This window comes from Molothrus ater, chromosome 3 (assembly GCF_012460135.2).
Source record: "Molothrus ater isolate BHLD 08-10-18 breed brown headed cowbird chromosome 3, BPBGC_Mater_1.1, whole genome shotgun sequence".
NCBI classification, from domain to species: domain Eukaryota; kingdom Metazoa; phylum Chordata; class Aves; order Passeriformes; family Icteridae; genus Molothrus; species Molothrus ater.
The window spans coordinates 87,686,927-87,759,015 of NC_050480.2; the positions used below are offsets into that span (position 1 = coordinate 87,686,927).

General features: G+C 37.6%; 1 protein-coding gene across 1 annotated transcript; it reads left to right on the forward strand.

Annotated features, from left to right (window-relative positions):
* The first annotated feature begins 2,909 nt into the window (after positions 1–2,909).
* TINAG (tubulointerstitial nephritis antigen) lies at positions 2,910–41,016 on the forward strand. The gene is made up of 11 exons (XM_036381005.1): positions 2,910–3,279; positions 7,988–8,051; positions 9,146–9,235; positions 11,374–11,488; positions 17,025–17,148; positions 18,842–18,992; positions 24,392–24,572; positions 25,005–25,050; positions 29,426–29,531; positions 39,774–39,819; positions 40,900–41,016. The coding sequence occupies exons 1-11, from the start codon at positions 2,910–2,912 to the stop codon at positions 41,014–41,016; spliced, it is 1,410 nt and encodes a 469-aa protein (XP_036236898.1).
* Positions 41,017–72,089: the final 31,073 nt, after the last annotated feature.

Genomic DNA, 72,089 nt, shown 5'->3' on the forward strand with positions numbered 1-72,089 from the left:
AACAAAAGGGATGGATGGTATCTTTGCAGAGTTTAAACTGGAGATAAGCAATTACATGGATTCTCTGATGCATTGAGTTGTGCCTCCTGGCAAATGACTGACCTGAGCTCTGGCATTGTGATTTCTTCCTTAACTGGCCCTTCATTTTCCTGGCAGAAGGTCATAGTACTGCAATTCCCCCTGCAGAAGGATTGGCTCCAGTCTGTTTGTGGCAGCCAGGAGAAGGGAAGGTATCATGGTTGTCTGATGGGGTGGGCTCAGCTATCCATCCTGGGAGTCATCTTCAGCACCAAGAGTCTTGCCAGCCACTGCTATCCTACACTTCTCTGAAGCTGATGAGATTTTTATGATGCCCAGTAGGCTCAGTCAGACAAATTAGGACAGCTTTTGAAAGAAAGGCTGTGAAATAACCCTGGTGCAGCTTTAAAGAGATTCTTGGACATTTTAATGTCTTTTTATTTTTTTGATTTGTTACTCCATCAATCATTCAGTGCTATTAATATTTTAATTTCTGCCAAATGTGTGGTGTTTTCTGAAGATCAAGAATAAACATCAAGAACTGCTGAAAGAGGAACAAGACAAACATTTTTGCACTTAACTGTGCCAACTAGAACTAATACTAGGACCCTAACTCAAAATCTTGGGACAGCTGTTATGCTTGGAACAGGTTAATCTTCAACAGAGAAAAAGGATCACGTCCAGCTGTTTCTAAATTATTACAGATAAGTCAGTGCAAGCTTTCACACAGTGAAGACAGAGCTCCTTGCTTACAAAGGAAAATGCTAAAAAATCTATTTGCTGAAGCACAATGGAATAGTTTTGTGAGTTTTTTAAGATTTGATCAGAAACCATCAACTGAGAAAAATGGGTTATATGAACTTTGCTGGAAAACAAAGGGGCTTAGAACACAAGTTGATTTTTGTGTTCTTTTAAAGGAAATCTAATACCTGTGTAAATGAGCTGAAATGGTTTCCAAGCAAATTCCTTGCCTCTGGTTTATCATCAGCAGGTCTTTAAAGTTAAAAAGAGATATGCTTGTTCATTTAATCTGACTGACATTTACCACATATTCTTTCTTTTGCTTCCAGAGCAAGGCGATAACTAGATAAAAATGTTTCTGAAGATTTGTAATACAAAGGAGATTTGAATTTTTCTAATGTCAGTGCAAATCAGAGGTCATTTTCTTGGAGCTGACAGAACTGCACAGACGTAAGGAAAAGAAATGAATTATAATTTCCAGAGAGCACTTCACTGTTTCCATGAATATATCCTTTCTCATCTCCCTTATATTTGTTGCATCATTGCAGTCAGTGGCAGAATTAAGGTTGTGCAAATTTTTCTACTATGAACAAAACAAAACCAATCAAACAAACAAACAAAAAAAAAGCAGAGCAAATTTGAAGGGTTAAGATTTATGTACCATCAATGTGATGGACAGTGATTGCCTGTTGCTGACCTTGGCCTTTCTGATATCTTTCATACAGAAGATTTCCTGCAAGAGAGAAAAATAAAATTGTGTGGTCAGAGGTAATTTTCCCTCATCTGCAGCTCCTTAGTTGTGACAAGGACAGTGTAGGAGGCAGGTCCAATAAAAGCACTGCTGGCAAGAAATTGTATTGAAGACTTCAGTCTTCAATAAACGTACACACATTCTGCCTCTTAATGTCTCTGTCATTCATGGTAATGCATCCACACTGGCTGTGCTTTCAAAAGTAGCTGCCCTTCGATGCTGTCCCTTCCCAAGCTGCCCAGCTGAAGTCACAAAGGGGAAACCCCCCTTAATTCCCTAGAACACAGCCCACCATCAACTTCTCCACGTTCCTCTCACCTACTAAGAAACGGAGACAGAAGGATGACTGATTTTTACCTCTGCTTGTTCAGCTTTGGGAACTTAAAATGTCTTGTTCAGATCTGAAATTGTGTGTGGGGTTTTTTATTTCAGTTAAGCCTTATGTGCTCTCTCTGGTAGAAACTTCAAAGTTCCTTGGTACTTTTTTCTGAATCTTTTCTTGGAAACAGTACCACATATATTTCTTTAAGCCCTCTGTTCAAAAACCTGGAGATTACAGATCATGTAGCAAAGGCTGTTAGACTTATCCTTGATATCTGCTTTTTGGTTTTTTGCCTTTTTTTTGGTGAATATATAAATACAGACATTTACTTCTTAAATAGGAATGAGCACTTATTAGTGGGTATTTATTATATTAGTTAGAATGACTGCCAAGTTCATTTTGACTACAGAAATGCAAACCTTAAAAGAATACCTTTGAGTAATGTTTTATACTGAATATCACCAGATTTTTTTTCTGAGTTTGCCCATAGTAAAACAAGTGAAAAAAGTGAAGCATATAAGGCTAAGATAGACCACTGGAAATAAAACTGAAATGGGGGATGCAGGATAAGTTTACTGCAGTGATGTCACCCTGCTTTTCAGATAGGAAAATTTAGGTGAGATGTTAAAGGTTTTCTAATCATGTGGAGCACATGCTGGTTATGGGAACACAGAAAGAGAGCTTCCTTTGACACCATGTACTCCTTCCTCACATTGTTTTGATTTTAGAAGTCTGAAGTACAGAAGTAAAATACTGGATCATGTATATTTTGTATATGTTGAAACTTTGCTATAAACTTTCTCACTTGCAAGAGATCACACCAACGTTTCATAATGACAAATACATAGTTGTGGCTCTGTTTCCAGTACCTCTGTATCTTGGACAAATAAATCTGTTTACAACATATCTGACTAATAATTAACACATGCAGAGTCTTCCTGGAAAACTGTAGTCTGCAGCTTTCTGTTCAGATTTCTTTCTGATTGCTGACTGGAGGTACTACCTCTAGAGTAAATGCACATTTGCTGAGAAAGTGAAGGACAAAAAGCCTCAAAAGAGGCTCCTAGAGGCACAAGAATGTGGCACAAAATTCAGATATTGCTCTTATACTGCATTGCCAGTGAAGTTTCAATGACAAAGCGTCTTGATTCTAGAAGAAGTTTCCCCCAAGGAGTTTACTCTGTAAAAGACAGTGGTTCTGCTAAGTGGAACAGGATTACAAGGAGTCTGTATCAGGGAAGTTCCTGCAGGATACGAGGCTGTTGCACAGGAAGAGATGATGACTGCAGCTTCACCATTGTCTCCAGAGGAGCTATATGTTACTGTGACCAGTACTGCACCTCGGGCTCTCCTGGGCCTGTCGACTGCTGTACTGACTACTGGGATGTCTGCAACCGCCCCGTGGAGCCCACCAGGTCAGAGGAGCCTTGGCCACCTCCAGCATGGGGTAAGTGGGCAGAAAATGCTCAGCTGGCTTTAGTGCATCACAGTGAAAATATACATAGAAGTAAAATCCTGAAAAACTGACTCAAGTCATAGTGGACAAAAACACTGACCATGAAACTGGAGTGAGAATTATACTTGCTGTTATTTCTTTGTCTCTAGGACATTAGCGTTGATTTGATTGGTTCTCTTGGACAGAACCCCTGTTTTATTTGAAATTTCTCAAATAACCTAATTGGGTCAAAATTAGTGTAAACTGAAAAATTTCAATAGGGTTCCACAGATTAACATGAGATGAACAGCAAGCTCTAAATATTAGTACAAACAAATAATCAACAAAACTGAGGGTTATCCTGAATGATACTGCCCTGAGATGTTCTGCAATGCTTTTGATTCAGCACAGCTTTCCTGTAGGGCACTGTTTTTCTGGCAACAGCTCAGGTGCAGGACTAAATGAAGGGATGTGCTTAGAACAAGGAGTAGGTGAAGGGATGTATTTAGAACAAGGATTTGTGGCATGTTTTAGTTCCTTACAAGTTAGTTTGCAGTGCAAGTTCCTCCAGGACTACTGTAAACTAAATCTAATTATTTTTATCACTAAAGATTCAAAAAAAAATTCTTTTTCAAACATCTGGTCCTCCCTTGGCTTGTGGATAGGCCAGATCTCTGCTGGTGGAGAAAGTTTGGTATTCTCTACATCTTTGGCCAGCTTCTTACTGACAGTACACCAAATCTGGCCAAAGATGTAGAGAATGTACCAAAGTTTTAAAAGCCTAAAATCAATAAAATACTACTGTGATTTTTAAAAATTAACTCTTTTTAATAACCTTGCTGCTTGCAGTTCAGCACTTAGAACACAAGCTCTTCAGGAGGCTGTGCTCTTAGGTGTGCAGCCAAAATCTGATAAGTGGGAGTGACAGAAATGCTGCAAAAAAAATTTAATTTTCCAAAGTGTTTCTAACCATTTAAAAGAATTTTCTAAGGCTCTGTGTAAATAAAGACATTTCTTTACATTTTTATTTGGTGCAGTGATGTATATTATTTTTGACATGAGATTTTTGTTGTAGGCTCTACTTAAACATGCAGTTGTATTTCTGCCTACAGCTGAGAGCTGGTGGGTCTACTTTGGCAAACTGTCTTATGGAATTGAATCATTACAAAACCTGCAGCAGTTTGCCACATGGTCACTGCCACAAGTCTACCTCTAAAAAGTAGAAGTGTAATAGAAAGTTTAGATAAGGGAATAGGTGAGGGGTGATCTTTTTACTGCTTTCTTAATCCAATTTTTTGCATTTGTGTCAGCTGTTTGCAACTCCTAACATACCTGCCAGGGGTAGCAATTATATTTAAAGTACCTTTACTTGTCCTATATTTGTTCTTATACTATTTTTTAATATGTCATCTTTAAAAAGATGGAAAGTGTGAATTTTTTAAAAATCTCTTTATTGGATATTCATTATGTAAGTAATTTAGAGGGTAAAAGATGAATAATAAAGCCAAAATTAAGCAGGGGAAAAAAGGTAACAAACAAAACCATCTCTAACATCTCTAAAGAATCTTTATAAAACTGGAATATCTGAGGAATTGGAATAAAAAAAAAGGAGAAACAATTAGGACTAAATGCCTGAAGATTAAGAAAATTAGGAAGCATCATTAGAAATGACATAAGTATGCTAGCTGACTTTTAGCAAATGAGACTACACTTCTGTCTTAGGCTAAGAATTATTTAAGCACTTGAAGACCACATGTGCCAAAGTATTTTTTACCTGGAAGGTCTTGATCTTTTGGTTGCCAGAGGTTTTGCTCTCAGAGCCTCCTGAGTCATAGTTCTTTAAATAAACCAATAAAGTGAAGTGTTTTACATGGGCTGGAATGTACAGCAATAAAACTGCTCAGTGGTTTATTTCTGGATCTCCACATATACACTGAGAGGCTAAAGCAGAAACACTGTGACTTCTTGCATGTGTGTGCACCATGCTGGGGGTCAGTATTGATTTAATTGTGTGGAACTGCTTTTATAAACCCAGCCTGCCTTTATAAACCCAGCCTTCAGTTTGTTTCTATGGCTTTCATGTGTAGTTTCAGAAGAAACTGCACATTCCTCCCTTAAATACCAAATAGAAGTTCAGGGTCTTTTTATTATAGTCATATTTTAAATTCTGTTGTTAGAAGAACTTTTTGAGTTTTATCTCAGGACTTTATTTATTATTTATTTTATCTCTTTGTTTCAGTTATTCTAGTGGTACAAAAGGCCCCATGAAAGCCCACACACTGGGTCTCACCCTGTTGGTGGTGTAAAAGTGACATCCAGTGAGTTTGCTGATTGCTTTTACATGACAGATGTGATCTGACCTACAAGGGAGTAAACCTAGAGATATTTCACGGGCAGAAATACTCACACCAATGCTGGGGACAAATTAAATAAGGACAATTAAGGGTATATGAATGTTGGACTGTGAAGGAAGTCTCCATTTCTCAAATCTTCTTCTTTCCAATAATGATTTTCACATCATAAAATCTCATTCACAAAGTCATCAAGCTGCATCTTCAAATTAATTAATTTCCTACTTAATGTATTAATATTCCAACCTAATACATTCAGAACCAGACAACCTCACTGTATTCTCATGTGTCCTTTAGCTTAGAAAACTCTGTTGTCTCACTGATGCCTCAGGCAGTACTCTTGGCCCACAAAATATTAACTTGGCTAGGCTAAAGAAACTGCATAGGGTTAATTTTCAATTCCCTAAGCATAAATCATTGTAAAGCTGCTTCTGTACTAGTCCAGGTTTGCCTTTTGTCTTGGGCACAGGCAGTGAGCCCTGCCAGCAGAGCTCCAATGAGGGGCTGTTCCATCTCTCAAATGCTGCATCAATACTTCTCTTGATACTTTTGAAATAACTTGCTTGATCCTCCTTCCAGCTACTGTCTGATGCTGACTTAGTTACATACTGTGACAAACTATGGCACTTTGGTAATTTGCTTTGAGTATTCTGTGAAATATACCTCAGCTCTTAGCTGACGTTGGATTACAGCAGACACTTTGGGCCTCAGACTGCCTTGGCAGGATCTATTTTACCTGTGCTAGCTCCCATAGCCTGCTGAATTAACAGCAGGGAAATAAAGGCATTTATAGTTAATACTCACTTAATAATCACCTCTAGTTCCCTTCTGCACTTTGTTATGTAATCATGTAGGGCTCAGAGTGTGTTTCTGTCCTGGCAAGGAAGGAGGTGCAGGCCGCCGAGGGTGGAGTGTGTGTGTGCCTGGGCAGCCAAACTCCAGCCCTGGCCATGAGAGGGGCATAGCCTCCCTCACACTCCTGCTGGGGAAAAGCAGGGTACGATGCCAGTTTGCAAGTCAACACCATGTTAGAGCTTCTTGAGACTGGAGGAAAAGATCGGTCTGCCTTCGGCTGGATGGGCTGCCGATCTCACCCTCCTGACTTGGACTCTGCGCCGTCCAAAAAGCGGCGAAGTCAGAGGAAGCTGGAAGTCCCAAAAGCTGACATAGTCCACACATGAATTACCAGCTGCTGCGTGGGGTCTCACACCTCATGGGAGATGTGGGCACCAGTTGTAAGAATCCCTGTCTGGCGCGCTGTTTGGGTCCAATCTGGCTAGCTATGGACCCCAGCCCACACCATCTTACATGGACAAAGGCAAAAGATGAGAAGCGCTCTTCTCCACATGGGGACAAAAGTCCTAAATTTATTTCCTTGATAGGAGATACCAGATCATCCAGGTGACCCCCCAGGTGAAGAAAAAGAGAGCGATGCCTCATGGCGGGAGACTTTTAAACCTCGGGGAATGGGAGGTGGGGGAAGAGGACCACAGCCAATGGGATACAAGTGAGGAGTGGGCAAGTAAACCTGGGACAAAGTAGTTTAGTGCAAGTCCAGGCCCTCTCAGCAGGGGAAGAAGCATGGTGTCTGTAGGCTCAGCTGTCAGAACAGGCTGGAAACACAGAGCCGTGTGATAAATGCACGGTGCTTGCTCCTGACTCAGTCCAACACCATGTGCAGGCCTTCCGGATTGTTCTTCCACTGAAGCTTTGACAATCAAATGCACCGATGAAGCAATTTATGTGGGAGATACTGAAACACACACAAAATCTTTTCTCAGTGAAGTGTTACCAAATTAAAACAAATGAGAGGGATGTATTTTTTTGGAGAACTCATCCCTCACTTTACGTTTCATGGTGGGTTTTGGAGAGTGCATGAAACATACATTTGCCTTGAAGTGCAATTGATCTGTCTGTTTTTAAAGAGGAATTAATCTGGCAAGGAAAAAGAGTCTATTACAATACTTTTGGAGTATTCACTAGTTTTATAAATTCTATACCTGTAAAAACCTATTTCTATTTTAATTGTCAATTAGAAAATAATCTTTAATAGAAATATTTTCTTTTTAATATTGGGAAATAACTTTATTTGAAGAACTTTTTATTTATATATAAGATAGTAATTCTTCATTGGGTGTTTTGAATCTGATGCTGAATTTATTTACTATGAAGAATAATATATTTTCTAAAAAATAAAATACATTAAACTGGCTTCATTACTTGGAAGAAACTGGAACCATATTGCTGACTTTCAACTAAATAATTCAAGCATACTGCATAAAACCAATTAATACAATAGTAGCAAGAGTTTTCAGTAATTCACTTGAAGAATTATTTTATTTTCACACATCTATATGTTATGTTGGCAGGTTGTTATAAAGATGGCCGATATTACGGAGAAGGAACAATAATTAAAGACAACTGCAATTCCTGGTAATGTTTCAGAGAACTGCGAATTGAATTTTATCTAGCATATGTCATGAAACAGGAATTAAAGAAGAGAGCAACTTTAAATTCATACTAAACATGTAATCAAATCAAAATGGCTGCAAAAGTAGTGCTAAGTACTAAGGTTTTGTGGAGGTAGATTACAGTCAATTTAGAAGAACAGCAAGAGGGAAACTGGAATTTCTAATCAAGATCTGAGTATTAGACTATTCAAATCTCTTCCTCACAGGCCTAATTCTGTTTCTGCTCAGTCAAACCTAAATTGAAATGGTTTCAGTCTAGACCTGGGCATTGACCTGAATGCAGATCAAATAAATATAACAAATATCATTAAATTTTATTGAATCCTTCCTCCTTGGTGTTTTTTATTTTTCTTTAATGAGTTATGAGAACTTATATTAGCCTGTAAGGAAAGGATATATATACACATATATATATATATATATATATATATATATATATATATATACACACATATATATATATATATATATATTTTTATGTGGAAAGGGGTGAATTTTTTGAGCACCCCTTTCTCTGCCTTGGGACAGAAGCAGACAGTGCAGGCAGGTGAGTTTTGCTGTCAGCCCTGGCACCTGCCTTCCTGGGCTTTGCCTCTCCAAAAGCCAGCCCTACCCTGGAGTAGGAATCCCAGGGCTCCAGCCCCACCCAAACAGGGCTGGAGTTCCCACTGTGCTGACTTTAGTCCAAGGTCCTTGGAGCACAATGTCTGGGGCCATAAAACCCTTCCTGGGTTTCCAGAGTAAAACTTCCTCAAAACATCACATTTTTTCAGGAATTCAATATCTATGTTACATTCCCTGGTTTGGTCTCCCAAAGATGGAAGCAAAATGTTTCAGATATGACCTTTCTCACAAACTGTAAACCTTCCCACCTTGTTCCAACTCATTAGACGGTGAAGTAGGAAGAAATGATCCTATGTTTTCATAAACTGTCTGTGACAATTATATTGCTCACACGTTTTTCCCCCTTCCATCTGCCTTCTGCTGTTAAAGTGCATATTTTTCCTTTGACAATTCTTTTTTTTTTTTTGTTTAATGATATTCTTGTCCTTTCAGCAAATGTTTCAACAGTCTCTGGAAATGTTCAACAGACGTATGCCTTGTTCGCCAAGACTTAATTCAGCACATCAATTCTGGAGATTTTGGGTGAGAACCCTTTTATTTAAAAGTTTTGCTATGCATCACAGTATTGCTCATTCTGTGTATGTGCAAATAACAAGGTATGCACTCTTCCCCACCCCTTCTTTCTCCAAATACATTACAGCAATTTGACAGTAAGTATGCATTTGTGAAACTTTCCAAATCACTGGCAGATTATAAAGCTTTAAATGGAAAGATACTGAACATCTCATGCTGGTAAGAGAACATCTGCTGTAAACATCTATCCAAAATATTGTCCAAATTTAGAACAATTTCTTTTCTCTCAAAACAAGATTTGCATCATCTTCCCCTATTCTTCACTGTGTTTATTACTTGGATAGATATTTAAAGTAATTTTTTCCTGCTCCCTTGAGAGCACTGCTCCATGTAACAGGACTCTATGTAGCACTGGAAGTGGAGAAGATGGGTGAAATGGGGATCAATCATCAGAACTTGGGAGGCTTGGTGTTTTTCTTACTAAAAGTCTTGTTCCTGTGGCTAGTGCACAGAGATTAGGGACCTCAGTACTGGATCTGTGCCTTGGGAGCCTGCTGGCTGTGTACAGACAGAGATACAGGGGCAGCCTCCCTAGAATCTGGGGTGCCAAATTCACCAATGAAGCTTGCGCGGATTTCAAGCTGTCAGGAGTGCTGAAACATTTTGTACTTCACGGGAGGCATTTAAAGCAACTGAATTAAGATAAAAAACCAAGTTAGGCCCCTGTCTCTTGTCAGTTGTGACCCTTGAGATTTATCCTAGGGTGACAGGTGAGATATGACTCAACTTCTACATGTGTTTGCACTTTTCATTGACCACAGGGAGACCAAGAGCAATGAGACTTTTTTGGGCAGTATAAATCCCGCTCCTTGTTCTTACAAAAGCAAGAAAGAAACTGGTAAAAAGAATGCTCTCTCCCCTGTCACTCAGCCCTTATCCAGTAGTAAATTTCAGTGTGTTCCAAATGTGTTTTACGGGATAGCTCCTCCTGTGGGGGAACTCCTGGGCAGGTGCTGGCAGAGCGACTCCTTCGTGGATCCCGGAGGAGCGGCCGCTCAGCCCCCTGTGCGCACAGTCCCGGACGGTTATCGTTCGTGCAACCAGTGTGAAGGAGGGCTCGAGATACTGGCATAAATCCAACTGGGCTTATTTCAGGGAGGTCTGAGGGTCCAAGGAGGGAGGGAAGCAGGGGTACCACCGCAGCCGAAGGGAGCCAGTGCCAGGGCGAGCTCGAGCCCCGAACCGGGGTGGGACTGGGGTTTATAAAGGGGAGAAGGTAGGCAGGGTTGGGGTACAAATCAACCAGTAGGGAGAGGGCTCAGAGGAGGGGACAAGGTGGGGTTGATATGAGGTACACCTATAAAAATGTGGGGAGAGGGTGGTCTGGTTACAGAGTCCAATGGGGAATAGGAGAACATGGAACTTTCTAGAACTGGGGAGGGAGCCACGGCTGATTGACATTTAGACAGGAATGTCTTCCCAAGGCATCCCCGCCCCATTTTCCCTGTGCCCTCCTCCCACAGTGTATGGCTGCAAGGGTAGGTTTTCTTTGTGTTGTGCATATAGTTTGAAAATCAACATTGCAATCTGAGTTGGGTCCACCTGAGAGTAGCAAGGGAATACTTAGAGAATCATGGGGAGCCCTTTCTCTCACAGTGGCTATTGGTATAAAACTGGGGCAGAAGGTGTCAGCTGGGCTTTTTGCTGGGTTCAATAGTATCTCTCTTCTGGTGCCCCAGAGCTTGAAGGTGCACTGCAGCTCACAACACGAGGCTGCTACCAGTGGGAATCTGGGCTGGAGCATGACTTGAGCATAAGTTCAAGAGAACAGCACCATTTTGACCGAGTGTCTCATTTGCCAGTACTGCTCTGAAGTATTGCACATTCATGTCCTGCAGGCTGATGTGATGCTGACACCAAATCACCACTATTCATATACTGCTGTGTTGCTCCATCCTGCACTTATCTGCAGTGGAAAAGTCCATAGCAAATATTTTCTTGTACATATTGAATGCAAGTTCTTGAAATGCAATTTCAAAAATTTATTTCTGGATGCTTTTGCTGTTGTACTCTTACATGAGCAGCGTGTTAATGTGAATGTTATCTCTAACCTGGGTCTTGCTTTTTGGTTTTCATCTGTGAGGAAGATGGAAAGCTGACAACTACAGTCAGTTCTGGGGAATGACAGTGGAAGAAGGTTTCAAAAAGCGCCTGGGCACTTTCCCTCCATCTAATTCTTTGCTGAATATGAGAGAAGCTCCTGTAAGTGTCATGTACACTTGTTAATTGTTTTAAATAACCTTATCACATAGAAAAATAAATGTGGACAATTATAAGAGTATGATTCAGGGTTTTGTCACTAAATGTTTCCATGTTGAATATGATGTTCCTGGGACAGTTCTATAAGTCATAGAATGTCTGGCCTTATTGACAGAAATCAAATAAGAAGGAGCAAAAGAAAATCCTAATCACTGTGAAGCTCTGCAGCAATATTAATTTATCATTTTAGTTCACTTCCTCAAGAGGGCTCCATATTAATTCTCTCCATTTGCTAATCCTGGCACACACAGCTGTAACCACTGAAAGATGCATCTGGGCATAGTTCATTTAGGAAAACAGCTGAGACTAAACAGCAATCTTTGACAGAAGCTGTGAAAGCTTTTTTCAGATTTTGAACAAATGGACAGCAAAATTATGGGAATCATTGTAAAATGAAATGGTTCTCTACTACCAGCTTTCTAAATCCCTTGGCCATGACAATTTTTGTGACAGCTAAATTGAATTTCCTATCATTTATTTATGCTGAAATTAGTTTGGCATTGAAGCAAATATACTTTAAGTTATGTACGTTGATTAAGCAATTTAAGAAAAATACAAGTTATTGAATCCAGAGTGATTTTTCCAATGCTTTGGATCAGTTACTTAGTTTCTTTCTTAGAGGACACAATTTATGGAGTTCACAGACCAAAAAAACCATTCCTAACTAGCTCACCAGAGTGAAATTAGAAGTGAAAGTATAAACAGATAGATCCAAGGTTTGCAAAAGTGTTAAGTATAACAGGTGTTTATCTTTGCCTTCATTATAGCTCAGGCAAGTGATGCCATTTCATTATCTATTAAAAGTCAATTGCTGATGCTTGTTTATGTGTTGTTTCTACAATCCAAAGGAAACTTTCCAAACAATATTAAAGGTGATAATATAAAGAGCAGTTCTTTAATGAAAGCTTTCAGGTGCAGAAAATATCTTGGGCACACCTGAAATTGGATTTCCACAAATTTTGTAAGTTTAATTAATTAAGATACCCAGCAAGTACATCCTATAGGAGACCAGTCGCTCTGGTAACCACCCTTGGGCCTGACTCTCAGTGTCTCTCCAAGGGGTTCTCAGCTCTGTATTTTGTTATGTCTCCTGTGTGCTGGTGCAAAACAGGGGTGTTCTTGTTAGAAATGCTTTTCTTGAAAATAAGACTATTTCTTTAAATAGAATTTCAAGAAGGTGGCATAAATGTGTGAGAAAGGATGATCTACTGTTCTGAAGCGTGAGAAAGCATGAAAAATTATACAGCTGCATATTAAAAATCTACAAAGCTGCAAATATATATATATATATATATATATATATATATATATACACAAATACATATTTAAAGCTAAAAATCTTTAGGCATCAGTGGCAGAAGGGTTTCCACATGATAGAAGGCACTGTGGTGACAGAGTGTAGAGCTGCCTCTTGAATGGGTTTTGGGGAAAGAAGGCACAGCCTCTGCAATAATTTGGGCAGTCCTAACCCTTTTGCTTGATTCAGACCATTCTTGGTGACACACAATGCCAGCTCCCTGCACCAGCAGAGTGAGGCATTGTGCTCAGGCCCAGATTGGCCAACTCAACCAAAATTACACTCTGAAGGGTTGCCAGAGCAAGAAGTGGACAGGAATTAAGCTTTGGAGTTTTGCTTGTAGGATTTTCTGGACTACTCTTGGCAGCCAAAGAAGGATCATTTGAATTGAAGATGGCAGGTCAAAATAAGACAATGACATAAAAGAATTTAACTAAATTTAGTAGGTGTCTGCCTTGAGTTACCAGTGAACTGCACTGAGGCTCAAAAGAGTTGGATTGATTTGTTGTTTCTGGCATTTTCCTTGAGGGATACAGTGTGAAGCTTATATAGAACAGGCAAAAATTGGATTTCATGTACCCAGCCCAGAGACTGACATCTCCATTGCTAGGTATCTAGGTAAGACAAATCCCACCTAGGAAAACAGGAAAGGGGAAGGTTTCAAGAAATTCTTCATGATACTTCCTTTCCTCTGTTCAGTTTGTAGCAGCTGTTTACTCAGTAGTCCTGCATTATATCCAGCTTATTGAATAATTGTTATTAAGCTTCCTGTAGCTACTTTACCTGGTACACTTCTCACAGCCTTTGTTCCACAGATACATTTTTCAGTCATATTTTCTCTGTCTGCTGTTTTATGAAATCTATGAGCCACAACCCAACTCCCTTTGGCACTGCCAGACACCCAAGGAGATTCAATGCATTTTTCTCCAGAAATCCAACTTGGCACATTCATGCATTTAGTCATCATGAGACTTCCTTACGTGTTGCTGGAATCACGTACCTTTCACAGCATTCTAGGAAATCTTTCTACTTACAAAAGCTAAAAATATAAAATAATACTCTCCATGTGACTTTCTCAGCTTCTGCAATATTCTCAGGGAAATCACAAACTTCCTGAAGTTGCTCATAGAGCTTTTAAAAGTTCTGCTTTTAATAAAAGACTTTACCTGCTCAACAAGGTGATACTTTTTTCTGGAAGGGAAGTTTGTCATAATGGTACATTAGAACACCCAAAAGACAATGATATGGAGCAAGAACCAAATCTGAAATGAGGACCCTCTGTTGCACAGTATGGCTGGACCTGAGTATAGACCAAGAGCTAAATGCACCACTAAACCTGTTTGCCTCCTGAAAAAGCTGAAACTCCTCCATCTGAGAAGGCATTTTCACTGCAGGAGACAGTGCAATCATTCTTGAAGTTCCACGTAGCACAAGAATAATTGCAACACCTTTAAAAACACTGTGATGCACTTTTGGTGGTATTCTGTCAGCACAAGTTCTGGCAAGAGGTACATTGCAATGGTGAGATCTGCACCCCCAGCAACAAGGTGCTCACCTGAGTGCCATCTTACAAGAAGATGAAATACATAATTCAGTAATAAGGCACCATTTTCTCAATAAATATCAAGAGGCTCAGAAAAACAATTGAAAAGTAGACAAAGTACAGCCTCTGTTCCACTGGTATATGGCTTTTCACAGTAAAAAGCCTCAGCAGTTGTAGTTCTCTTGCAAATTGAAGGTCATTCATGCCCATTTGGTCTTCACAAAGCAAGTGATGTCCAGGATCTTTTTGCTACATTAAAAAAAACCCAAAAAGCCAAAAAAAAGCTATTCCACAGGGAAACTATTTCCACATTTGCAAACTCAGTTATCTTTGGCCTTTTCCCTCTTATTGGTCATCTATCTTTTCTGAAGAATTCATTGTTGAAATTTGAGTGCTCTTTTATGTCCTCTTACCTTCCCACTTTAGCCAGGCTGCTAACTTCACTGCAGAGAGTACATATAAAGGTTTAAAAATAGTTCACCAGTCATTTTTCTGATTGCTTTGTGCTGTCTGATGCTGGTCCATGGAGCATACATTGAGAAACAGTTGTCTAGACTTGATATTTGCCATAGACCAGCAGCACTTCTCAATATCAGGGTAGAAACTTTTTCAGAAAAAAGGCCAATGTTTCTGGCTACAGATCAGTCCTGTATTTCTAAATGACAAGGCTGAGGGTTAATGAGGAATTTGCCCTGGGATTTACAATCGGAAGGTAATAAATACATTGACAGTAGGTTAGGAATACAGAAAGCAATACATTGTCAAAACTGGAGATCTATTTAGAATTTTGCTTTTCTCATTGGGCTCATTTGTAATGAGGCATCATAATGAGCATTATAAGCAGCCATTACCCACACAGTTGTGCTAAATATTTGCCAATTTTTGCTTTTTTACTGGTTGTTAGTCTCATCATATAAAAGAAATTCGATCTGTCTGGGATTTGTCCTGTATGTTTCATCTTCAAAGTAAATCTTTGTGATATTAGTGAGTGCTTACTCACTAATAATGAACAGAATGATAATTTGTCAAGTTATTATTTAAATTAGTTGCTGCTTCCCGAGTGTCACTTGATGTTGCAAGTCCCATGTATATAAAACTATGAAAAAGCAGTCTTTGAAACTGATTAAGCAAAATAATGAGATTAATATTTTAGCAAGGTTTAAAAAATTTTTGGCCTTGTATGGGTGGAGGTGAGACTTTCAAAATCATTGAAGTGACCTAACAGTTTGCAGTATTCCTTCATGGATTCAGGACTCACAGCCTGCATCTAACCTGCTCAACCTAGTACCACTGGGTCTGGGAAAACACATGGACTGTATCAATTTGCCTGTTGAGGCTGTATCCCAACCTAATGTCAGATATAGACCTGAGGAACAAGCTTCCTTTTTCCTCACCCACTCTTTCTCAGCTGGGGATTCTCTGTGGCAAATCCAGGTGCAGGAACTGAATGGAGGTGCTGCTGTTTCACAGTGTACACAACAAAGTGATATTGATACAGGCAAAGGGCTAAAATTTGGTCTCCAAAATGTCCTAAAATAGTTTGAAAGAACTGGCTTCAAAAGTTTAAATAATCTTAGCCAAAGGTATGTTTTATGATTATGAATCACATAAACAATTTAGAAAAATGTTTTAGCAAGGGTACCCAGAATTTAAACAGGATAGAAGCCATTGTGCTTCACAATTTCAACTTGCTTATGAGAAAGAAGCATCAGTGAGTATTTTGCTCAGAAACAGATTATCTTATTTTGTATATTGCATTTCCTTCTGGAACTGAAGTTATCAAGAATTTTTTGAAACAGACTGATTGCATGGCCTAATACTTCAATTCTCTGTGGCTATTCCTATTTCCTTGCACAGCATAATCCATCATTCTATGAAGTTCAACAGTAAAAAAAAAGGGTCAATAATTTTGCTATGTTGAACACCAAGCAGATTATTAGCAGTTGTACCAGATGGCTCTTGCATATGCAAATATTTGTTCAAAGCTTGGAGGACTTTGGAGGAGGACATAAATTTAGGCTGGAAGATGAATTAGGCTGGCCAAATTGCTTTAGTGAGCAGATAATGAATTTTCATGAATTCACTATCAAACTGAAAAGCAGAAGAAAAATAACTGATTTTTATTCTTGAAAAGGAATAATTTCTTCAGATTGAATAACGTCTATGTATAAGACAAATCAATTATACACTATACTTATTTCTCTCCCACAGTGACTAAAATTTCCTACCTACAGCCATGTGTCTGGGAGAACAGGGTAACAGGTATTTAGCTTCAACTCTATTTGTAGCAGAGGGCTTTTCTTTCCAAAAATGCCAGCTGGGTCACACTTAGCAAATTTCATAGGGAATCACTGTTTGAGATAAAAATCAGAGAGGAGCTGGTCAGGTTATTCAGGCTGGCAGTCTTGAAGCTCAGCTTTCCAACTCAGTTAATGGAATGCCAGAACCCTCCCGCTCTCAGGGGCCTGCAGCACCCAGCCATGGGGAGACCACCACGGAGTTGCTTGGGAAATCATAGAGGCCAATGCTTTAGGTTTCTTCAGTCTAAAAATTAAGAATTTTAAAAACAAAATTACGATAAAATTTATGATAAAAAATAGGAAATTAAGCATTTACAGATCTTCTACATTTTGTTTTAGGGTAAGTCACTTCCAGAAGAAAAGTTTCCTGCAATCTTTTCAGCCATTTATGAGTGGCCTGATTGGATTCATGATCCTTTGGATCAGCGAAACTGTGGAGCATCCTGGGCTTTTTCAACCGCAAGTAATATTTCTTTTTGCTCCCTTTGAAAGTATCAGTGATGTTAGATGTGTAATGAAAATTGGAGTGGTTTGTAACAAAATTATATCAACTTGCTTTTCACCTTTTATTACCAAATAGGAACATTTAAAATTGCTACAACTTTCCTTCTATACCGCCCCAAAATCTTTAAATGTCAATATAAGCTGCAGCACTTTGCTTTTCATAAAATGGTGTAACATAAGCATGCGATCAATCTTTGTGACTTAATTTGGCCAGAGGGTCCTCACAGGTGCAGGTTTCTGCAACTGCTTCTTTAAGTCACAGCAGTCAGAAAAGGAAAGGAGCTTTAAAGTCAGCTAATCCCAGCTCCCTGAAAAAACCAGACTGAATATGCTCTTTTTCTGATTTATCTTATCCTCTGCAGTTTTAAAAAGAGAAAACCAAGAGAGCTTTTAACAGCTCTTTTGACAGATAACTGCAGAGATGAACAGAGATCACTGAGGGAAAGAATTTGCAGATATTGTGTCTAATTTTTCTTTTCTACAAACAAATATTTTAATTTTAATTCACATAATTATTTTCAAAGCTGTGTAGTGTGCGATGCCTTCACATGTTGTTTAGGTCCATCTAACGTTTTCAGTCAGAGTTTTCAAGATTAGTTGTTGCTCAATGAACAGATAAGCACTGCTGTATAATTTTTTTCTTACCATGAATAATTTCTGTAAGTACTCCAAAACTTTTTATACCTATGAAAATAAACTCATTATCATGGGACTTTGCAAAAGCACAAAATACAGTTGCCGCCTGACGTCAGCAACTTTGTTTTCTGAAGACTTCCTCAGAGTTCACCAAAGTTAGTGCTGATTTTGATGGGGATTTAGATTTCAAGAGATTTTTTTAGATTTTATTTTAAAATTGAAAAATGTGGGGCTAAAAGTAATACAAATAAAATTCAATCATAGCTAATGACTTGTAAGAGGCTTAATGATTGTTTCATTGTCATTTGATAAAGAAAGTAGAAGCACCTGAGTTTCACCCACAACTAAGTTAACCTAGTCTGCCTTTAAATCAGGTCATAAATATATAAGTACTAAGAATCATGATTATCTGATTCAATTCAGATAAGGTATCTATGTCTGAGGATTATTTTTGTGTAATAAGGGAAGGAGGTACAAAGAGTCCCACATTTACACTTCAACATGTACATCTCCAAATATTCTTTGTAATAAAACCAAAATATACTTCCAGTCTTGAATTGTCTTCTTCATATGACTGCTCTTTTTTTTTTTTTTCTTTTCCCTCACATAAAGGAAAGAAAGGCTGAAAAGAAAGAAAAGAGATTTAGAGATTCAGCTTCGGAAAATTGGGAAGTATTTGTTTCTTCTACTGAAGACAAGCAGATGTGAATATGCATTTACAAACATGATACAGACAATTATCCAAATGTCTCACCTAATATTTGGGTATTTGGGACTTCATAATAGCCAGTAAATCTAGGAATTTGTCATATAACAGCAAAGTTGCTCATGATGCTTTGCAGTTTCACAATCTTCTCTCGCAAAAGCCTGGACAGATTATATCAGTATTGTTTAGTGAAGATATATGCACAGATAGAAAATATTGAGGTGGTATTTCTATCCCTCTTTCACAAAAACAACTGCAAAGTTGTGAGTAAATACTTGATTTTGATAACAAAAAATTTATTTTCAAATAGGTGTTGCAGCAGATAGAATAGCGATTCATTCAAAGGGTCAGATCACAGACAACCTTTCTGCTCAGAACTTGATCTCTTGTGATACCAGGAATCAACATGGATGTAATGGTGGAAGCATTGATGGTGCCTGGAGATATCTGAAAACACATGGGTAAATATTTTATCTGTCTGTTTAGATTATTTTAAATTGAAACAGTTGCTTAATGTGCAATAAGAAAATACTGTAAATGTACTTAAAACTTCTGTGTTTCTTGGGATACAGGCTCTTCATTTGAAAAAACCTTGAGTAAGCAGCCAGTTGCATGAGACAACACTGTGAATATTCAAAAGAATCAAACATCTTTTCTCAATAAAGCAACTTGTAATCATCTCATTCCAAGGTTGTTCCAGAGTGCAACACTCTATTAAGGATTGTACCTAGATCCTTCTTCCTTCAGATCAGACTAAGCAGAGTTAAGAGCTATCAAATTCCTCCAACAAGCTAGAAACTTTAAAATGGGATATAATCATTTATGGAATTACAAAATTATTTTGGTTGGAACTTTGGAGGTGACCTGATCCAGCATTCTGTTCAAAGCATGACTTTAAAATTAGATCAGGCTATTTAGGCCATTTCCCTGGAAACATTTTGAGTATCTTCAAGGATGGTGGTTCCACAACCTTTCTTGTAGCAGGTCAGTTTTTTGACTAATGGTCAAACACTTTTTTCTTATGTCAGCATTTTCCTTCGTAAGTCTTGTGACCAGCACCTTCTTTCCAGCTTTTCACTGTGCATCTCCAAGAGTTTTGTTCTGTCTCCTCTATACCTCCCCTTATGCAGTTGAAGACAGGAATGATATAGTCTTTGGCTTTCTCTTCTCTAAACTGAACAAGTCCAGCTGCCTCAGCTCCAGTTCCCTAAGTGCCTTCCAATGGATTTGCTCAGTTTGTCAGTGTCTTTCCCAGGGAAAGTGAAATACAACTCCATCTGCTGAGTAGTAATTTGAGGGGAAGATTAATTTTCCACAATGTCTTGGTTATGTTCTTGGTAACACAGCCCAGTATTGACCAGCCACATTTGCCAAGAGCGCTCACTGCTCACCTACATTCAATTTGCTGTTTCTCAGGACCTCATGTCCTTCTCTCTTAAATGACTTTCTACACTGACAGTGCCCTGACAGTACCTGGGCAGTTCTGGCTCAGAGGCAGGGTTTGCCATCTGTCTTTGTTGAAATTCAGGATATTTCTGTCAGGCTCATTTCTTCAGCCTATTAACACTGCTCTGAACAGCAGCCATGCATACTAATCACTCTCTAAAAGTTTTACATTCTCCAAAAACTTGCTTAAGGTGCCTTACATCTGGCTGTCCAGATTGTTAATAGAGATACAAAAGTGTTGCTTTTGTGTTGTCTCCTGGGGAATGTCATTAATAAACAGACACCAGTCACTTTGATCTGTTGACCATTCAACATGCCAGTCCACAACTGACCTTGTAAGCAATTTAGCTAGTCCAATAAACTAGAGGAACACCACAGCAACCTATGCTGAAAATTTCACTAAAGACAAGGTAAATGATAGGTACTGCTTTCCTTATTCTCTCTGGAGCCAGTCATTTCATCATGGTCAGGCTGTCTCATCATATCATCATTACCTGTCATGGTAAATCCACACATCCTGCTTTCAGTCCACTCCTTGAAGTCTGTATGCCTGGAAATGGCTTCCAGGAGAAGTTCAATAACTGCATTTTAGATACCATATAATAAAATTGTGCTGTTTCTCACATTACCAGATTTTTTTAATCTTTTCTGTTCCATACCAAAATCTATTTCCTGTCTTGCTTTCGTACAATCTGATCCCTTACTCTGATAAATCTGAAAATGACAGACAGAGGGATCTCAGGTGTTCTCTCTGTCAACTTTTGATTTTATCTATAACACAAACAAACAAACCATGTCAAGAGCAGAAGAATGTCAGATGTGTCAGAGTTGACATGGCGCTCTGGGGATCCAGGAGAAGACCTGTCACACTATACAAGTGACAATTCTGCTTTCTGCAAGTGTATCAAACTATATCTGATATGACAAGGGCTTTGTATTGTTACGGGGAGAGTTTACTTCGAGTGCTCCTCTATCTTTTTCTCTCAGGGTTTCAACACTAAACTGGCTTTCATTTAGGTTTTAAGAAGGAGATCCTTCAGCTGAGTGATTAGCAAAGGCCCCTTAGCACCTCAGGAGCTAAGGGAAGAGGTTTCATTAATGAAGAAATGAAAGTTATAACTTGACATTTTAATTTTAAGCACTTTTTAACTGCAATACTTTTATTTAACTAGAAAACAGTCTCATGTTACTCAGTAGTTCATGTTTTTATGAGAGTAATTGCAACACTTAGTCTCTGAATGGTTTTCTTGCCTGTTAAAAACAGGAGCATGAGAATTGCTGGTATAGATAAGAGAATTTTTATGAGCATTATCTCCAGAACAGTTGGAGCATCTTATTTTAGAGGAAAAGCTGTAAAGAATGCAGTGACAAGACAATCTCCTAGTTTTCTATTCCCTCTGACTATTACCCCTGTACAGGCACAACTACCATGAGCTCCATAATAATAAAATTCTTCCTATGCCAGAATGTAGTATTATTTTGACCTGAGCACTGTGGTTAGAGACATGGCCTGTTATAGAGAAGCAATATAAGTATAAAAGAGTTAGTTAGCTTATTTTTAAAAGAAAAGCAAGGCAGGCTGAAGCTCTACAAGGGACTTCATGATCAACCTAGCTGTACCCTCGCAGGAGCTTGTTCTGGTGTAAATGCAATAACATTACATTTTTACAGCAGAGTGACAGTGGTGTGCTGAGCAGGCTTTCTGTGAGCCTGGAAACACCGAGCCACAGCACCTCAGCTCACACAGCACATCTGTGAACTGTCTTTTCACCTTCACACTGCCAAGTACTTGCTTATTGCTCAGCCTCATGTTAGCCACCACCCTCTTGCAGCTGATCTTCTCAGAAAAGAATCTGAAGGGCAGTTGTGAAAACCATCATGAATTTTTGGAAGCTATCTAAATCTCCAACAAATCTCAGCAATCCAGGATTATTTTCTTAGTCATTTATTATGCTTCTTTTGTTGCCACGGAGCTAGCTCCAGCTTGTACAACATCACTGTGCTATGACAGACCTTTGCTTGCTACCCATTTTTATCCCTGATCATTGATTTGTCATCAAAGTACCACACATGAAAGTATCCCTACTTACCTATTTTTATAAACATTTCTACATTCTGCTTTTCTTTCCTCAAGTTCAAATATTTCAAAACCCACTCTAAAATTTCCAGATGCAAATAAACACATTAAGGGAAATATCCAAATATCTTTAGAATAGATACTGGAAGAACATATGAACAGCACTTCTCGGTCCATCTAGCCCAATGTTAAGTCTCTGACAGTAGCCAAGAGCAAATAATATCAAGAACAAGAATTAAAAAAAAGTTTTGATTCACTGGAATAATAATTTAATCAGTTTTGTAGGTAAACCCCATAATCCATAACCTTTTACCTGTGACAATGCAAAAATATTGGAAATTTATGGCATACAAGTTAGAAGTGTCTTTTGAATGAGCCCTTTCAAATAGTGCTAGCTTCCACACACTTCCAGGTGACTTATTTTTAGGAATCGTTATATTGCAATCATTGTGTCATTATCTGCATACCCTGCAACAGGGAGAAAACACATTGATTTTCTGTGGGGCCTTGTAAATTATCACAGCAGGCATTCAATGCTGTTTAAAGTTTCTGCTGTTTTGATTTCTGGAGTGTGCTCAGCTCAGGTTTTTGACAGATTTTCAGAAAAATCAAGTGCTGACCTAAACTAACCCCAGTAAAGTCAGAAAAAGATTTCCATAAAGCTCAAGGAAGCTAGGCAAGTGCTGAGACCTGACTTTTCAGAATTACTAAACACCCAATTAACAGTGAAATCTGCTGTAAGTGGACCTGAAATACTGTTTAAATATCACTTTGTCTTCCTCCATTAATTAAAGAATAAATATGTATTCTATTACTAATTATCATTAGTTTTAAGTGTTTCAGTTACAAGTCATAATTTGGGAGAAATAAGTGTTCTTGAAAGCATCTATTTTAACTAATAAGAAAAACAAAAAGGTTATATTCATCAAGAATGAGGAAGAAACACTTCATTTTCAGGTGGTATAAAAGTTAGACATGAATGTAAATAGTGCTTCTAACCACAATAGGGCTTCATCTGATTTGTACTTCTGGCTCTTGGCAGCTGTAGGGTATGAGAAAGATATATTGTTATTAGCCAGCTTGCAAATAACATAGTCTAATGTTTAGGATTATTTTCTTATCTCACAATTCAAATATATAAATGCAATGAATCCACAAAATTTCAAAATTATTTCAAAATTAGATTGAACACACAGACATGACTTCAAATGAATTCTGTCAAGAATGTATGAACACACTACAGAGTTTTCCTAGTTGGCCCTGGATTCTGCTTGTTTCTAACACTATTTTTGTATATATGTGTCTATATTTGTGCATATAAACATATTCACATATATTTCTGTTTTTCTTCTATGACTCTTTTGGAAAGGTCTTCTACTTGAAGTGTTTTTGATGTTTACTGTAGTGCTGGTGCTTCAGCACATACGACATTGTACTTCAGCACATATAAAATTATGCTTCAGCAGAAAGCTGTTCAATTGTGGTAATCAAGGCTGCAGAAGCTGTGGTTGGTGAAAAGATTCAAACATGACTCTTAGTTCAGAGATCTCATCTGGATTACCACTCAGCTCCAGTGTGCTACTGTATGTGCTCTACTTTGGGCAGAAAGAAAAAGATTTCTCAGATTTTCTATCACCAAATGCTAATGGTAAAATGTGATTTCTTATTCAAAACAGCTGAAGGATATAGGGGCTTATCTTGTAAAACTCCTGACAGCTAAATATACACTGTCAAGTGTAGTTATACTCCATATAGTATAGAAATATAGTTTTCAATTCCTCAGGTTCAGAAATTCCAGTATAATTGATGAATACAAATGCTTTTTATAGGAGTGACTATTTTAAAGTATTCTGCTTCAGCAAAATATTTGATTATGCTCTGTAAAAGAAACCCTCTCCTAGGCCTGCATGGCATTAATGCAGAAATGTGTATATTGTTTCAGGAATGTCTAACAGTGTTCCACGTATCCCATTTCACAAGCCATTTTTGATAAACTAAGGCCATTGACAACATTGGTAATTTATTAATCTTTTTCAGTGTGAGCTTTCATGTATCATAAATGAGATGAATGTACCAGGTGACAATTACTAAACACATTTTTTACCCTATCTCTCTTTGGAGAAGGGTGGGAAGAGGACTACTGTAATGGAAACTTAATCATAAATATCATGTATATTAATTAAAGAAATGCCATCCAGCTGAAAATATGCCATCTACATTTCTGAAGAGTATTACTTGAAATACAACAGTTGCAAAATAATTAAAAGCTTGAAGTAAAATGACAAAAATTTTTGAGTGAGCTTCTTATCAACTCTTTTTTTTTAACTACCTGAACAGGGTTGTATCATATGCTTGTTATCCATCATTTTGGAACAAACACCTGGGGCCATCAGCTGAAAATCAGTGTTATGTGTCAAGTGAATATGGAAAAAACCATACAAATGGGCCATGTCCCAATGCTTTTGAAAAATCCAATCGGTTATACCGGTGTGCCTCTCACTACAGGGTGTCCTCAAAAGTAAGTTAATGAAATTCATCTGTTGTCTCAACAATTTTACTCCTTTGAGGTTTGATTAAAATATGTTCACTTAACTTCAAGACTAGAGCTGTGAATTTTCCTTTATGTTGCCCTTGAATTTTCCTATGAGTTGAAATTCTTTATAGTTTCTCAGTTGTACATCATCTCTTTAAAGTTAATGCTTTGTGGTCCCATAGAAATTTGAGATAGAAAATAAAGTATGCAGTCATAACAGTGCAGTTCTTCTCAAACATGTTTCTGAAGGCTTTGTTAATTCGGTAAACCAAATATTCTCCAGGAGAAAAACAAGTACAAGGGCATACTTATACTATATATGTGTGCACACAATGATAAACTAGTATGAGTTTTAATTTTATTTAATAAATGTTATCTTCCCTTGCTCTCTCTGTTGCTGCTCTCACCTCCTGTCAGGAAACTGATATAATGAAAGAAATCAAGGAGAGAGGACCAGTGCAAGGTATGGTAAGTTTAAAGGATGATAGCATTATTGAAATGGTTAGACTTTGCAATGACCTTGTACCAAAATATTAGAAAATGCAAATTACATGCCACAGTGGAGAAACAAGTCATATGCACTGCAGTCCATCCAGGGATATTTGGTGGGTAAATAGTGGCCCTAAAGGCAGCATGGCTGTATCAGAGCCTGTAAAGAGTAAAATGACCTTGAACTGGATACGTTGAAAATTTGTGCAAAATGTGCATGCAGGAAATCTGTGTGCCTTTTTTCATGACAGTTCTTTGGTCATTGGTGAAATAGCAATTTATGGAATTAAATGTTAGCCAGGCTCCGATCTATAGGGCTGGGGTGGATTCCCCCATGGCTAAGGCCAGCCCACCAGACCTGCTCTCCTCTGAAGGTAATGCTGAACTATATGGGACTTCCAGCAAATCATTCAGTACTGAAATACCCTAGAACTTCTCATTTCAGAGCCCAAATGCTCTTGTTGATGCCTACCAGTTTTGTATTTCTCTGCTGAACTTTGCAATGAAGATCCCTGACCTCTTGGAGGTCAGAAATACAGAGACTCAGCATTGAGTAGGGAACTGCAAATGTTTTCTTTTTTACCCTGGGTGCTATCCATTTGTGGCCATGTATGGTGCTGGCACCAGCTGAAAATGCAGATTCCTGCTCACACCCAGGCCAGTGTAACTAGAGAGATTGATGGATGTGGGGTTTGGGATGATGGAGAATGGTCACAGAGCAGGATCTCCACCTCTCTTGGAAGGCTGGCTGATGCAAACCCAAAGAATTTTACTTCAGGTGACTTCTGCATTTCTACTGCCTTTAATTATATAAGGAATTATCATAATCTTCAATTTAGTATTCAAATTGTTTTGATTATGAGATAGAATTCATTTTGATTCATCATGTAGTTGAAATTACTTCTTAAAGCTCTTTATATGGGCAGCTGCAATTAATCTGAAGTTCAGACTTACAAGATCAACATCATCAGTCTTTTTTGTGTGTTTGCTCAAGGAAAATATTATTTCCCACATTGCATTTGATCTAGATGTGAAAAACAGTAATTTCTGCCAGTTTTAGAAAATGATAAAAATTAGGATCCTCAAGATAGAGTTTCAAACCTCAAACATTCTTCTGGATTAAATCTGCTAGTACTAAATTTTACACATGAAATAATCAATATTCAGCCATTTATTAGGATTTAGCCACTCAACAATTCATTTTTTTTTTTTAATTTAATGCTTTTGTGTATCAGGTTAAGGTAATGTTTTTTGCAGAAAAATCAAGATTTACATAACGGCATATAACCGAGACTATGTATCACTGACTGAAATCACTTGCTCTTTTTTCTTTTGGATATGAGTTTTAAATTAATCACAGTTATGACCCTGTAATTTGTCACTGATCCTCTCTTCTATCTTCCCATATTACAAATACAACCAGGGCAAAAGTCTAATTTTAAAACCATAGCATACTTTTTCTGCCAATGATCTTCAAATACTGAAGGGGTTTTCCATTATTCATTCACTTGTCACTTCTGACGAACTTACAAAATGCTCAGGGACAGTCTTTTCTAATGTACTAAGCAATGTTTAATAGCTGGGAAATGAATTCAAGATCCCTTCAAGATCATGATGATGAATGGATGTGGATTTTTGGACATATTCAAAGTTAAGAAAGAAAAGGTTTTTTAACAACTGTGAAGCAGTAGGTTTAGGAATGTAATTGAAGATTTTACGTTATACAGCTTTCAAGTTTGAATGACAATTTCTCTTTGACCTACATCATTGTCTTACATGGTACAGAAACCGAGCAATTAGCAATTTTTAATTCAAAGATGAAATACTAGTTTTTTTAAGAAATCCATTTTCAAGTAAACATAGTGAAATTTCACCAATCATTTCAAAACATTCAGACAATCCTAATATGGCCCATACTTTTTTTTTAATGGACTTTAGGAAATACTCTGACAGTTACAAGGCTGACGAAGGAAAATTATCCTCTCTGACACATCAGTCAGTCTCGATTAAAAGACAGGCTTACAAATTGCTGGCAATACATCACAGTTTTGACCCCACAAAACTTAAAATTTCAGCTGTTATGATCTTGGGAAAATTTTTTATATTTGCTAAAGAAAGTAAATTTGTAAAAAGATGAAGAAAATTATCTGTAGAAAGTGGTTGATTATATTAATGTATAAGCTAAACTTTGTTTCCTTTTGTAGCAACTAGTTTTAATTTCTCATGTCTTTGTATGAGAGACAAAAAATCATATTTAAGCATTTTATGCAGGGGAATGCATAGTGGAATCATTATTTTGATCTGCTGCATCTATATGCATAGATCTGACAAGCTCAGCATGACTGAAGTAGCCCATGCATGAAGTATACTAAATCTTATGAAAATCGCTGCCTTTTCTGATTCATTAATAATTAATCTGTTCATTTTGGGAAATGCAAAGTCTTTCCTATGTGAGAAGGAACAAAATTAGGTGGTGGATTGTGATCACCTTGTCCTGTCCAAGTCACAGTCTGTATCAGGACAAAGCCACTGGATAAATAAAAATATCTCAGTTCTAGATCTAGAATTACCATAATCTTTGTCCATCCTGTACTTCATGCACCCAGACCACTCTAAATCCAGACCATACCATTGTTTAGGTCCTGATTACAAGGTATTACATACACATGGGTATATATATTTACACTCATATAAAAATGTGTGTGTACACATGTGCCCAGGTGTGCAATGTATATAGAATATACAATCATGGATAAAATTCTGTCATATAAACTAAAGTTATTCTGGAAATACACTTCAAAAATTTCTACTTTATTTAAATGGAAAAAATTGAGGTATGATATCTTCACAGACAAGAATGTGTCTCATTTGGGGCACAAGTTGTATTCTCCTTTGTACTTACAGTTGAAGGCAGCAACATTGGAAGAAACAGATGGGTTGAGTCTATTAAGACATCATGGCTCCATGGCTGGTGTCACAGCTAAAGTGTTAGGGGGTTTTGACAATGGGATGGCCTAAGCACCAGGCATGCTGGCATCAGATGGAACTCCCCTTTCTCAGAGAGGAAGGAGAGCCTTTGCTCAGGAGCAGTGGGTCTCATTGCCAGAGCTTCATCCAAGCTGTGATGGGGAAGGGACACAATATCAGGCTTGTCTGTGGCAAGGCAATTGGCCTCATTTAACCATGTTTTGAGAAATCTCTCTCATCCCCTAAAAGTTTTGACTGTTTCGTATCTTCAGCCAAATATGATAGAGGTTCTTTTAAAGATAGTTAAATTTCTTCAAGTTTATGAAAATATTCAGGTAGGAAAAAGAAATTTGTAAGTATGCCAGACAGAAAATATGGCAGCATGATCTCATCTTACTGCATGCTGCAGATCTATACCAGGCACATATGTTATAAATGGTCCAACCACGTAAAAAATGGTCAGTGAGACTTGTACTTTATGGGACTCCCAAGGTGCAAGACTTTAGGAAATTGGATTTCACTAATTCTCATGTTCCAAGCAGTGTGACAGTTAAAATCATAAACTAAAAATAAAATGGAATGAAGCTTATAGTTAATGCTTCTAATTCACTGGAATCTAAAGGTAATGTAGACCTGAAAAATACTTTCATTTCTCTGGATCTGGTAGCAGAACATATGTGGAAAAGAAACCCAGAACTATTTTCTTAATAAATGAATGATGCTTCTAAGAAATAATAAATAGGCATAAAATGCAACTTGTAATCTTCATTTTCTTGCACAAAATGTTCAGTCCATCAGCTCTTTCACCTTACATTTTTATGAAAAAAGGGGTGACTCTTTCCACACTTTCAACTAGCGGTCACGATTTATATGCATACAAACAATTTAGTTTTCTTTAAGGAGATTACTGTGTATTTGATGAACTTTAAGTTTCAGAAAAAGGCATTTCACTCCACTATATTTCACAGGATATACATTTTCTGTTAAATACTTTTCTTGAATATGCAGATGCTAGTCTGAACTGAGTAGTTTTTATATGAACCTTGGGGAGATTAATTTTATTGAATTAGATTTCAAAATTTATGTAACCCTTCACGAGGCAATGTTTCCTCTTAGTGCATTGGAAGAAGTCAGTGAGAGGGAGTTTCCATGACAAGGAAAACTGACAAACTTGATAAGAGACCGTAGAGAGAACTTTGTTGAAGTATTTCTATTGGTTCACTCAGAGCAGGACACTTCCGAGAAATTGATGCTTTTAGTGGAATTACAAAGTGCACTTAATGCAATCCAACACACAACAAGAATTTCAATGGTAAAATGCAAGGAGCAAAGAATAATAGAGGTTGTGTTTGCTGACTGTGACTTTTCCTACTGTTTTTCAGCTATAATGAAAGTATATGAAGATTTTTTCCTTTACAAAGAGGGAATATATCGACACTCCCAGAAAGCAGGATCTAAATGGAAAACTCATTCAGTCAAACTCCTTGGGTGAGTAAAGCACATTCTTTTACCTTTTTTCTCTGCCAGTTATGAGTGTAATAAAATGTCAATGACCAGTCTGTAAACCAAAGACTTGACTGTCACAGATGGAACACTGCTAGCTCCCAACATAAGACTGATGTTTCATTTTTGCCTTGTCTATGAATTTTAGAGAGTATTGAAAAGAGGTGTAGACCCATCATCTCTTAATCTATTCTTATATTTGTTCAAAACCATCAAATATAATGTTTATAGAATAAACCATTTAACCCCATATATATATATATATATATATATATATATATATATATATATATATATATAGTTAAACCCCCCCCCCCCCCCACATATATATATATATATATATATATATACCGTATAAAAATATAAAAATACTTGGTTGGGTATTCACAAATATTCCAAGTTGTGAACAAAGTTGATATCATTTTCTTCAAATATGCCACCAAACAGAATGCAAATAGAAACATGAAAATTGAAAACAGTGACCTCCCACTTAAATGACATATTTAGGGGTCTAGGCTTTCTGTGCCCTGAATAGAAACCAACTGCTGCTGAGATGCTGCTGATTTTATTTGGAAAACTGCTTCAGAAGCATGTGTGTAGTACACTAGTGGGTTTCCTCTCAAATGTAGACCAGGCCACTATGTTAAGAAGACAAGTGTCTAATAATGCATATGCTTGAATTACTAAACACACCACAAGGCTTTATTCTTTGCCATGGAGGGAATCTGCAAGGATGAATTTTTATTAAATCAACGAGTGAATACACAGAAAAATTACTGTAGAATCTCAAGAAAATATTTTATCGGTGGTCTAGAATATTATATAAGTAATGATTCCATGTGTGCTAGGAAAATTACTGAGAGTATTTACAAGTATTTCAAGAACATAAAATTGCAAAATAAGGTTAATTTTGTGCTTGTGATCTTAGTGAAGAAATCTTCATGAAGGGCATGGAAATGTCCTTCATGGTTGTGGAAACTGCTGCCTATAGATTACAAGAGTGTGCTTGACAGTGGCATAGAAGCAAAGAGACGCAGCAGGCTTATGACAGATCATCTTTGATACTGCTGCAAAAAGTATTGACTCGGACAAATAAAGGAAAAACTCCCAGTCATATGATTATAGAGAATATTGTGCAGCAATGAAAAAGAGAAACTGGAATTTAGTGTAGAAAAATGGAGCACTAAATTAGGAAAATACATTTATGGAGGACAGATGGTAAGTGTTGATTTTTGTATCTGTATTTAAGGTAACAGCTGTGAGAAACCAATAACATTAGACAGTAAAATGTGCAGTGCAATTTGAATACTTTAGCTCTGGAATGAGCTGCTGTGAGGCTGTAAGTTCAGGTGCTGGGAGGGCTGTGAAGTGTGCTTGGTGCAAGCATAGGGTGATGACAATTCTTCCCTAAGACAAGCTGCTCCACATTTGTGCAGAATAACCTACCCAGATGAGTGATTATGCAAGAATAGCACCAGGGGAAAAAGTGATGGCTGAGGAGGGAGAGAGGAGGAGATAACTAAAGTGCCAACCATATGTACCAACCATATGAAGCTCAGGGGAAAGTGCCAGATTCTGCACCTGAGATGGGGCAACCCTGAATGTACAGACAGACTGGGAAATGAGATGCTGGAAAGCAGTGCCACAGAAAAGGACCTGGGGAACCTGGCTGATTGAAAGTTGAATATGACTGAGCAGTGCCCTGGCCAGGAAGGCCAACCCTGGGGGTTATCAGGCTCAGCATTGCCAGCTGGGCAAGGGAGGGGATTGTCCCTCTCTGCTCTGAATTGGGGCAGCCTCACTTCAAGTGCTGGGGGCAATTTTGGGCACTGCAATACAAGAAAGATATTAAACTATTAGAGGGCGACAAAAATGGTGAAGGGCCTTGAGAAGAAGCTGTATGAGGAGCAGCTGAGGTCACTTGGTCTGTTCAGCCTGGAGGAGACTGAGGGGAGACCTCACAGCAGTTACAGCTCCTTGTGAGGGAAGGAGGAGGAGCAGACACTGATCTCTTCTCTGTGGTGAAAAGTGACAGAATCCAAGGGAATGGCCTGAAGTTCTGCCAGGGAGGTTTATGATGGATATTAAAAAGAGATCATTCACCCAGAGGGTGGTTGGGCACTGGAACAGCTCCCCGGGGCAGTGGTCACAGCACAGCCTGACAGAGTTCAAGAAGCATTTGGACAATGCTCTTGGGTACATGGTGTGACTCTTGGGGTGTTCTGTTCAGGGCCAGGAGTTGGACTCAATGATCCTTGGGGGTCCCTTGCTAGTCAGGATATTCTACGATTCTGTATTTCCACGCTGAAGTGGATGCTGATTTAAATGGGAACTGACAGGTTTTGCAAAGAAAATATAGCAAGGGACCCTTAGGCAACCCTTAGGCAAGGGACCACTATGAGCAAAATCTGAACACCTTGACTGAGACACAGGACTGTGTTGAATGGTCACTGGTGAACACTGAGAAGGAGGAAAGACAAGTGATCTGATGTACTGAAAAAGAACTTAAGTGAAGGAAAAAGAAGAAAACTGAAGATGATATATATGAAACCCCAGACTTGTTCAGAGTTTAATATGGGGGGATGCATTTTCTTACTAACTCATTTATTTAATTTGAATATTCCTGAAATATCCAATGGATCCAACAGTATAAAGATTTACCAATCCTGAAATTGTCTAAGGCACAAATGTTGAAATGTTGTGGCCTCCAAAGTTGTGCCATATAAAATACTTGCAGACCTGTTTAACTGTAAAAATTGAATTAGATCTTGACAAGTTGGAGGCTGTTGGAGCCTTAAGCTAGGTGCTTCTAGAATGATAAATCCAGCCATAAAATGTGATTCTGCATCATGAACTTTAAACCACTTCATTGTATAGATTCTAATGTCTTCAGGATTAAGCCATCACTTTTTAATTTAATTTATTAGTTTCAATGAATTTGAATGCAAAATATGTGTTGTGGGTGTAAGTTCTTTGTCACTCATATATAGCTTGGAAGCAAAAGAAAATGTAGACTCCTTGACCTCAATAAAAAAACTCATGGGAATCTCATCATAGTTGTACTTCAGATAAAAATACGGATGAATATTTGCATTTTGCTTAGCTAAGACGGCTCCTGGGGAGACAAAAAGGAGCAGAGACATGCTGATAGATAGGATAAAATATGCAGGTTTTTTGTGGGTTGAGGTTTATTGTAGGCTTATTTTTATTTATAATCCCTTCCATAAAAGACATTCAATACTTGTAAAAGACAGCCATAATAATGACAGACCCTATTAAACTGATATTTGTAATATCTCAGAAACATTTTTGAAAATGCCTTAAATTGCTCATGAATTGTGCAACATATAAGGCAAAGGAGTGATAAAATGCAAATACATTTTGGTGATGCTTGCAAGAGCTATTTGTACAAAACCAGAAATGCACATACAAACTGCTCAATTGATCATTGGACCAGAAGGATTTTAAATTTTTAGACTGGCTTCCCCTGTTCTGCGAAGGGGAAATTGAAAGTTATTCTCCATCAAAGGTTTATTTATAAAATCAGCTGTGACAAGACTGGGAGTCTATCTCCCAGTGTAGTACTGTGAGGTACTGTGGGACCTCAGGCTCAGGGAGAGAATATGAAAAGACAGAATAGCATGGAAGGAGGAGAGAAGAGTGTGGAAGAGCCAGGTGGAGGCTGTTGTGGGTAGCAGAGTGTTTGGGTTTGGTCACAGTCTCTCTAGTGAAATAGGGCTTTCAGTAATCTGAAGGCAGGATGGACTGACCCACTGATACTTGACGAGAACAGGATCTCAAGCAGTTTCTGTGTCTATTCTAGACACAGGGAGATAAGCAGAAGAAGTGAGTAATGGAGACTGGAATACATAATAGCTAAGTTTTGATGTAGTAAAGTTAAATTCCTATGCCTCTGCACGTTTCCTTTATCTTTTATAGATATTCATCTGCTCTAGCTCAAGTATCTAAAGGTAAGCTGAATTGCTTTGTTGGATCTGATTTCTCCTTTTAGACTATAATAAAATCTGTGGGATAACATCACAATTAAATAGCTAAAATGAAAAATTCTAGATTAGATTACAGAAATCCCACATGGAATGACATCTTAAAGTTGCTTAAAACCAAAATGACTGGTGCATAATATTCATAGTGAGACAGTATTTTCAGAATCTTGCATATGTATGTGTGTATGTCCATACATGCATTCATGGATCCATACATCCACAATTACAGCTCTTAATGACACCAGAATGAAAATCAGTTAAAGAGCCACAACAAAACTGCAAATGGCAAGTGGGACTAAAGAGGACAAACTATTAGTTTGATAATTTTCATTTTTCATTGGCACTCTCCTATTTAAAGAAGATTGATGGTTGAAAATGACATACAAAACTGTCATTTTTATCTCAAGGTCTCAATAAAAAAGGACTAAATTCACATCAAAGATGAACTCGGTGGTAGATTTCTTTCAGATCTGTACATTTAAGCTAGGATTTCTCATCAAACTTGTCATATTTGTTCTCTACTAGATTCTCTGCAATTTTTTGTTGTTGTTGTTGTTGGTTGGTTGGCTGGGTTTTTTAAATTTTATTTTCTCTTCTTTCTAGTCTTCTGGCTTTCTTAGTTCCATCTAGGAAAAGAAATGTAATGTCTATAGGAAAAGAAAACCTGGGGCAGATTTGTTGGTATAAAATGCCATAGTCTTTTTGGTAAGGAAAGTACAGCTCAGTCAAGGAAGTACATTGGATGGATTAGCTGTGGTTCTAGTTCAAAAAAATATCTTTTCAAATTTAGTGAAGTACCCATCCTGTATGTTTGCCGCTTGTTCAGACAAATCTCTCTCAGATTTTTATTTCTGAATCACTTTAGTATCAGTGCCAAGCTACAATACATGATCCATACCTCACTAAAAAGCTGCAACTGCTGAAGCCATGACACTGAAAAATCCAGGCAGGTCTCAAAAGCCCATGTCTTTGGCTGCAGTTAAATCTATGGACTATCACTTTAATGCTTGGAGGAAACAAACAAATGTTATTAAAAGCCTTGATAATCTTTCATGAACAAGATAGATTTTCAACGCTTGGAAGGAGCTCAGAATGACAAAAGGCTTTAATAAGAGGACACTGAGATGTACATTAGCTGGAAACACATTTCCCCTCTATTTTAATTAGCAATTCACGGAAAGATTTAAATGGAATAATGCAGCAGATTAAGTGGCTTGGCCAACTACTAAACTGAAACTTCTATGCCCTGAAAAAACATTGGTTGAATGTTTAACACAAAAAGCCATACTAATGGAGATAAAATTGATATGTGAGGTGAAGAGCTTGTGGTTTAATGTTGAGGAGACAGCCAGACAGAGCAACAACATTCTGAGATTTAATACATAATTAAATGATGCACCTATCCAAAGTCCAAAGTCTTGACTGCTGTTAGTGATATCTGGGGTTTTGGCTTTGGAGACTGTTTTTCTCTATATTTTTCTCTTAGTTGCCCTCACTCGATCTTACACTCAAAATAACTACAAACAAGTAACATCTTAAACCTCCAAAAGTCATAACCCAAACTGTTTTGTTCCTGAATAAAGAAACCTGGGCTTGAGTTCCTTCTTCTTTCATGGGGAAAAAATAATTACTTTTTCACTGTCAGACAGTCAACATCAGGTATTAAAGTTAAAAATTAAACAGCTACACTCAAACATTTTATTGCAAAGAGAAATACATGAGGAGATCATGGGGAAAAGATACAGTGTCTGATGATTCATGCAGTTAAATCCATGAGAGTATCTCTCATACAATTCATTACAGTAGACCTGTGGGATCTGTGGCATCTGTGGGAGTGATTTAACTCTTGGCTCACTGGCTCAATTTGACTCACCTCTCATGCTGAAAAGTCCATGCAAAACTACAATGTCAAATTCCAGCAACCACTTTCTAAGAAGCTTTTTCTTGTGGTGAACATAAATTAGTGACCCTAACCTTCTTATTTTTAATACAAGATTAAGAATTAAAATTTTATCAAATTGAGTAGATAAAATTGCTAATTTTTGTACTAGGCTGTTGTGATCCAGCACTAAGAATAGGACACGACCCACAATACTTACAACTTTTTTCTCTGGTAGCATTATGATAGTTATACAATCAAATCCAGGAAGAAACTGAGATGAGAAGTTTTTAGACTGCATATATTTATGTCCAGCAAGCAGTTTAAATCCTTGGTTAATGCAAAGCATTGACTTCTACTATTAACAACTAATCTGCAGAAATTAGCTTGAGATCTAAAACCTGCCATTCTTCTTTATTTTTAAGGCCATATTTGTTTTCTGTTCATACCTAGTCTTAAGGAGACAGTTTGTATAATATTATTTAGCACAATCTTCAGAAATCTTCACTGTATTTGCTGTTAAGAGCATTTTACCTACAAAAGTGAGTGTAAGCACCCTTGAACCTAGTTTCGGTTATCTGCCAAAACACCTTAGTTTTGAAGCCACTGCTGATAACCCTTTTTCTTGTGTAAAGTTATATTTCCCATTTTTTATAATTTTATTTGATGATTAATTATCAGCTTACATTTTTTCCTGATAGCTTTCTTTATGCTTTCCTTGTGAAGTCCACATAAATTTTAGTGGTGTAGTTTATTGAAAAACAAACTGGGAAATGTTCAGATAAAACCAATTTCCATTCTCTGTAATACTACTGAAACAGTCTCTGTATTCTAGTTTTTACCTGTCAGTCAGAGTTGTGTATTCAGGGCTTGCTCCTACAGAGTTAATGTCAAGGGAAAGTTTTTACTGAAAAGGACAGCTAAGGTGCCTCTACTATATAAAATTGGACAAAATTATGAAAATCATTTTATATGAGACCACAAGAACTCATCCTTTTATCTGAAAGAGCAACAGAATTCTTTTCACAGAGTCACTTGGAGCAGGTTTCCTTGGAGTAAATGGAAACACATTGCTTACTTTTTTTCCTGAAGGGGATTAAATGTGGTTTTGTAAAATTACTTTTTTTAATTCAAGGTTATTTTTGATTGAAAATCGTGATAGTTTCTTTTGGAAAAGCTAAGAGGAGTATATCTCACAGAATATTTTTGCCAGAGAGAAGAAAACTCCCTTTCAAAAGTAATTTTCAGTAACTGATAAACAGATCTTCTTAATGATTTCTTAAAATCTCTTCTTTTTCTTCTAAATAAAACCAGGAAGTTTGAATATGAAATAGTGTCATGATTTAAGCCCAGCTGGAAATCAAGCAGTCACTCTCTCAACAGCTTCTCTCCCCCCACACGCCCCAGTGGAATGGGGGATAAAATCAAAGTAAAACTTGTAGATTGAGATAAGAACAGTTTAATAATCAAAAATAATGTAAAATACAATGATAATGGCAAGTGATAACAAAAAGGGAAAAAGAAGTGCTGTATGATGCAGTTGCTCACCCCCTGCTGACTGGCATCAGAACCCCTTTCCTGAACCCAGATTGGACGTGTTTCTGGTAACTTCCCCCAGTTTATATACTGGGCAAGAGTTCTGGGGTGTGGAATATCCTTTTGGTCACTTCCAGCCACATGTCCCAGCTAGGGTCCCTCCTAGTTTATTTTGCATTCCTCTTCACTGCTAAAGCATGAGACAAAAGGATAAAAAAGTCCTTACTTAGCAAAACCCGAAAAATCAGTGTGTTATCAAAATCACTCTCATTCCAAATTCATATCACAGTACTGTAACAACTACTGAGACCCTCTATTCTAGTGGAAACCAGGACATACAGGATGTTGTCCAAGAATGTGTCCCTTTTAAATTTTGGTTTTGAAGATTTTGAGGGACCGATCAACAATTTCTCTGAGCTGCTGCTCTGCAGGGAAGATGATCTGGAATTCTATGTAGAGTAAGCTGGATGCAGCCATCACTACCTCCACTGGAAGTTGAAGTTCAAGTAGGGGATGTAGAAGGGTAGAAGGGGAGCAGTGGGGGGACCAGCAAAATACATCAGGGGAGTCTGTTCTGTCTTCTCTTTACCCACCCTTTGCAGAGAAGACAACAAATACCTGCCCTGAGCCTTCTTTCCTGAAGGCTGTACAAAGCCAGCTCCCTCAGCCTCTCCCCATGCATCATGTGCTCCAAACATCTCAGTGGACTCCTGCTGGTCTCTTTCCAGCCTGTTTATGCCTTTCCTGTGTGGGGAAGCTCAAGAGTGGGCACTGGACACAGAATGGCAGTCCCAAAAACAAGGAAATCCATCACTTCTCCTGAGCTGCTGGCTGCACACTATATTTTAATTTACTTTAATTTAGAGTATTTGATGAATACCCATAGGCACTGATTAATGAGAAAGCAGCTCTTCTTTCCAAACTGTAAATAAAAAGCATATCTCAAGTGCCTATGTATCTACAATGACACAAACCCTGGGAAACTAAATTAATGGATATGTTAGAGTCAAGAATAAAAAAAAGTTTCATTTTCTATCATGGCTTATAAGTCTTCTTTTATTTAGAAACATTTCTAAGAATCAATTAATTCCTGTCAATGTATGAAACTAGAAGTTGACTCTTTTAGAAAATAACAAATATTAGAAAAACATTTAATCACAGGAATGTGACCCTGTGAGATATCGTCATACTCAAGCAAGCAGGAGAAATTATGTGTAGTACAAAATGCAGGAATACATGAATTTCAATTCAAGGCAATTTTCTGTCTTTGAGACTAATGTAAATATTGGACTTTCACATTACAGCTGATGTATTTTTTTAGTAAAATGGCCATGAGTAAAGAGGTAAATCTGAATCTGATATAAAATTCAAAAGCCTACAACTTTTTTAAAAAAAAATATGATCATGACAGATTGTATCTGAAATATTTGGTGAAGAAATGGCAATTATTGAAAATCCCTGAACATTCATGCGGAAATGAAAAGAAAATGCATCATGAGGCCTCTTTAAAAGAAAGATAATTGCATGCCAGGCTCATTATGGCAAATATTGTTTTTATGATTCCTTGAATTTAATCATCAGTAGCTACAATTTGTGCTTGCAAATACAATCCACACTTCATCTCTCTGCTAGTCACCAATTTATCTTCCTTTCCTTTTTCCCTTTGTCTGAAAGCACAGGTATTCCATGTGAATGATGGTTCACTGTTAACCAAGGAGAGTTGATGTCACTGTTGCTGCTCAAACAAAAGGATGACAGAAAAATCCTATTTTCCCCATTCACAGTGTGGGATTTCTCATCATATTTTTGCTGGTTGCCTTTGAAAATGGCTGGAGCACTGCAAATACAGCTCAAACAGGCAGTGTTGATGGGATATACACCAGTAAACACCCTGTCAATGGCATTTGATATATCCTAGGATTAACTTCACACTGGAGAAAACCATCTAAAAGTTCACATCTTTGCTTTTCTGTTTATTTGTGCCCTTTCATAGGCACCCAAGAATGATGAGCTCTGAATAGTAACTAGACAAGCATTCCTTGTATAAATTAAAAACAAGACAGAGCTCTTTAAGCTCCAGCAGAAAACCCATGTGGACTTAACTACCTAAGGTGTGCTGTGCAATTCTTGCTCACTGAAATACATCCAGGTGGTTGGGTTGGAACTTCTTCCCTGTGTATAAAGTGAGACCTAAAAATCAGAGTACTAAGCAGCTCAGCTACAGCTATACCTCTGTGAAAATCCCATCACTTGACAGGTGGGGAAAATTTCTTGTATGATTTCACAGATATTTCCACAAAAGTTAGTATGCCCTCAAAGATGACAAAATCACCAACACCCCCCCCCCCCCCCCGCCCCTTGAAATGAAACAGATTAGGCTGTCAGCAGTCCAATTTAATCTGAGAAAAGCTAGGAATATTTTCAGTCCCAACTCACCAGCTATTTCTGTAAAGGTGCTGGATGAGACTTCTAACAAAAATGTTGCTAGGGATCTTCAGTTGATTTGAAGAAATATGCTCACAATAGTTTCAATATTTCTACACAGTTCAGTTTGGCAGGCAAGCTCTCCAGAAGAGAGATTCTGTCAATGAAAACAGGTTTTTGCAATGAAAAACTAAAACTAGACTTGTGTTAACTTTTTGTAATAACTAATGGCAATTTGACTTGCGGTTAGCAAGTCAGCAGGTAACCTCACTTGAATCATCAGAGTTTGTTACTTAGGATTTGTTCTGACACTGATAATGAATACAGCTAATGCTTGTATTTTCTGACTGCTTGTTTCATCAAAATACCATTCTTTTCTAAAAGGTGGGGAGCATTACCTGACAAAAATGGACAGAAACAGAAGTTTTGGGTAAGTGAATACTTTGAACATGTTTTGAAGCAGATGAAAAAATATCTCAACAGCAGAGATCATCTAAAATCTACTTCTTTACTCTCTCTGCACCGATTTTTTTCCTTCACCTTAAAGTGTCCTACATAATTCTATTCCCTCTCTGGCAACTTTTATCATGCTGACCCTTGAACTATTGCATCACCTACCTCAATTTCAAAGCCTGCTTCATCCCACCTATACCTGTGGTTTTTCCTACTCTGCCTTTTCTGTTTCAAATCTTATTCAATTTTTCAAATGGTATTAAAATTTCTATGAAGAGTCAGTTCTTTTTGATGTCTGCAAATGAAAGTCGTAAAATTAATCAATAGTAATTGTTAAAATATTTGGAAAAGACAAATTTTCTGTTTAAACAGTGTTGGAAATTGTCATCAGAATAAGCCCCCAAAACTAAAACCAACCAAACTAAGAACATTTCTTTTAAGCCATTTAGAATAAGTTAAATTTCATCACTTGGACTATGACTAACAGCTCATCCCATTATTCCTGTGTTCATCTGAAGGTACTTTGGTGTTTACACAGCTGATGGCAGGGCTTATGGTAGGTATTTCACTGGTATCAAAGGCAAAACCTACTGAGACTTCATCAGAAAATAAGATTCTTAATATGTCAATCAATAGCTACCTGAATAAAACATCATTCTTTAAAACTCATTATATATATATATATATATATCTTTGGTGCATCTCTGACAGGTTAGTTGGAATTCTGACCATTGTTGTTTCAATAACCACTTTCAACAGTAAATAGTTGAATATTCATGTAATGATTTCTGCTTCAATGTATCAAACTGTCTTGTAGAAATACTATTCCATTTTTACTAACCCTGATTTTGGAACTGATTTTGGAACTGAAATTTTGATCAAACTGAAAAAGGAACAAATTATTCGAAATCAGAAAAAGACACATGCTAATTCTCAGTGCACTCAATCTGAGAGACTCTGTTCCTTAAAGAAGTTAACAGAAAATATTAATTTTGCATTTTACACTCTGCATTTTAAAATTAAAATAGATAATTTTTTCTGTTTTGTTTACTTTTAGATTGCTGCAAATTCCTGGGGAAAATCCTGGGGAGAAAATGGCTATTTCAGGATTCTTCGTGGACAAAATGAGTGTGATATTGAGAAGCTGATTTTAGCTACTTTGGGACAACCATAGTTTATCTGTACCATACTCTGCTTGATGTATCTATTCTTTCCATTGTTGTTTATTGAGTCTTTATGGGGGAAAAAATGATGTCTTCTCTCTCAGTTACCTTTCTAATAGCCCTCATGAGGTCTTCCTGACTTGAACACACTGCAGACATCATAGCACACTTGGATCTCATCAGGTACAAAAAACCCTTTAGACTAAAAGCATGTTACATCCAGGACTACTGAAAACCTTGATGTCTCACAGAGCAGGAAGTTCTCTCCTCATTGAACAATGCCTGAAAAAAATGGAGTTACAGTGTTAGCATTAATCTCTTTACAATATATATACCCTGACCAGAAATTATTTCAGAAATATTAGGTGCTCTTCCAAACAAAATTGGCTCAGACAGCTCATGGTCGTACTGGATAATAAATTCCAAAGAAATGTAAGCAGTTCTGATCCTGTAGTTGAAGAATTATTTCCTATCCACCTTTACTGAAAACTAAGTAGATAAGTTGTATCTATGTATCAATATCTCATCCAGGAAATTAATTTTTTTCTAGTAGATCCCACAAAGTTGATGCATTCAATGTAATACAAAAATAGCTTCTAATGAAAGAGTGTGTTCCTGTTCCTGCAACCACAACCAAAATGGTACAATTTTAATAATGTTTTAATTAAAATAAAATAAAGAAGAAAATGTAATTTCTCCTCAATTCAGTCTAGACTAGACTAATTCCTGAACTGCTTGCCTTCCACTCCCTGTTTAACCTGAGAACAAGCACGTGCCAACATTCCTACAAGCCTGTTGCAAACAGAAAAAGATGGAAAAGGTATTCTGTGTTTGTCTGGACTGACATATCTGTAATTCAGGCTCAGTTCCTGGTGTTGGTCACCACGATCACTAGTGCAAATGAGACACACAGAACTCCTGATGCTTCTGTAGCTACTTCTGTCTGAAGAAGCAGCTTTTTGACACACATTCCCTCCTATAAGCATTGCTGCAAATCTTGACAAGTTTGAGGACTGTTTTGCTTATTTGCTAATTAAAATATCAATATTGAAACTATTGGCATAAGAAGAAATTAAATAATTTCTAACCCTTTCTGTTTCAATTAATCCAAAGGCCAAATGCCAGCTAGAATAAAATTATCTATGAAAGAAACCATGGCACGTTAAATAAGTAGGGGGAAAGAGCTGCCATGAAATATCAGTGAACAAAGAACTTCCAGGTGTACCTTCAGTGTGTTTAATAATGCTTATTCTTTCTAGAATAACAACCTGTTTTCTAATGTCATCAGCAAATTCATTCACGAATTTTTTATGGCAGTGGTATATGACAAGTGCCCATGTCTCTGAAATAACCTCTCTTAATCTAAAGCTGAGTGACTATTTATGCTGCATCACTTAAAGAAAGACATTTGTTAAAATGGCATTACCATACTGCAGCACAACAAGCCTTCTGTGGCCTTTAGTGTCATATAGTAAACTGAATTTAGACACAAAAAAACCTTTATCATTTGAAATTTGTAGCAAATTGTAACACAAGCAATTTTAGAAGCTCTAAATGCTGTTAGAGAAATAACTCTTCTAGTTTTAGTGAGCTAAGGTAGTACTTGAGAGAAAAATATACTGAATCATCTGCACACCTATTTCCCAACCTCTTGGTATGTATTGATTCCATAAATGTCAAGATTTCAGAAGAGTATAATTTAACTTTGAAGTGAATGACACTGTAAAAACATGTTCAGTAAACTCTGGAGGGGATTACTTATTGCAACTTCAAATTGGCTTGCACTGCTGTGGCTTTTACTGCTGTGGCTTTTACGGCTTTTACTGATGGTGGCTGTTGCTGCTCCTGATTTCCTTATGAGACCTTCCTAAGATCTGGTCTGTGATGTTAAGCTTCTAATTTAAGGTAGTTGCTTTGTCCTGGATGCTCAGAGTGAGATTCCTCAAGGAGAGCTTCCCCTGGGCATGCTGAAATCAGGGAGGCTTCACAGCTTCAAGCTGGCAGCCAGCACTGGGACTCAGCTGCAAAGCTTTATGTGCATCTTAGTGCAACATGCTTTATAGGAACACAACCTGAAACAAGAGGAACAAGAACTCCCATGACATAAGGAATTTGCATCTAGAGCAGAGATGAGACAAGCCCCGAGAACAACATGGAAACTGTTTTCCTGTAGTTGCAGGGTTCACAGAATATTGCCAGACTAAGAGCAATCCTGAAGAGAGGAGCTACACTTCCAGAAATCAGAATAAGAGAAAGATATGTTTGTAAATATTTTCAGTGTAATGTTTTAGTAGAGATCTGACAGGAACTTGCACTTGGTCACTTAATGCTATACCTACCATTTGGAAACTGTTTTGTAAATAAAATTACATCTCTGCACCCATTCCTCCCTGCAAGGACCAGGTTTTTATCAGGATAGAGGCTGGGTCTCTGCTTCAGTTAACAGAAAATTGTAACATTGCTTTATTCTAAAGTTCTCCTGCATCCCCTCAGTCCAGATACACCTGTATCCAGTTACCATGTTTGTTTCCTGACAATGTGGAGACTCCCAGATCTCAACATTTTCTCAGTCCCATGTTGTTCAGCAGTCACCCCAAATCAAGGATGGTGGCAGAGGTCAGTGGGTGAGGGCTGTAGAGCAGGCACCTCTGACTCAAACAACTTTTAGTTAGGGCATATTAGAGACAGAATGAATGCAATGAAAGGAATAATTTCTCTTTTCTTTATAAGTCTAGCTGTCAAATACACACACCATAATACAGTGAATGTTATTGCTTCATCTATAACAATTTATTGTTTTGTCTGGAAATCTTTATCATGGAGCAGCACTGCACAAAGCTTTTCCTGGAGAAGGCAGCTGAGGAAGAAGCCTGAGGCAGGAGGTCAGACTAAGCTCACCACTGAAATCCTCTGTGCTTTAAAGTTTTTGGGGCTCTTGAAGCTGTGGGCTGCCTCAGGCTCTGTATGAAATATTTTAGGTTTATCTGGATGTTTCATTCAGCTCTTCCAACAGTGACAGCCACACAAACACATAGATGGGAACTCATTAATTTAAACTACTGCCTTAATATAATCACAACTGCAATTCAATTGCAAAACTCTGGAGACTATAATCTTTTATTTCTCACTGCAGCAAAATGAGCATAAAAACACAAGTGTAAATCATTATGTCTATCAAATAATGATACACAGCCCAATATGTTATCAAAGAAAAATTTCTAGAAAACTTATGAGTAGAAGAAAAATATTTAGCCCTAGTGTGCTGTATTGTCATACTGTGAAGGACTCAGCTGTTGGTCCAAATTAATCAGCAATATTGCTATTGCATGTAGTTATAATACTGTTCTCTCTCAGAATCATAGAATTAGAAAGGACCTCTAAGGTCATCAAGTCCAACCATTAACCTAGCACTGCCAAATCCCAAACATGCACCCTTCAATGGCACATCTACAGCTTGTTGAAATACTTCCAGGCATAGGGACTCAACCACTTCCTTGGGCAGACTTTTCCAAGTCTTGAAAAGCCTTTCTGTGAAGAAATTATTCCTAATATCCAATATTAGAAATTATTCCTAATATCCAATGTAAAACTCTCCTGGCACAACTTGAGGCCATTTCCTCTCGTCCTGTCGCTTGGCAGAACAGATTAACTCCCCACTTTTTGAAAAAGTTCTTTTCCAGCCTCCTTCAGGCTAAACAAATCCAGTTTCCTCAGCCTTGTAAGATTTGTGCTCCAGCCAAATAGCTTCTCTTCATCAAGAAACTTGGAAACAGCAAAACTGGAAAATCAAGGTTTTAGAAACTGCTTGTCTTCTTTTTTAAACTACAGAAGAAGTTTTTTAAGAGCACTGTGTGCTACTAGCTAGCAGGATCCACTACATGTGAAAAAGTGTATTAAAGTGTGACCTCAATAGAACCCAAATTGCTGAAGTCTGTGAAGGTCTTGACATCAGAAGAAAGGCAAAAAAGCATAGAAGAAGAGGGAGGGAAGAAGTGTTTTAATAATTCTTTTTGGTTTCCACCAGGTATGGAAGCAAAAAGTAATTGTACTTTTGTCTTGGAAACAAAATTCAGCAAGTTTTTCAGGGCTTCAGCTCAGTCTAAAACAAAAAATGAGGCAATATTTACAGATTTTTCAGCAAGTCTGGGCCAAACTTTGACAAAGTCTAAATCCACAATGTGTTTCAATTGGAATCATCATCTTGTTATAGTTCCACTCCACCGAGTCTGGCATGAAACTCACCTGTTTCACTCTGATTTCCTTCTTGGAAAACTAATCAAAATCAAAATGGACTGTAAAAGGAGATTTTCTCAACTGCACTTAAGGAATGCACCAGAACTAAAAAAAACCCCCAAAAAATAACAAAAAAACACCCCTGCATCTTTGGTCTCTACTAAATACTGACCCTCCCAAATTTCATACAACACTGCTGCAAACAAAAAATACTAGACCACCACAGTGGTAGCTGCCGTAGTGACATTTTCATGGTAAATAACTGCATAAGGATTCATCCAATAAAAAAAGACAGAGGGAAAAAACACAACTAATCACTCATCTTTTCAAGCCCTGAATAATTTATTGTTCCATTAAACAGGAAACCTTCCTTCTTTGAGTGAAGTTTGGATGAACAGATGGCATTTTACTAGTTGGCTACTTTTAATGTGGATTTTCATTCACTGTTCTAATGCTTCTTTGTCCCTCATGGTGTGCTGCCTTTTAATGTGTTTGCATTTCTTGTGTTACCTTTGTTATTACTGACATGCTAATGTTTGGGACACTGAAGGTGATATTTAAATAAGGTTGCAGGCAAGTCATCTGTGTATACATAAGAACTTGGGTTCCCATAAGTTTCCATGGTATTTTGGAAAGGCTGGTGGAAGTTATTTAAGAGAGCAGAAGAACAAGAAATTTAATGGAATTTCTGTGTACTGAATTTTCTCAATGGACAGGCTGCCCAAGTGCCAGTAGCAGAAAGGGAAAGAACATAAATGGGCAAAACTACTTTGATTTCAGTGTGATTCTGTTCTGCTCTTTCATAGAATCATAAGATCACAGAACCATCAAGGTTGGAAAAGAGCTTTAATATCATCAAATCCAACTGTCAACCCAGCACCACCACTGCAACCCCATAATCACTAAACCGTATCATCCAGAGCAAGATCCAGATGCTTCCTAAACACCTCTGGGGTTGGTGACTCCACCACCTTCCAGGGCAACATAACAGTGATTTTTTTTTTCTAATATCTAATCTGAGTCCCCCCTGTCTCAGTTTAAAGCCATTTCCCCTCATATTCTCACTGCAGACACAGTAGAAGAAACCAGCCCCCACCTCCCCACAACCTCCTTTCAGGGAGTGTAGAGAGCAATGAGCTCCCCCATGAGCCTGCTCAACACTTAAAAATCCCAGCTCCCTCAGCCACTCCACATAAGACATGTTTTCTAGACCTTTCCTTCAACTAAGTGGGCCACTATTTCATAGAAGGAGATCAGATTGGTGAAGCAAGACTTGCCTTTGTAAATCACATTGGCTGGGCTTTATCCCATAGGTGTCCTGCCCATGCTGTAAGATGGCACTCAGGATGATCTCTCCACAACCTTGCCTGGAACAGAGGTCAGGCTGGTAGGTCAGTAGTTTCCCTGATCATCCTTCCAACTCTTCTTTTCTTGTGGATGGGCATTACATTTGCTACTTTTTTTTCTCCATAGCACTATCTTGCGTCTAGAGCTACTCTGCAGGAGAACTTCAATTCAAAAGGATGGATAATACAGGTAGTCAGGGTGTTCAGAACTGCAAAAAACTCAGGGAAGAGAAGGAAGTTTTCTTTCTAAAGGCATGTTGCTCAGTCTACAAGCTGTGAAGGTACCTGTACAGAAGACATGAATTTGCTTTGCTGAGAACATTGACTGACAAAATAGGCCTGTGTAACTATTTCTTGTATTTTTTTTTAAATACTCTTTATAAAACAATAAATTTGTAGCCAAAGGTCAAGAACTTTAACTCTTTTTATCACACAGAAAGCTCTGCAAAAGCATCACACCCTTTAGTACCAGGAAGAAAACAACAAGGAGGCAATCCTGGTGCAGATCTCACAGCCCTGCCAGGCCCAGGGCCTGGTAGCACACTCTACCAAAAAGAGTACTAGTTTCAGAAATGGTACTGCTTCACACCAAAATGCTCCTGCAAAAGTCAGCTGAGGAGTAAGAAAGGCCTTGAATGGTCTGTTTCTAAAACAGAACATAGCACTGGGTGTGAACGGTAAACTCTGTGAATTTATGTGAAATGCACGGCAACAGAGTTTGCTCAAGAGCAGGTCATCATGTGAGATGAGCTATCTGGCAAGTTTTTGTTCCTGAGGCTGGAGCTTGTGTTTTCTGGGTGTGGTCCCTGAAAGGCCCCTGATGTCACCAGGGAGTCATTGTGACACCTGTGACAGCAAGGCTTTTGGTTCTACAGGGCAGTCCTGAAGGGCCACAGTGCCTGGCCTCCTCCATCAGGGACAGACATCCAGTTGTGTGCTTTCTAAGGGTGCAGAGAAGATTTGCTGGACAAGGACACTGGCAGGGCCTGGGGCATGTCTGTGCCTCTTTGGGGAGGAGTGAACACCATCAGTGGGACTGCCACATTTGTTTCCTTGAACTGCAGGGGACAGGAATCCAAACCCCGGGGTGGTCCCACAGCACCTGGCACCAAATACCACAGGAGAAGCTAAGGAGGATGGAACACATTGTGGGTCAGGCTCTAAGCTCTGAACACGATGATGCAGTGTCAAGGAGGAGCGAGCGCCGTCGGCGAGGACGCCGGGTTTCTTTCAGCGAACCGCAGACGGCGAGGAGTCGATCCCCGCAGAGGTCCTGCAGCACCTGGCACCAAACTCTGCGGGAGAAGCTAAGGAGGATGGAACGCGATGAGGGACGAGCTCTGAGACCCGAACGGGACATCCCAACCTCCTTGGGGTGGAGTGAGCACCATCAGCAGGGACGCCAGCTTTCTTTCACTGAGCCACAGGTGGCAAGGAACTGATCCCCATGGAGGTCCCGCAGCCATGCTGGGCACGAGCCTGGTAGCACACCCTACCAACAAGGGAACTATGTATGCCCTCTTACCAGTGTCAGGAATGATACCACTTTAGATAAAATCAGATCCAATGCTCAGGCCTCAGGCCAAGTATCTATTCTCCATAAAAAAATGCATCTGAAAATCTGAAGACACTCTTGCAAGGCCTTTTATGTTAAGAAGATAGCAAACATGAAACTTGAGGGCTGGTTTTGTCATCGCATTCTGTTTTATGCTGTTCTATAAAATGTGGTACTGCATTTCCACAGTGTTATTAACTGAAGATGTTTTATCAACTGAAAGAGCACTTTTTCTCCTTTTTGCCCAGATATTAACATCACCAATCACTTATTAGAAAAAGCTTTTGTCCTTCCATACCTGTTTTCACATACTTCACTCCAAGTATCACCCAAAATAGCTTTTCCTATTTTTTACCATTCTCACAAGGTGGCAGTGAAAAGTGAAGTCAATTTACAATTACTCTGTCTCACACTGCCAATAATGCCAATCTAAATCTCATGCCTCGTAGCAAGCCTCTGAAAAGGTTTCTCTTCTCCTGCTTCCTTAGAGACTTTAAAAATAACCCCCAAAGCCTGCATGGAGAAATTCGCCCCCATGCCATGCCCTGTACAAAGCCTCAGGTTTAATGCCCAGCATGGCACTACAGGCTACATGCTCTTCAGACCATGGCCAAAGACTACCAAAGTCATCAAAAAACAGTGTTGCACCAAGAACTAGTAAGACTGGAGCAAAAAGAGGAGTCTTCTCAAAAGACAGGTGTTACAATACATTAATTACTTGACAAACCCTCCCTGTATTCCATTTTTGTATTTAACTGCAGGTCACCTCTAATTTGTACACTCCTTGTGTCCTTCCATGACTAGTACTACTGCAGAACAGAAGCCTTAAGATGCCACTGTGAAGGAATTCAGTTGAGGATCAAGCTGCCTTCTTCTGGCTCACAGATTTGATGTGCAGCAAATTGCTTCAATTATAAATTGTGACCTGCCAACCAACAGGGAAAACTATAGTCACCTGCAACACACGCTGAGACAACAGAGCCAATGATTTTAGAGAGGTTTTTCACTCATTGCACCCCCCATATTTTTTTAGCTTGTTAGTTGTCTATGCAGTCACTAATAAATCCCCTAAAGGGAAAAAAATTTAGGATGTGGAGATCTCATGGATGACCAGCTTCCATGAGGCAACTTACAGCCTGGAGGCAGCAGTCTGAGCCCTTCCTCATAGAAGCTGCTCTAGTCCCTTCATTGTTTTTGTGGACCTTTGCTGGAGGCTCTCCAGTATGTCCATCTCTCCTAGTGTTGGGGAGCCCAGCACTGGCCAGAGTACTTCAGGTGTGGCCTCACCAGCACTAAGCAGAGGGAGAGGATCACACCCCCCTTTGACCTGCAAAGCCTGCTGAGGAGTAAGAAATGCCTCGAGATTGTTTATTTCTAAAACAAAGCAGAGTGCTGGGTATGAATTTGAAACCTGTGAAATTATATTAAAAAATAGGACAAGAAACACTCCTTTTTCATATGTATTCTTAAATAGAAAGTACTGAACTCTTGTGGTGTTCAGTAGCTTCAGTGCTCACCAGCTTCTTTTCTTGTCCAGAAACGCACACAAAAACCCAGAGAAACAGTGTCACCATACTGAGCATGGACAAAAATTATTCTCTGACTAGACTTCATTGAGACTGATGATGGGACTTCAGACCTCGCTGAACTGGGAAAAAATATTTCTTTCCCTTTTTTTTAAACATCTTTTTCTTCAAGCCCCTGAAACACTTTTGATTAGTGCTGCTCAGTACTTATGTGGTTCTGAAGGGATTCACAGAACAGTGAATCAGAACTGGACAGTGCCAGTCTGGACAATAACATTTGTCTTTATTCAGAGGAGTCAAGCTCTGTATCAGAAGCAGCTGTAACAACCTTTAAAGTTCATGTACATCCACACATGTGAAATCTATCTCTTGGGGAATGCTTTAAAGGTTTGTATGAGTATCTGATCAGAGCAGTTAATAACTTTGTCTATTTAAAAAAATCAAAACAAAACAAAAAACCAACAAACTTTCATCTCTTAATTTTACATCCATCAGAGCGGAATTTACTAACTTCCCATATATATACAGCATCTTTGAAGAATTATAAAACTCCTAAGGAAACAGCAGCACTGTGTCCTGTTTTAAATCCAGACAGAAATTAGGGTACCATGCAGCCATTTGATCACCCTGCCCCTCCCACTCCTCCTCGGTGGGACAGGAAGGAGAATCAAAAAAAGGTGAAACCCACAGGTTGAGGTAAGAACAGTTTAGTTATTAAAATTATAATGACAGCAGCAACAATAACAACAATAACAATAGTGATGATAAGGATGGTACAAAAAGAAAGAGAGGAATAAAATCCAAAAAAAGAGAACCCATGCAAAATGCAACTGCTCTCTGCCCACTGGCCAATACCTATTTTACTCAATGCTCAAGCAGTGACTGGTACCTCCTGATAACTCTCCTCAGTTAATAAACTGAACATGATGTTCCATGGTATGACATAACACTTTGGCCAGTTTGGATCAGGTACTGTGGTTATGCTCTATATCAGCTTTTTTGTGCAGCTTCTCACTGGCAGAGCACGACACACTGAAAAGTCCTTGACTTTATGCCAACACTGTTTAGCAACAGCTAAAACATTAATGTGTTATCAACATTATTCTCATGATAAATCCAAAACACAGTACTACACCAGCTACCAGGAAAAATATGTCCCAGCTGAAAGCAGGAAACACTAAAACAGTACGGTACAAGTCATGTCAAATTGTAATTGTTGGAAAATGAAACTCTTCCTGACCCTTCTCTGATCAAGCAGACATCTCTGGATGTCAGTACGCCTTCTTTGGCTGACCTGCTCTCCTGTAATCCTCTCCACCCCCCTCAGGGTTAGGTAATTGAACAGAATTGTCAGAGATGCAGTAAAACTTTGGATCATTCCAAGAGTGAGGTAAGGAAGGAAGCACAATCTCTTTCTGTTAATTTGATTTCCAGGGCTGATATTCACTGTGAATGGGATGAAGCATTGCCTTTGCTCAGAGCCTGAGCCAGGACAACTTGACCCTTGCTGCAGTTCCCCTTTGAGTTATAAGGGCTGGGCCCCCATTTCCATCTCTGTTTTGCACTTATAGTAGAGGAAATGTATTGTACCTGAATATCTGTACTTGAATATCTGTACTTGAATATCTGTATAGAGGCTTTGCCCCGGGAGGTCCCGGTTGTCCTTGATGGGCTGCAGCTGCGATGTCTTTAATTGGGCTGCAGCTGTGACCAATGAAGATAACAGGGATAAAAGGGGGTGGGTTAGCCAGTCAGGGAGAGCCTTGGAGGAGCCCTGAACTGAGAAAGAATAGGATGTAGAAGGAGTCTGTGCTGTGAAGATCTGCAGCTGTAAGAACACACTGAGGAGGTATGGACTTCAGAAATCTGATAACAACAGTATGAGACTCCAGAAATAGAACAACAACAGCACTGACCAGGCCTGTTGCACTCCAGGTCAGTTGTGTTAAAGCACCTTTTGGAAGTTGGGTAGTGGTGCATCTGGCAGTACAGACAGAGCTAACAGACCCAGAAGCATCCCAAACCACCATCACACTGCTTAGACCATCTTTTTTTATTCAAGTAACTTTCAAATCATCTGCTTTCAACACAGAGAAAGTCTTTGTGAGTCATTGATTACCTTTTTATTCTCCCACAATGCTGTTTCTCTTGCTCCTGTATTTAGAAACAAATGGGCTGTCTGTAATATAACAGTCATTATTGATATATTCAATATCAGACATGTGGCTAAGGTTTTTTGGAGGTGCTTGAGAGAGCTTCAAGTCAAGTTCTACTGATGCACAGGAAAGTTGTGTGAATTATTTATGAGCGCTTATGAAAAGCTCACTTATGTGTATTAGAAAACTGATTTGTGTTCATAAAATTCCACTCTTTGTAGACACAATGTAACTTACAAAAGCATCTTAATGGAGTCTAGCAAGAACCTAAAATCAATATTTCATTTATCCTAAAGAGAGCCTTTGCTTTCCAAAAGGCACAAAAAATAGTGTCTAGAATAGGGAATTGAGAGGTTTTGCCTGATAACATCACACAATCCTTCATCCACTAGAATTGTCACATGATATCACCCATTTTCTTTACTTTGCACTTTACGTCGTCCTTCCTTTTGATATCCACAAATTGATAAACATTTTCCAGCTTATAATTAAGCACCTGATCTAAACTTAGAGGTACGCAATTTTGTGTATCAATTTACATACAGGTTCTTGTACTAGTGGTGGAAATTTAGATTGGGTTGTTCAATACTTGGTGAGTCAAACCTCAGATCTCCTGTGATCCACCAGAACATTGTCAACTTCTATAGACAATGGCAGGTAACCATTTATTTTGTGTTTCTGTGTGGTATGTAGGACTGGCTAAAATGAGGGATAGTAAAGAAATTTGTCCACATAATATTAATATTATTGTGCATATAAAATTCCTTGTGGATTACCAGGTGTACACAAGGCATATACTTTTTCTTTATTCCTACTTTGACATTCCTAGGCATAGTAAAACCATATGTCTTAGATTCTCCCACCTCTTTACTTGTGGTCTTTAATTGCCAGATACATACTTGTGGAAATTATGACTGTGCCTTTTGGAAATTCTTATCCTGAGAAGGAGTGAGATTGATTTCAACACACAGGTAGTGAGCATTCTCCTAAGCTGTGTGAGGCTATGGGAGAAGATGGACATGCATGCAGAATCCATAGTGATTCACAAGGTCCTGAGTGTGATCTATGAGGCTAGAATTGTTTATTACATGAACTTGACAAAAATAAATTGTTTAAGATTATAACCACTCAGAAAAAAATGTCTCATGCAGGATTTCAGTTTCCTGGAGAAATGAAACTTTACACAAAATGAATTCTATGGAATAAATTACTAAAATAAAAAAGAGACAAATATTTTCTGAGTCGAGACTAGCACTTTGTCCCCTTTGCAATTTCTCATGTGCAAATCCCACAATGATAACAAGACACATGGATTTAACTTCCTTTTCTTTTTCCTGACAGATAAAGCTCCTTACGGCAGAGATGAATAGAGGGTCCTTCAAAATGGTTACTATAGAATTTTTTAATACCAGAAAACATTGTAATACATTGATGTCTTTCCAAAACCTACTTGTAGCTACATTTCCATTTCCTTTAGACTCCAAGAGGCACAGGCATTACATTTCAAGCCAGGGTTTCTATTTTTAGAATGGCATTAAGTTTCTTTAGCAGTTTCTCCAGGCTGGCTGTCATTCTGTCTGAGCTAAATGGAACTGAGCAAATGAAGTCATTCCATTCATCTGTTTCTTTGCATGTTGGTGGTTTAAAGTGGAACTGGTTTGTTGGGCTTTATTTAGCTTGACTGCAGCTTGCACTCAGTATAGCAGCAATGGAAAGACAAGACTGACTGCAATGCTTCAAAGTAAAACCAACATTCACCCATTGCATTCTTTCTCAGATGTGTCTTGCAACATCCTACAGCTAAATATTTGTCAGATCTCATAGAATCAAAAGATTATTGTAAATGACTCATTACTTTTAAAATGTTGGAGATTTTTTCAGTTTAAAAGACTTTTGGTTTACATACAGACCATGTACTTCAAACCCTTTATCACTAGATATGTGAGCTTTGTAATAAATTTTAAAATGGTAAAAATTATCTGAAATCCTCCCAAGGACACCTCACTTCAGGAGCATAAAATTCTTGCTAAGTCTTCAGGATGTAAAGTATAAAATATAAAACCATGTGTCACTCCAGGAGTGTGCATTTCCTGTATACATATTTATTTCTTAGATTCAGTAAAGATAGTATTCTTAGTGTAAGTGAACATGGTATGGTCATTAGGAAATAATGTAGTAGGCTGTGGCAAGTTCACTTCTGCCAATAGTTATTGGCATTTCCATTTATTTTATTATTAAAAGATTGAATAAACAGGATTTTTAAAATATATTTTATTTATTTATATTTTATTTATTTATTTATATTTTATTTATTTTATTATATTTATATTTTATAAAAAATATATTTTTTATATATATTTATATAAAATATATATTTGGTTGGTATTACATTGCCCTTCCTTTAAGATGAATTAAAGATGATGCACCACTACTTGGAGTTCTTATATGCTTGGACCTAGAGGAAGCCTTCTTACTGGAATAGAAGAGGGTTTTTTTATTGACCATGATCATGTCTTCCCTATCAAAATATAATAATACTTTCCCATAAAAATATAATAATCAATTAGAGTTGGGAGTTTCATTCCCAACTCACTGCAATAAAATGATCCTGTGTCAGCTGGTTTTAGGTGGCAAGGTGAGTTACTTTTCAGTTTAGAAGCTAAATGTATAGTACAATTACAGGGATTAATTTCTGTCAGTGCTCTTTGTGTCATCCTGCAGAAGGTTCAGCATTCTTTTGCACTTTCATTTCCCATGTATAGAAAGAAATACTTATTCTCTTAGCTCACAGTGCACCGATACACCACAGGTTACAATCATTGCTCATGAGAGTCTGGGTTTATTTGAGAGAGGTCATATAGGTCTGAATGACTCTGCTGTCATCCAATTGAGCATAATTTTTCTCATTATGGTAATTTTGACTAAGTAAGAAAAATACTGTAATATATAAATCCAACAGCTGTGACATATAGGAAAGAGAGGTGTTTCTTGTTTAATATGTATTCTGATATTAAACACTTGACACTTCTTTTTCATCTTACATCAAGGTCTTACAATTCACACTTATGAAATATTCCTCAAAATGAATGAAACGGGATTGCCAAAAGGCACTGACTTATTAAGATGCATTTCCTTTAAATTCCAAAATTCTTAGTTAGAAACATAAATAGAAAGTCCTGAAACATGAGAACATGTTACGTGGAACATTTGTACTGGTTCAAATGGATTTTGTCTCTCATAAAGGTAATATTATGTCCCTTGGAGGGATATGCATCTATCTATATTTTTTTAGCTATGTATTTATGAGAATGTATTGATTGATATTTTTGGATGTAGAGCTGGATGTCTAAGTATTCAATATTCCCAAGTGGAGTTCTTAATTCTGATTATTAAATATATCAAATTGACAAATGTCAAGTATATAATCTTCAAAATATCTTCAAGACATTAAAAAATTTTGATAAGTAAACCTTCGTAAGGTGCAGAAGCATGAATGTTATTTCAAAATGGAGGAAAAAGTGAAGAAAAGTGACTTTCCTGTCACCCAGCAGTTTGGTAGAAAATAGATGATTCTGCTGTTATGATATGGGCAAGTACACTGTCAGTAGAACACCCCTGGAATTCATCAGGCAATTAAAAGAAAAATAGTCATACCTTATAATGAATTTTTAATGTTCAATTTAAATTAGTGTTGTGTTCTCTTAAATAATCCTTACTTATCTAAACCACCATTCTCCTGTAGCTGATTTTACCTTGGTTTTTTAAGAGATGAGCCTAAATCCTTTCTTAAAAACTTATTGCCAGTTGTAGCTTATTTTAATGGTAGAAGATCCACAGAGATATTAATTAAATATGTAGGAAGTTAATCTAAAGATGCAAGCAGAAGCAGACCTTATTTTACTTCCTGTCAGGATAGAAGAACCCCTTACTGTGCAATGGATAAGTCAAACTGTGGGGAAATTACTAAAAATGCTTTGAGATCTTTCACTGAGTATTTGCTGGACCTCACATATACTTTAAAAACAATTTAGGACACACTGCCACCCTTCCTCCCACAAAAAAGTAATCCAAAGAAAACAAAATTAAATGTCCTTAATTCTATTGTTCACACTGAGTCCACCTGCAGAGATATTTTTGTGAGTTTCTAATGAGAGTGTGGCCAAGACACAGCTCACTGAGGTGCTACCTGGTATGTTAGCATTTGCATTTAAATAATAAACCATGGCACAGTAATTCTGTGGACAGAAGTCTACTGCTGGGTGAGACCCAACCAGCTGCCTTTCTCCCTCTTATTATACTGTTTCAGTCACTTCCCATCCTACCAGTCAGGCATTTGCAGAAAAATCGGAGTCATTTTAGATACCCAGGCAAAGTTATGTTCAGTAGACTTCTCTCAAATGTCATTTTCTTTTTCCAGCCACACACAGCTTCAGTCACAGTGCTCCTTTTGCAAGCTCTCTTAATCCATTTTCATGTAGTTACCTTTCTCACTGCATTTTTCCCCCAGCCCTCCTTAGTTCCAAATTCACTTCATAGCTGTTGAACACTCTCTGCTTGGGAAGTCCAGTTTCCAGTTGTGCAATGAAAAAGTGCACCTGTGCATTGAACTGCTGATTGCCCTGTAAGCAACAGTATTTATTAAGGTTCATTCCTGTGTTAGCACCATTAATCTAATGTGGCAGCTTCTAGAACACTAGAACATTGCTTGTGCTCTGAGCTGTTTTCCCACCTTTATTCTAAGAGAAGGGATTCATAAAGTCTGTTCAGAAGTGTGGGTGCGAGTTTCCAAATTGTGTAGGGCTGGTCTGTGTTTCTATGTGCGCACCTGAATGGTTGCCACAGGTCTGAAAATTATTTGGATTTAGCTCTTTGTAGTTTTTCTTGCATCTGAACATTAGTTAGATTTGAATCTTGAATGTGAAAGTACAGATGTATCTCTTCCAGGCTGTATCTGGAAGGAACTTTGAGGGTGTTTCAGAACTGTTTGTCTTTTTTCACAGACATGACCAAGTGCCGTTATTAGCTACTGCATTTCCTTCCTTCCTGTTCATTGATGTCTGACTTGTACTGTTGCATCTGTTGCAAGTTCCCTAAGGATTCCAAATATCCAAGTTTTATCCCTCTTCTGCTTTTGCCAAGGAACTCCCCAGGCTGATGACAGTAAGCAGAAAACACCTCTTTTACATAGCACCTGTTGTAAAGTACTCATGAGCTAACCTGAGCATGCTAGCCCACCTTGGCTGCTCTGTAAAGTACTGCTGGGTACTGTCAGAACCTTTCCCTTTAGATTGTCTCAAAATCAGTATCCTGCAAGACAGTTTGTGGCAAGTATAAGGATGTAGTCGAAAGACTAAATACAGGCATCCACCTGGCTGGGAGATGGCAGCACTTTCTTCATTACTGAGGCTCCAATTACAATACCCTAATTGTATTAAAACCACAAAAAATGGAAACTTTTTCTCTCTCTTCTTACACTGAGAAATTTGACTTTAATGCAGACAATATTCCTCTCCTTTCCAATAATGAGTAAAATAAAAGATAAAAGCTTTCATGGGCCTTCCCCCCACTCACTGCTTAGTAACAATTATATTATTCCTTTATAAAGGGTGTATTTGACAATCAATTATAAAAAAAGGATATTTCTGAATAGAAAAATAACTAATACAATTAATAAGAGAAGAAAGCATACTAAGAGGAATCACTGGGTATATACTGTTTCTTATGCTTCTTCCTAATGCATTTTTACTGAAACCTGACAGACAAGATGCTGCATTAGGCAACTGGATCCATTAGGAATGTTGGAACAAAGAATATGGGATTGCTAAGTGATTATCCATTATGAATTTCCTGTGGCTAGAGGTCTCATCCTGAGCACTGTTTTCTTTTTATACCTATGAAGGCTGGATTACTATTTTGAATAAAATGTGAGAGAGAAAATTTCATTGGCTTGGATTATGCCATTTTCTGCAGCATGGCACTTGAGTCAAATTATGTCAATGAATAATAGTCTAGAGGTTTTGAGCAAATATGGAACACTATTCTTCCTAATTAAAAAGCAAAACAATGTGAAGCTCTTTGTTTCTGTAATGAAATTGCCACGAGAACAAGCACATTAGAGGTACAGAAACAGAATTCACAGTCAAAAAGCAATAACTGCCTGCATGCTATTGAGATTACAAAACAATATGTTTCCAGCTGAATGACCATAATTCTTTGTAGAATAGAGATCCATTAGGCAAGCAGAATTTACAGCTCATTTCAGCCTATGTGTACTTCCAGTAAAAAAACCCCAAAATACGATGTCAAACCCAGGAAGTCACAGATGGCCTTAGTCCAGCACAGGAAGAAGCTCAAGTGGGACTCACAGTAATACAGAATATTACTTTACCTCACAGATATTTAATTCAAGTAAAAGTCTTTTTGAAAACATTTGGGATGACAGTATGATTGATTAGTTACACTGTACAAGCCCTATACTGTACTGCATGAGAAATGCTTTCAAACTCTCAGGACCACAAACTGGGTTGAGCTAAAAGGACAGAACTGAGCAGCTTGGAATACATGCTGTAGACAAAGAAATTAATGCTGAATTTTAAAATATGCATAAGATATCAATAAAGCATTCATATTTTAACAAGTATTTTCTCTATTGCACTGACACAAATTATCCAATGAAGCCTACTGTTTTTAATCTGTAGGCTCTTTCTTTTCTTTTCTTTTTTTTTTGCCTTAGAATCGCAGGAAATGAGATGGGAATCAGAAAGTCCATCTGATTTTTACTCCCCAGTTTGAGGCAAGGCTGGCTGTATCTAAGCTAGCCCTGACAGATGTCTGGTAAGTTCTTAAAGCCTGCAGAGGAAGATGTAGGACATTACTGCTAAGCAATTTACTCTGGTACTTACCTGTCTTTCCCATTAGATATTTTTTCACCTTTCTGATGTACACTTCCACTGCTGCAATTCTAGTCCATGCTACTTGTTTCATTCTCAGTAACCATGGAAAAAGCTTTTCCCCTACCTTCTTTTTCAGCCTCTTTTTAAGCTTGCCACTATGATTCCCCAAAGATTTCTCCTGAAAAACCAAATCACATTTTTATGTTTCCACATTTATTGTCTAATAATTCTTAAGGGCTCACCTTTTTGATTGTGTAACATCCAAATTGGAAATGGCAGTCCTGGGGAGGTCATATCATTGCTGAGAAGAGCAGAATGATTACTTCCTGTGATTCATTTTAAACAATTCCATTTCAATCTTTCAGTATTTCAGTAACATTATTTAATTAAAATTGAATATATTTTTGCAAACAATAATTATTTAAATTCTTATTTGCACTGATATGATATGTCATTGACTGCTATGTAAACTTGATTTTATTGTCACTATTTCCTGTCTAGGACAGGTTTTTTGGTAGGGTTTTTTCACCATTGTTTGTCTTGGTATTTTTGTTCATTTGGTTTTGTTTTTGTTTTGATTGCTGCTGTTTGCTTTTATTTCTTTTATCAATATCCTTCATTCTAATATTACTTACAGTAAGCCCACAACCACACATGGCTGGCACATTTAATACATTGGATTTTGTTTAGGTTCCTATATAAATAAGAATGTTTGAGAATATGGAACCATAAAGTCCCCCCGTAGTACTTATATCCTTTAACTTTTGACCTATTAAAATATTTTTCTCCAATTACTTATCCATTTTATGAGAAGCTAATCAGGAGTGTGCTTTTGGAGGAAGTCAAGTGAATATCCTGTTGGACAGGGTCAAAAGTCCTATTCAATTCAAAGTATCTGCTTTCACCCATCTTTCAGGTTTCTTGTCATGTCAAAAAATGTAATTGGTTCATCAGGATTTCTTTTTAACAAACCCATATTGATTATTACTCATCAGTTCGGTGTCTTCGAGATGACAATGTTTTGAAGTTGTTTCTTTCTAATATTTCTTTGAAAATTGAAGTTACAATTATTGCAGAAGCTTTTAGGCCTCTCCTATGGTTTGGTCTCCCTTTTTTTCTAGGAATGAAACACTGAGTGATGTTATGATTAATGTCTGCCATATGGCCAGTTTTCCAAAATTGTTCAGAATAATTTTGTTTGAAGAAAATGTTATTTTTTGGCTATGTTTTAACTTCCTGGATCTAAAAACATGTCCTGCTTGCCTGTTGTATAGTCCTACTCTCTTTCTTCAGTGAATCAGGAGTTAGACCCCTGCCATCAACATCAAAGCCTATCTGTCAGATGATGGTACTAACACTTTTTCACTTTTTTTTTTCTAAAGGTTTCTTCCACTTGATCTTGCTAATTTAGAAGCCAGCAATAGACCATACCTGATGGCAATATTCTTGGGGTTTTTTTTCCTTTTATTGTTGTGTAGAGATTTAATGAGTCTAAATGTCATTACATTTTGGATTCAGTGAAAGTGCATACAACTTGATATATAAAATTCTACCCTAAACTTCTTAATAAGTGTCATTATTCACCAGCATTCATGTTATAGAAATGATCAACTGAGTGATAGTTTTGGTGCTGAAATAATGTTGCTTACATTCCTGTGTGTTACATACACACATTTTTGTCCTTGTTACTTTGCTATAGTTCTCTTTTCCGTGTAGGTGCATCTAAAATCTTGCTGATAGTGATGCACCTTTTCCTACCCAACCAATTCCCCCTTCACTAGAGATTTTCATGTTCATTATGTTGATAAGCTCCTGGTCTTCCTTGAAACTCATTAACCTACAATCATTCAAGTTTTCCCACTCGATCAATTTAATAGGACACATCTATCACACCAGATGAACTTCCTGACATTTTCTCTTGGCAGGAAAAAAGAAGACAAATTGTGTGAAACGTGGGCCAGGACACAGTCTGAGGATCCTCCCTCTGTCAGACAGAAGGCATTTTGACAATACAGCAGTACCCTGCCAATTTGCTTCCTCCTCCTGGAGTCTTTGCAAACTCGAATGTTTGCTTCGTGTGTTATTGTTTTGGGATCAATATACAGAAAAAATTACATGGGTGTCCTCAAAAGTGCTGTAAAGGAATTGAGGGCAGCCTATTAAGCATGTGTGTAACATCATGAACCCCATTGGAAGTGTTTTAATGAAAGTCTCTGTTGTATATGGGGCTGGACAGGGAGAATTTTTTTTTCAGAAAATTATGAATCCAGATCCACAGTGTTATTTTTTTTTTAGACCAAATACTGCTAGAAACATAACAGTTCAAATTCCTATGCATAAGATTGAATTTCTGAAAATACAGAAAACTATATGACAAGAATACCCAACAAATGTGTAATAACTGAAATGGATAGCCATTAACCATGATTTACTCTCAGCTAGAAAACTGGTCTCCTTATCAATTATAGCAGTTATAACTCATGGCATAAGAGACATCACCTCTTAACAAAGAGTATAATTGCTCTGGGTTTTTTTTTTCTGATTATGAAAGGTCTGACTGAGATAATTTGCATCAAAAGTCCCCCAAGAAAAGTACCTACAACAAATACAATTTATTTTTGTTTTCTGAAGGATGTTTTAGTCTCTAAACTTATGGAAAATACCTTTAGGACTTCTCTGTAATTTTAAACTATACAAATAAAATTTGATATTAGAGGGATGATTAGTGTTTCTTCATTACAAATGCATTAAAGTAAATGCAGTAAATTTTGGTTTTGAGAGCAAAATGGTGTAAACAAAATGTAACAGAAAGTGTGGTCTGATTGTGTTTATCCCCTCATTGCAAAATAAGAGCAAAGGCATTCAATAAGATCCAATCGCAAATTTTTATGTTGTAACCAAAACCACGTATAACCAAGTAAAATGCATAGAAGAGCTGCTTGTAACTGATGAAGAATACAATGTAGAACATCCACTGATGGTATAGCATAGAGAAAATATGCTCCATTGTTGGAAATAGAGATCAAACAAGCTAATCTATGTCTTAAAACCTGTGGGATCTGCCATGCTTTCATTGATGCCAAGGTCAAAGATAAGGGCTGTGCTCAGCAGGCATACATCAAAAGTACAAATTACTGCAGCCACTCATTGGAGTGACTTCTGAATAGCTACTACCATCACTGTGGGATGGGTCAAAACAATTATCATTTTGAGCCCCTCAAATAGCTGTTATATTACCAAGTATGTCTTATGTATCTAAGTGCCAGACTCAAAAGCATACTTAAGACTTAGAGGAGAAACAAGCAAGGAATATGAATCAGTGAATTAGTGGTCAAATCTTTTAGATGGTGAGACAGAGTCTTATGTACAGGTCGAGCTCCCAAAGTCATTACTGTTTCTTGCTTCTCATCCACTGCTAATGTGAAATATATCCCAAGGAGAGGATCAGGGCTCCTTTTTTCCTGCTTCCTCCTCCTGTTATCACTGCCACCCACTTTTAACTCTCCAGAGCAGATCTGCAGTTGGGAGGAAAGACATCTGACTCCAGAAACTTCTTTGAGACTTGCTGTAAGCCCTTGAATGTTCTTTCCTTCTTTACCCAGGGAACCCAACAAGAAGGATGAAATATGGGCATCTTCCTATAAAAAGCCTACATGCTTCCACTCCAGGAAAGCCAGGTACCAAGATATTGTGAAGTGTTAGAGCCTGAATCCTAATAGGGAAATCTGGACATAGAAGCTGTCTGTGCATTGCAAGGAGTTGAAAAGCATTGGTTTGTTATAAGCTAAAGGCAACATCTCAATTTTACAAGTAATGGTAATGAGGAAACTGTTAAGGGAAAGAGCTGAATTGTTATTAAAAGTCACTGAAGCATAAGTAATTTAATTTAGTTTACTCAATCAATAAAAAGCCTTCTAGCTAACTGTAGGGCTTTGTCACAAGCCCTTACAATCTGTGGCAATTTCTTTGTGTTTTTCCAAAATGGAAAGGCAGAGTGAAGACTTTTCTCCGGATCATGGAGAAGAATCAATGAAGCAAGAGACCAAAATTAGTACAGGATTTCAGCTGAATTTGGAGTTAGGCTCCAAAACTGATCCTGAACATGTCTTACCTTTTTTGGATACTGGTGGACCTAGATGGGCAAAAAATGCTGACTTCTTTGGTCAAACAAAACTGCTGAATATTTTAACCAACAACCAACCACCAGAAGGTCTGTTTCTGGTCACTTGGGTACTGCCTTTGCAGACAGGAGTGAGGGAGGGGTCAGGAGTGAGATCTGGGTGCCCAGATCCCAGCCCTCATCCTGCTCTGCAGCTGTGAGAAGGGGCTCTCCACCATGGCCCACCAGGTCACCAGCCTCAGCTGCTGCCAGAGCATTACACACCTTACAGACATTCATAGGACTGGCACTCAGAACACGCTGAGTGGAATCTCCACTGGAGGAGGGAAAATTGACCTGACCGCAAGAGAAAGGTCATAACAGTCTGAACAGTCATCCAAAAACAAGCAACCCCAAAATCAAAACCCCATTCCCTCAATTTTATATATCTTATCTGGTGACTTTTTCAGTCATTGGCCACTGAGTTCTATTCTGGCACACTGTTGTCCTGGCTCTCAAGGGAAGCAAAAGAAACCCTGCTATCTGTGAACTCCCATTTCAGAGGAAGAAACCCTTAGTATTTCAGAGGCATTGTAGGTAGCTAAGTTTAATAAAGCTGGTGAGGTATTTATATTATATATGTATGTCTATGTCTATGATATGATATATAATTGAGGGAAGATAATTGTCAAAAGGAATGGAATGGAATAGAGAGGGGTGAGAGCATGGGATGGCTGATAGAGTCACAGAGCAATGTAATTTAGCAAAACAGATGAAGCAATAGAGACCAACCTACTCAGCTCAGAGAGCTGCTGGCAGCTTGCTTACCTCATACTGAATGCTGCTCATTGTTTAATCAGTCAATATATGACTCCCCTGACTGTGTTTGGGGAATCAAGGGAAGAAAGATTGAAAACATGTTTTGCTGCATTAATTCTAAGGCTTAATTTTGACACTTCTTTAGTACCATCAGATGTGACTTCTATGCATCAGCTCACCAATAAAGCACTGCTATTCAGTCTCAGTGTATTTTTTGACAGACTTACAAACTGAAAAGGGTATGAAAATAAGGAATCAGTCATAGGACTGGCCAAGCAGCAATTTTCCATCAGCACACAGGAAATGGAGTAGTTGTCCTGTTAGCATACTCCAGCAGGGTGTTTTAGAGTGGGACCCTGGTGATGACATCAGTTTTAGGAATATGGTTGCACTGGCCAAGTCCTGTGTCCTGACCATGCAGCCAACACTGCTGGCTTTTAGGTTTGTACTTCCTACTCTGAAACCCTATATGCATTTTGCTGCCTCTGCACTGGAGTCCAGTACACAAAATACTGTGAGGGATATTAGAAAATTCTCTAACAGCAACCCAGCAGGAGAGGGGCTCCCACTCCTGATGCTCATGCTCACAGGCAGAAAAGAAAGTGGTCCACCAGTTGTGGGACATAAGGGAATTAATGGGGTATGGAAAATGCTTTCATTTCATTCTAAAATTAAAACTCTGGATAACTTTGTTTCACCGCTGATTAATTTAAAACTTTGATTAACCAGGCCTGGCTTTTCATTAATAGAGACTAGAATTATAAACAAGCTGGCAAGCCAAACAAGTCAATGTGGTTTCTTAAGTCCAGGTCTTTATAGATCCCGGCAAAAGTAAGGTTTACGCAGATTCCAGCCAACGTGTTCCCATCCCAGTAAATTCTGAGTACTTCACCTTTATGCCCTGTCTGATTCTACTGTCTGCTTTGTCCCACAAAAGGAAGAGATACACCTAGTTGAATCATAACCACTCTCACACTGTGTCTCAATGCTCTTCCTCCCCCTAAAAAAGAAAAGATCAAAGGCTCTTTCATTTAAAGGCCACAAAGATCCTAGGTGAAATGCCAGTGCTATTGAAGGCAATGTCAAAACTCCCACTGAGTCCAATCAGGTCAGGATTTCAATGCTTGGTTTTGTGAAGCAGATGAGTAAGAGGACGTGGGATATGGGTACATAAAACAGTCACAAATCACACTGTGAATCATGCACTGTTAGAGCTGAGCTTTTATATTACAAGAAATAGGTCATCCTGGGAAAATAAGAGTTGCAAATCTAAAGCTGATAAGAGCGAAGTGTTTTTATCTCATGCATAGTCACGTTTGGAACATCATAGCACAACTTTTTCATTGCTGAGTGAAGTGCTTAGATTAACACATTAGTCACTGAATAAAATTTGATTTAATTTAATAGGGGCTATGTAGTAAAAAATAAGCATTATAAATGTCTATGATCAATAAAAGAAGATATTGAAATCAAAAACAGATGAGCTTTGGCAAAACATTTAGGGAATGGACAATTATTGCAATACCTTCTCCAAGGTATTCCTATTTGCCATCTTAGCTGAAGGATACAGCACACAGAAGAGATTCCATAAGTTCTGTTGGAAATAACTGATGTTGTGAGAAGAGATGATTCTATGTAATTAGCCTGTGCATTATATGCCTCAGCAACAGTTACAAGAGTTTAATGCTAGGTAATCTCATGTCTCCCCATGTGGACAGGAACTGCACTCTGTGCCCTGCCTCTTACTGTCCCATCTTTGCAGAGTGACAGCAGCTTCAAGAAAAAAACAAATTTACTTGAGGCAAGCAAAAACCAAGACCTTATCCAATAATTTAAAAAGAAAATTAAAAAAAAAAAGAAAAAAAAACAGTAGTGGGGGCTGGAGTAAGTGACCAGACGTTCCTTCTGACCTGAATTATCTGTTTCTCCTGTGAAAACACAAGCAATCTGTAAACTCAAAATGCACAAGATCTCAACCTGTTTTCAGTGCAGGAAGGGATTTCTCTGATGCATTTCTTGGCTGCAAGAGCCCAACTGGATAGTCCTGCTCCTTACATCCTATCTGCAAAACCACCTTATTCATCTGCTAGTTGGTAGTGCTGCTCTTCTTCAGCTACCCAGCACTTGTGAAAAGTTTAGTGGTTGCTCTTCAGGTTATATGAAAATTAGTGAGAGCCTTTCCTTAATGCTAATTCCTCTATCCATATAAACCTTTTTCTCCTAGGAAAACAACTGAGTTGAAGCTACAAATCCACAGCTGCAGTATTTTAGAAATTATGTATCTGAGAGGTATGTTCTTCCTTCACAGTGGTCTTCCTGTCTGCTGGCTTTTACAGGGACAGTAAATGGCACATGAATTCATCTATTCTTTAAAGGCACCTTGTCACAATATAGTATTGGTCTCCAGATCAGTAATATGTTAATAACTTCACAGTGTTAAAAGACAGATACTTGGGTTTTGGACAAAACCCCCCAAAATTAAAATAGCAGCAGCAATGACAACAACAATATCAAAACATTTTCATTAAAAAATTCACATTTTTTAAAAACTTGAAAATTCCAGCATCTTTCAAAAGTCATTGATGAATCCACATGATAATGTGTCAGTTACTTAATCAGTGATTGCATCTATTGAGTACCAGCTCTCAATTTTCTTTTTTCATTCTTGTTGGATTTTTCCATTCTTTCAGAGGAAGAAAAAAAGATGAAGACTTTATCTCTGTTTCACCTGCACTTAGAAACTAAAATGTTTCTCCAAATTGGGCACTCTAGTGCTTGTTCCTACCTTATAACATTCTACAAAGGAAGTTCTAGCACCGGGATTTTATTTAAAGACTTTGGGCCAGATCATGGAACACAGAGCCTGTAATAACAGACTTTTTATATAACTGATTCAGCTTTGATTTAGCTCAGTGTCTGGCTTTTAATTGCATAGAAATCCATAAGCCAGGAGGGAGGGAAAAAGAATCATTGTGACTCATCTAAAGGCTTAGATAGCAATCATTTTTGTGGTACCTCTCCACATGAAATTAACCTTTGCAAAGGTGAAATGATATAATCCTCTTGCTAAAGTAAGTCCTCCTCTTTAACCCAGGGAGAACCTTATCAAATTATGGACAACACCTCCACTGCAGATAAACTCAGTAACTGAAGCTACTGACCACAGTTATTTCACTGTTTAAGAAAGAAAATCTAAGAAGAGCCAACATGAACAAGTACATAACAAAAATGTCTGGTTTGGCTACAGCCTCGTTTTGGTATCTCTGCTTTAAGAGCTTTGATGGGGACTACTCCTTTAGGATGACTCCCTCCTGCAGTAGGATTGAAACTTATTAAATTTATTTCATAAATGAATGGTGTTCATTCTGTTCAGTGTATTACAGATACAGAAATATCATGTAAGGATTGGGAAATTTTGCTTAGAATATTTATGGATGACTTGAGAGAATTTGTAAAAGAGAGAAGTATACTGATCTTACCTAAGCCTATGACATCAAAACAAGTGTTAGAGACATTATTTTAAAAGAACTCAATTATTGACACTGTTCAGTAATAGGTAAGCCATTTATATTAAGAAATTAAAAATAGATTAATTTCTTCTCATTCACAGAACCAGAAACCACTTTATGCATGCTTTTCTAAAGCAAATAATTGAAAGGAACCTTGATTTAGCACCTTAAGCTAAAATTGATAAGGATTTTTTAATTCCAGAATATTTTGGAGCTATAAAAATTAGTGTCAGATGGGCCAAGATTTTTTACAATTTCACTTGTTATTGCTTAAGATATGACTAAAATTTTGACATCTCATACTTTCACAAAAGAGGAAGCCCTAACCCTAAAACTCCTGAATGTTTCATTAATATCCTTCAGTAAAGAAAAAATACATTTCATAGTTTGTCAGATCCTTATAAGTTTACCTCCTCACCATAAAATAAATGAAGTCCCAGTAATAGTCTCTCCCTAAATATACTTAAAACATATAAATCTTAGTAATTGTAAAAGTAATTATAAATATAAAATTTCTGTAAAATTCTATTATCTCAGGTAGTGAAATGAACAGAAAACCAATAATTTAATTTTTGTTTTGATGACTTATTTTATCTTTTTGTGCAAAGAATAAAACTTTGCCCTCTAAGTGACTGTACCCTCTGAACTAACACCAGACCTTTATGATGTTCTAGTGGTTTTTTTTTGTTTGTTTGCTATTTTCACATTTTCATGGAATAAAGTGACCCAAAATTTGAGTAAATGTAAGGTGCTTTGTATATTTTTACATGTTATATATAAATATAGGCCCAATTGTTACTCACTGAGGGGTCTCAAATATCCTTGAAGCTTCGTCAGAGTGTTTACTCTCTTTTGTTTTTTCTAAATTAAAATGTTTCCACAGTCCTCTTTTAATGTTGATGACATGCTGGCTACCATACTGTAACTGATGCCATTAAATATGTAACAGTGTCACTTTCAATTTTTTTCTCTGTTATAATAATTGGATGAATTTTGCATAGGAGTTACTATTTTTACATTTGAGGTGAAAAGTTACCTATATCGAAGCCTTCATAAAATGTCTGAATCAATCTAAAATTATAAATCTTCAACTTTTATCCATGTTGAACAGTAGAACTGAATCAAATATTACTTCAGGATCTGGAAATAGCTGGAAGCTTCATCTTTAGACTCCTATTTTCCTGTATCTTTATGACATCTAGGATTTTGAGGCAGAATATATTATCTCTTAGAGGTTTGGTCTTTTAACCCATGGTAACAGTTCATGCAAGAATTGAAGTTTGGTCTCTAAAAGATTTATGTCAGATGTATGTAAACTGCGTAAACATATTACATATGAAATCTGAGCACGATCTTCTGCAACCTTCACAGGAATATACACAGTGTTCAAAACTGGAATAGATATTCAAAATGTAAATATTTTCCTCATCAGATACCTGCATTTTTGGGGCTGTCTATAAAAATCCAACTTCTCTGTTTTATTTTTCTCTTTCTTTTTAAAACTCTGTTTTAGTGCATCTCTTCTATTAGGTATATCTTGGAAGCCAGCCCAATTCTATAAAAACACCTTTCTTCCTGCAACTGGAGGTCCAAGACTCCCCAGCCTTGTCAGTGAGTACACTGAAGCCCAGTCTAGTAGATATTTAAGCAGGCAATGAGCGTGGGCAAATTGTTGTTTTCTAAGGTTCTGCCAGTCATCACTGCCTTAACAAAATGAATACATTGTCTCTTTCCTTTACAGTTGCCCTTTTCCTCCTGTGCATTGCACTTCAGATGTTTGTACATTTAAAGGCCAAACTGTGCCTTGACATGCAGCTTGTACAGCCGTGACCTGTGAGATCGTGCGTTATGACACATTTACAACTGTTTGCCTCACTCACTAAAGAATGATGACAAAAAGAGTCACCATTTTAAGGCAAAATCTTGCATTAAATAACCCCCAAATCTTACAATGTGCAGGCAATTCACCACTGGTATTAGGTCACCCACCAAAGAGCACTGAGCTGAAAAGCATCAGTGCTGACTGAGTCTGTGTCTCTGCCAAAGGGTACAGAGCCATGGGAAGCAGAGGCAACCTCCCCTGAAAGAAGATGATACCACAGCATAAAAATCCACTTCCAGTGGCAGAAGCAGAAGGCAGGTCAAATTAATCTAAGCTTTTAATTTTAGTTTGTTTACAGGGATGTGAAAGACGAGATGTATCCTGAAATTCCCAGAATGTGGCAGACTGTTAAGCATAATGAAACATCAAAGCACCAAACAGGGGATTGAGCAGTGGAAAAGGGGTTGTGAGTGTCAGCTTCCCATTTGGAGCTGGATGGACGTGGCCAGGCAGTTGGTGGGAATAATTCATGTCTGCCAGACCATCCAAGAGGTGAGCACAGCACACGAAGACGAGAGGGAAAGGCACAAACGAGGGCGTGAATAAGGTTCCTGAATAACACACTGGGCACTGGTTGCAGGTTACACTCCTTGAACATGCTTCAGAGACAAATGCCTGAGCTCTGCAACAGGACACATTTTCAACTTGTTGAGCATATTAAGGATTGAAATGTTTTTGTGCTCCTATACCTAACAGCAAGGGCTAAGGAAATCATATAAAACTGGGAAATTTATATGGTTTTCTCTGAAAAAAATCTCACTCATTTATAAAATCCTTTCTTTAAATTTCTAGACAAAATGAAGCACCACCATATGCTGAAAGTCATTCTTACATTGCATTTTGCTCCTCAGTCAAGTCTGGTGTCTCATAAAGGATTGCTATTTAAATGTTTTATTGTTAATGTGCCACTAGGGATGCTATGATCACTTCTCCAATTTTCTTCACTGTTCTCAATGGTATCCTTTCTATATTTTTACTTAAAGAATTTTTTATATGCAAGATGTTCCATTTGATTAAAACAGATTAAAATTAAAGATATTTCGTTTACATTTTTGTACTTTATGACTATAGAACACTTTAAAGAATGTATTATAGTGACAAACTTCTAGTCTGTTTGTTTCCACCAAGGATGTGTCTGTCGTCAAGTACCTTGCTATTAGAAACAAGAGTGCTTTGCCCCCTCTTTTGTAAACCTAGAGAAGAGAAAAGTAAGTCTCAAAAGAACAAGCTAATAATGAATATATTTGAAACAAAGATAATTCAGTTTTTCAGGGAAACAGATGCTACCTTGTAATTCTGATTTCCTACTGCAATAAAAAAAAAAAGTGGAAAAAAGATTGCAAGCAATAAAAATAAATTATATAAATTATATCAGATTCTTTAATAGACCAGGACCTGTCAAATATTCTTTGATGACTGGTGACCTGGAAATCCTGTAGCCTATTTTATATCCATTGGTTTACTTGCACAGTACCGGAAAGTCAATATCTGTGTCCTAATTCAGCTTCTCTGTACTGTTCCTGTTTGTGCTCCTGGGACTGCAATAAGCCACTGCATTTTACAGTAATATATAAAAGAAAATCCAGATCCTTAAGTATATCTGCTTGCTCTATATTATGTCAAAATGAAGCAGATGTGTGGGCTGACTTTTTTTCAGATAATTTGTTTATAAATCCTGTCAAACATGGAAAAATAAACAGTTTGGGTTTTGGGGGTTTTTAGAGTATTCAAAAACAAATTTAGACAGAATCAGCATTCAGAAAATCAGGAAATGAAAAAATAAACAAATTGAATGAAACATAAAAAACATGTCATTCTTTTAAAATGTCATGAAAATGGAAGAAAACTGTAGGTCATTCCAAAGACTGGTATCTCACATTCTTAAAAAAAACTGGGTTATTTATTTGGGCTGTCAACCTGACTGATGACCAGCACAAAACCTTGTTGTAAAATTTTCATTAAACCTTTTACCATCAATTCAATCATTCTTCAGAAAGCTATATTGATTTAATTCTTCTTTTGTAAATGAAATTGTTCTTAGAGAGATGCATTGAGATGAAAATATTTATTATTTTAAAGAATGACACTTTTAGGTTGGATTATCCTTTCAAAATCACTTAATTTATTACTATTTACTATTTTACCTTTCTGTTTCCTCATGACAGTATATAATAGCACATCAATCAGTAGTAATTCACAATAATATAAAAATATTGTTGGGCTTTATCGTGTCTCAGATTTTAAAGGGAAGCTGATACTTTAAACTGGTTGAAGCTACTGATTTTCTAGAACTTATTGTCTCCTCTGTTCTTGTAAGAAAACACTTTGGCTTTTAAAACCCAAAGGAAGGTAAACTGAAAATATGCCAATTACATGACCAGCAACTTTCAAAACCTTTTTTTTTGGGAGGATTTCTTTTTTTTTTATTTTTAGAGTGAAAACAGTTCAGTGTTTATTTCACTTCTTTCGAGATAACAGGAATACTCATGCCATGCACCGTGAAGCCCCTGATTTATAAAGTCTAATCTCTCTTTCTGTCACTATAATTTGTGGACAGAAGTGCTTAACTTCAGTCAGTAAGAAGACAAGCTTGAAATTCTCTAAAATGCTTGTATCTCACTACTTACCGAAAAGAGATCTTAGGATAAAGAGGCTGCCAGTTTAGGGATCTAAACTGAAATCCTAATGTAGGCAGAGTAAATACCATCTTCATCCAGTATTGACAAAGACCTCGCCAAAATACTTTGATAAAATTTGTAAATAAAAAGAATAATTCTATTATGCCGCAGTATAATATTGGAGATACAATGATAAATTGGGTTACATTGTTCAGAACAATGACATTTAAAAGGATGCATTGTCCAGTCATGTCAACCATAGACAGCCCAAGCAGGATTCAGACTAAAATATTCCTCTTAACATCCATAACATCCATTATATGCTAGGATATGTTTTATAGGGACAGTGCAGGGGAGTCCTGGGGTAGACTAATTTCTTGTTGCTGTTTAAGAGCAGCATAAATTAAAAAACTGGTGCTGCTGATCAGAAAATATAATCACAAATTAA

Excerpts from the sequence above, each read along its gene's own strand:
- TINAG (XM_036381005.1), top strand. The coding sequence starts at position 2,910 with ATGTGGCACAAAATTCAGATATTGCTCTTATACTGCATTGCCAGTGAA. Across the intron at positions 17,149-18,841 it reads CTGGGCTTTTTCAACCGCAA|GTGTTGCAGCAGATAGAATA; the intron begins GTAATATTTCTT and ends ATTTTCAAATAG. Across the intron at positions 29,532-39,773 it reads CATTCAGTCAAACTCCTTGG|GTGGGGAGCATTACCTGACA; the intron begins GTGAGTAAAGCA and ends CTTTTCTAAAAG.